The sequence below is a fragment of the Tasmannia lanceolata genome, unplaced genomic scaffold (assembly GCF_043159265.1).
Source record: "Tasmannia lanceolata isolate RefF3 unplaced genomic scaffold, GAP_Taslan_0.1 ptg000012l, whole genome shotgun sequence".
NCBI classification, from domain to species: domain Eukaryota; kingdom Viridiplantae; phylum Streptophyta; class Magnoliopsida; order Canellales; family Winteraceae; genus Tasmannia; species Tasmannia lanceolata.
Window position 1 is genome coordinate 33,299,132 of NW_027518689.1, and position 72,089 is coordinate 33,371,220.

General features: G+C 39.1%; 2 protein-coding genes across 3 annotated transcripts; both read left to right on the plus strand.

Annotated features, from left to right (window-relative positions):
* The first annotated feature begins 13,433 nt into the window (after positions 1-13,433).
* Positions 13,434-14,460, plus strand: LOC143887219 (heavy metal-associated isoprenylated plant protein 39-like). Its single transcript, XM_077391329.1, has 3 exons — positions 13,434-13,515; positions 13,846-13,921; positions 14,012-14,460. The coding sequence occupies exons 1-3, from the start codon at positions 13,510-13,512 to the stop codon at positions 14,287-14,289; spliced, it is 360 nt and encodes a 119-aa protein (XP_077247444.1). The 5' UTR covers positions 13,434-13,509; the 3' UTR covers positions 14,290-14,460.
* A 13,901-nt stretch (positions 14,461-28,361) lies between these two features.
* On the plus strand, positions 28,362-30,442 carry LOC143887902 (heavy metal-associated isoprenylated plant protein 39-like). Of its 2 annotated transcripts, XM_077392140.1 has the most exons (4): positions 28,362-28,520; positions 29,486-29,572; positions 29,681-29,756; positions 29,850-30,442. In XM_077392140.1, the coding sequence occupies exons 1-4, from the start codon at positions 28,515-28,517 to the stop codon at positions 30,155-30,157; spliced, it is 477 nt and encodes a 158-aa protein (XP_077248255.1). In that variant the 5' UTR covers positions 28,362-28,514; the 3' UTR covers positions 30,158-30,442. The 2 variants fall into 2 exon arrangements, with proteins under 2 accessions (XP_077248255.1, XP_077248256.1); XM_077392141.1 differs by lacking the exon at positions 29,486-29,572 and having other exon boundaries at positions 28,363-28,520.
* The last annotated feature ends 41,647 nt before the right edge of the window (positions 30,443-72,089 follow it).

The window sequence follows — 72,089 nt, forward strand, 5'->3', positions numbered from 1 at the left end:
TTAGGTCAGGCAATACAAAATGAGGGTCTATACTTAGTTACAGGGCATGTTCGCCCTCTTTTCATTCTTGGGACAGCCCGCACTAGTGTATTTATGCGCCTACTCTTTTACATTAGAGGGGACTGTCCCACGAAAATACAGGGACAAATATATCATTTCCCTTAGTTACAACAAGAATACTTTCAATTTGCTGCTCTTTGTGACTAAGCCATATCTTTCACCCTTGTCAGCAATGTCATCATCGGCATGCTCCCTCTCTCTCTCAACCCTCTTCTTTCACACACACACACAATGGCAAAGAATTAAATTAACAGGGAAAGGATACACGGGAAAGCCCCCAGCTATCGAGATGATCAAATCAAAACAAGAAGCAAAAGAAACAAGAGCACCATCGAATTAACACTCATCAAGGTGGAAGGAAATCAAAGACTTCCAATTCCACTCGAGAGGCACCCTCTCTAGCTAATCTGTCGGCCTCGCTATTAGCCGATCTTCTGTTGGAGATTTTGTCAAATAATTTCTAATGGGAATTTTCTATTAATATTTATACGACACATCTAATTTTAATATATCAAAATAATAAAAATATCTAGGGGAAAAAGTTAGAAATAGCCCGTGTTTAGGAATCGAGGCACGCCGAAAAACACACTCTTCTTAGAGACAATTGGCCCCCTTTTGCACCGAGTTGATCAGAGTTCAGCTCCCAAGATACAACGATCCAGTGTGCAGCATTTTAAGGAAAAGAGGATTGGGTTTGCTTAGAATTAGGGACCGAATTGAAAAAAATTAGATCTAGGATGATTATTTGATCTTTTTTCTTGATTGATTGATTATTTGATCTTCAAACACAAAAGAAAAAGAATTCTACAAACAAAAGCGAGAATGAAAAAAAAGAAAACACATGAAAAAAAAAGGAAAGAATCATGGATAAAATGTTAATCAGGATCCGGTACAACAGCGGTGATCCATCAAAAGAGACCGCTCGGAACTCGCTTTCTTGAGGACCAAGTATCCTATGTTGGAGAAGTCTGAAAGAAACATACCACCCCATAAGTTACATTTTCTCAAAGGGAAATTATATCCGCGCCAAAGTGTTTCGATAAACAAGCTCCGCCACCTGTCGTGTAGTATTTAAAGAGCTTTAAGTGCTTTTTGAGAACCGTAATATCCTCTAACATCTCTTTAAATACTACAAACAGACAAGTGGAGGGCATGTTTATCAAGACACTTTGGCGCTGATATCATTTTCCTTTCTCAAATAACCAAAACAATACTAAAAATCTACCCCTAGCTCTTTTCAGTTTAGGAATGTTTTAGGAAAGTGATAAACCCGCCCCTTTTGATAACTTGGGACACCCAGCAGTGTATCAATGACTACAGACGGGCTGATGTACTTCACATCACAAGTATTCAATGGGGCTGATTGCCACGTACACTCATGGGTGTCTTTGGTAAAATTCTTTAATTTTTTTGGTGTCTTTGGTATTTTCAACATTCTTACAGGGATACAAAGGCAACTATTGTATTACATATATCATCTTCACAACCTTGGGAATCACGCAACCTGGGTCCATTTTTTTTTTGTAGAATAAAATTCCAAAACGGAACTCTCTTCTGAACACGAAGATGAAAGTAAAAACGACCCACGATTTGGTTTTTTTCTCAGCTGCTTCGTATGTGGTCATCCTTCTTTGGTAAAGATATTGTGTCACATTAAACATCTTGGGCCCACAGTCATGGTTTCAGTAGTGAAATCGCTACTAAAAACAAACTTCCATTGACTCGTGAAACACGCCTTATAAGATATGGCCCACTAAAGACCTAGCATTAAGCGTTATTGGGTCATTGATCTGGTGGGCTATAACTAGTTTGTTCTATTGGATTTATTTTCACTAGGAATGATGTTTAACATTTGATAAATCTGATCAGAGTGGGGTCAACGACAAGGAGTCATGCTTGTATCTGTTCGCCCTATCAATGCTAATGGAGATCGCTTTTGATTAAATCGAACCATCACAAGGTGAACCACATGTTCAATGGTCCTGTGAGGAATGGATCGATATTTCATCAATAAGATTATGGCTTACAAAAATGAACCTTTAAATCTGCCGATGGAACCCTAACCGATGCATTTTAGGCGGAGATGCTAGCATTACCCGCTCAGGGATGATCCAATCCAACCGGACATGTGTCCGTCGGTTGGATCAACGGACCCAATCACATCAATGTATCACACATGAAATCCAAAGAAATAAAAAGAGATTTTATATGGTGTAAGCATTTATAGTCCCTTATTTTTCAAAAAGTAATGTACGGACCACATCATATGATGATCCAAACCGTCCATGTGATGGGCCTCAACGTAAATATATTGGTTGTGACTCAAAAATCACTTCCATAGGATGATCCTAGCCCTTCGATCTATAGAGGTTTCCATAATATGCAGTTCCTCTATAGATTGGAGGGTTGGGATCATCCTATAGAAATGATTTTTGAGCTCTATAGATTGGAGGGTTGGGATCATCCTATAGAAATGATTTTTGAGGCACAACTTATTTACGTTGTGGCCCATCACATAGAGGGTTTGGATCAGCCTATGATGCGTTCCATAAAATCTCAAAAAAATAAACAACAATCGTCTTTATAGCTGGAAACCACAACGTCCAAAGTTGGTTGTTAGTAAAAAATAAAAAAGAGAAATTTCATCCTTAATCTTAAAATGTTTTCTTTCTTATTATTTCTAATTTTTTGCCAAAACCACAACCTGACAACCACAACATTCTCCCTTATTTCGTGGTTCCACCAAAAGTCCAAAGCATTGAGGAGATGTCGCTATCCCCAGCTGGAGAGCCTCTATCTTTTGCACATAGAGAGATGGTATTAAAATAAAAATGAATTTAATATTTTAAATCAAGTGTAACAGTGTAATTTTTGTATTAATAGAAACCGTCAATTTATAGTAGTTTAGTTAGGGATGTTTTTAAAAAAATATTTTATCAATTTCTAATGTTTTTTATATTAAGTGGTTGATATCTACCAATGCATAGTTTTTAAAATTAGCGACTTTTTGGCAAAAAAAAAAAAAATAAATTTGCGGGGGGGTGGGTGGGCGGGGATGTTCTTTAGTATTTTCAACTTAACAGGTAGGGGTGCAACTCGGGTAAGGTTCAACCCAAAAATATTCGAGCAGGGTTGAGTTCGGGTAGAGTTTGGCTCGGATTCAGGTTGAGGGTTTGGGCTGTCATCCGACATTTTTTATGATTTTTTTTAAAAAAATTTATAAGCTTAAAAACTTGGGTTGGGTCAGGTTGAACTCGGGTCAGGTCGGGTTGGGGTTGGAAAAATGGGTTCCTCAGGATGGGTCGGGCTTAGGTTGGGCAAGTGGGTTCCTTGGGTCGGGTCGGGTTGAAATCATTACATTTTTTTTTTTTTTTGGGGGGGGGGGGGATTTTTAATGAGCGACTGATATTGGAGTTTTCATACTCTACAAAAAGACGTGTTTCCGGTCTAAGCTCCACAACGTTCACTCTGGTCTATTGGTCTGTTCTGAAATTGTTTGTGAGAGCTTTTTTGAAACTATGATAACCTTTGACAACTGATTAAATAATAAAAGGCAAGGTGAGTTAGTGTAATTATCAAAACATGGTAGTGCAATTTTGAGTATCCTTGTAGACTACACTTATTGATGAGAGTGTTTCTTTGTTTTTCTGAATTTTTTTTTAAGTCAGTCGTAGTGATGTGGACATACCCGTATCTAAGTCCAATCTACTATAACAAATAACTAAAGTAATGTCCAAAATGATCAGCTAAGAAATTAAAATGTCCAATTTCCAATTGAGGTTTTTGTAACAACAAACGGGAGTTCTAACTTCTGAGGACCCAAACTGACAAATTGGAGGGGCTGCAGCAAGTGGGGCTGCTAGATCTCCCGTGTTCTTAGCTTCATCTTACAACGGTCATCTTTAGCATTTATTAGGGTTTTCCCTTTCTGCTTTTGAGGCTATGAGGCCTGCCATTGGCTTATATATATCCCATATCATATATATAACTCTGGAGGTCGGCCTGCATTCGAGTGTGTTTGGTTGCACAAAAGCCAGGATAGTTTAGGGTTTGGCTTTGAATTTAGGTGCAACGTCAGCAGAATCTTTTGTTTAGTTGCTAATGTAACATTGAAATCCCTAGAGACTACCAAACAAGTTTCACGTGTGATTATTGCATGTCTCGTAGCATGTCATCTATGTCAAAAAAGGTGGAATTTGGCTCGGTGAATGATGATTTTTCTCTTCCCACTCCCCATACGAGGTGTGCAACCAAACACTACTTTCCATCTGGTAAAGTCTTGGTAAATCAAATGTTTGTCTCCTCCCTGTTGACTAGTTTTACCACTAATCTAGGGTTTCGAGATCTTTACCTGGGACTAACTTGGCCTTCTCTTTTTTTATCTTCCCTGGCAATCCCAAGGATTTCCTTTGACACTCTAAGGTCTTAGAGGATCATATCCTGCAAAAGAAAATTGGACAGGGGAAAATGTTACCTCCATTAGCTTCTTCTCGATTTCAAAAAACCCAAACACTGTAGCTACGTAAAAAAAAAAACCCAACCTAAACCCCCTTCTCTGCTCTCCGGCGAGCCGGCTTTCCCGGCGGCTGTCGACGACCGGTCCTTCCTTCACTTCCTGCCTCCGATGGCCGCGTTACGATTCCTCCGAGGAGGAATCTGAGGTTCCTTCAAGGAAAAATTCGGGACTCGTCGGAGGTAGTTCTCTCCTGGGGCGATCTTCGGGCGGCTGATACGCGATCCGGAGCGATTCCGAGTTTGACGGCATCGGTGTTGAAGTTGCCGCCGTCGATCCATCTCCCCACCTGTATCTGTCCATTACCGCCTCAAACTCATCCCTCTCAGATCCAGAAATCGAGGTTTCCGACGAGGAGGTCTCTGCGTTGTAGACGACGGCATCATCGGATTCCTCATCCGTATCATCTACCTCTTCTTCTTCAGTTCCCTCTGAATCGGTGTCTTCATCCATCTCGGTTTCCTCTTGGGTATCCGACTCAGAATCCGGGGGATTCACAAGATTCGGTGGGCGTCACATTTAGCTGGGTGGTGGAGACTTTGGTGAACTTTATGAACTCCGGCGGGGTCAGCCGTGGGGTGGGAGTGCGCTCTAGATGGGCCAGTGGGGCAAATCTAACCCCGCTTGGAGTCCGGCGACCCAATCCTGAACCCAGTCTTTTGGGTGTCACGACGGAAGGTGGGCAGCCGTTTCGGTCGGTGCCGACAGATGAGCCGAGCAACCGGCTTCTCCGAGCTGAAGAGGCGGCTTGGATTCCCGTCCGAACCAAGAAGGACAGACGCCTGGAGAATGCCTTCCACAGGAGACAAAGTAGAGCCTTGGGAGACTGGAGATGCCACCGGTGTGCCTTCAGGAATTTTAGCAGAAGGACTAGCTGCTGGAAGTGTCACAAAGCCTGGTCCAGTTTGGATTTCAATTTTCCAGGATGCCAATCACAGAGAGCGGCTCAGGTGGTGAGTTGTCCGCTTCATCCTCAATCACAGGAGCATCCCGCAGAGACTGTTAGAACGGAGCCGTTGCTTCCTGGAACTTCGGAAGGGATAGCTTTCAACATTGAAGTAGTCCCCCTTAAATCTATCAGTAATACAGACTTGGGATTATGGGGGAAGATGAAGGAGGGTTGGGATGGTGATCTGGATGCGTTGGAGTCCTGGCTTGTTCAGAATTGCAGTCAAGGGACTGAAGCAGTGGTGTATAAAATTGCTCCTCTTGAAATCCACATTGCCATCACTGCGGGTGCTAATCGAACGTATTTGATCAGAGACTGGTGCTCTTCATCCCATTCTCCTTTGGAAGACCTGCAACAATGGGATAAAAAATCTCCTAAGGGGGGGAAGCCTTCCTGGTGGAAAATCGAAGGCGTTCCGCCTGAAGCCTGGTGTGCAGACAATTTTCGGCGAATAGGTAAAAAATTAGGCCAGGTGGTGGAGGTGGATGTGTCGTGTTACGCTGGTTTCGGGTATGAAGCGGGTAGGATGAAGATCTTCTCTGCAGGTCGGCCCAGAAATGAACTCTCTATCCAGAGCTCAATCGATGGCACCCTTCACTGGATTCTCGCCTCCCGGGAAATTGACGAAGGTGAACAGAACTTTGCCAATCTCTCCGCTCTTGCTCCAGATGGGCTGCTGGTTGAGGAAGAGGTGGTAGGTCATCCTTTAAATAAGGATAAGGGAGAGGTAGGTGTAGATGGAGAAGATAATTCTCTCATTACTACCACCATGGGTGCCATCAATGAAGACACATCGTCCATCAATGATGTTCAGCATGCATTCAATGCCTCCATTGACGCCCCAAAGTTCCTCTCAGGGTCAGAAATCAATGTCGCCAACCTCGGGTTGGTGGAATCAGCGCTCCCAACTCACTCCGCTACTCGGGTACAGCAAGAGTTGCCGGATGTCAGCCTTTCCTCTGGCGCAAATCTTAAATTTCAAACAGCGGGTCCCACACAATCACACAGGTGGCACAGTGTCGATCGGCCTATCCAGGGATTTTCCTCATCCGATACTCTGTACTCTCAGGTCAACAGCTATGCAGATATTATTTCCGTATTAACTTCTCCGTATCAAAGGGACTATCCTCGAGTGGGTGTCAGCCACGTGCACGCTTCGGGGCACACGGAATTTGATGAACGAGGGGTTGGTGCAGAGGACATTTGGGATTCTTCGCTGGTGGGCCTTGGGTCCGAGGAGGGGGTAAGGGCTTTAGGGCCTCATCCCATCTGTTCTGGGTATGAATATTTTCGTTGGGTCGACACAGCCTTAGGATCCGCGTACCACCCTTCATCTTTCTCTGAGTTTGCGGTTATCCTGAAGCTCCTCTCTCCCAATGCCATCCCAGCCGCCTCCTCTTCTACGGAAGCTTTGAGCTCTAGCCAATTGAGTCTTCTTTCCAAATTCAATACCTCGGGCATCAATCGATCTTATTATGAGACAGCGGAGGAGATTGGAGTCAGCCAGTTGAGGGGGCCTAATACAATAAATCTCACCTGCAGGTGCTTTTTTTTCTCTTGAGAGGACTGTTTTTCCATTCAGTGCCGGGTGGGGCAAAGGGTGGTGCTGTTTGATTATAGTTGCTGGGGAGGTATGAGGTACTTATTCCATGGTCACCATAGGGGGTGGCCCTTTCGTTCGCTCGTCAAGGTTTCACTCGGAAAATACTCCCATCATAATTCTCTACGATGGTGTAGCAAGGCAGACCTCCAGTCCCTGCTTTGTGCCCCCGCACTCTATTCTTCCCGGGATGACTCTGGTTCAGTTACTATCCAACAGGTGATTGAATTGATGGTGGATCATACCGTGACTCTCAGCTCCCATTTGGGCCTAGTTTTTCCGGGTCCGGCAGAAGAATACCGGTCTAGCATAAAGGCGGCAGAATTGAGGGAGGTCGTTGGAGTGTCATCTCTAGCCCCTATCTCCGATGCAAACCTGAAACGTACGGAGAGAGAATTGATACGGCTTCACTCGGATATCAATTATGACTCTGGATCGCATAGCAGTGGTCTCAAGCGAAAGAAAATTGGAAGAAAAATTGGAGTTGGGGAGGGGAGGAGCTTCTCACACTATAGTTGTTGATGAAGATTCTATCCTGGAATATCAATGGCTTGGGCTCTCGGGAGAAACGAATTCAAATAAAAGCATTAGTTAAACATCGGCGACCCGAGGTGGTTTGTCTTCGGGAAACTAAGATGGAGCAAATCAGTAACATAGATATGAGAAGCATGGGGTTCAACTCTGATTGGAATTTTGCTTTCGTAGCATCCAAAGGAGCTTCAGGGGGTATCTTGGTGGCATGGGATACAGTCTTGTGGGCCAGTTCGGATGTTTGGCAAGGAGTCTTCTCTCTCTCTGTAGCCTTCTGAAAATGTAATGATAATTCAGTCTGGTTATTCTCAGGAGTCTATGGTCCTTTGTCCCCTTCTGAGAAGTGTTCTTTTTGGGAAGAATTAAATCAGATGCGTGGCCTATGTTCCGCTCCTTGGTGCATTGGGGGGGATTTCAATGAAGTTCTAGATTCAAGAGATCGACTTGGGGGTCAGCGCATTACTGTGGGTATGAGAACTTTTCCTGATTTTATCGCGATCAATGAGCTAGCTGATATACCTTTGGGTGGTTCATCTTTCACGTGGGCAAGAGGTTCGAACCGGAGCCGGCTTGACAGGTTTCTTTTATTGGGCGACTGGTTGGCAGCTATCTCCGAAGTTTACCAGCAGGCATTACCCCATTCTGTCTCCGACCATTGCCCTATTCTTTTGTCCCCGAAAATGGAATCTTGGGGCCCCCCACCCTTCCGATTTGAATTGGCTTGGCTGGAAAATCCCCTCTTGGAGGCTCAGTTAGTCCGATGGTGGTCGGAATGTGTCTTCACGGGACCCAGTGATGTCGTTATTCGCAAAAAATTAAGGTTCATCAAAGGGAAATTAAAAGCATGGGCTAAGGAGCAGAAAGAGATTGCACTCGGCAGGAAGCGGATTCTTGAGGACCGGTTGATGGAGATACATTCATTGGCTGATAGTGGATTGGCCTCGGCGGAGGATTTTGAGCAACAAGGAAGATTCATCCAAGAACATAAAGAGTTGTTAATGCTTGAAGAAATCTCTTGGCGGCAAAAATCCCGAGTCAAGTGGTTGTTGGAGGGGGATAAAAATACAGCCTTCTTCCATGCCATAGCCAGTGCTCGCAGACGAAGGAACCGAATTGAATCTTTAGAAGTGGAGGGGGCGGTTGTATCTGACCGGGAGAGGATTATTGAGGAAACTATTGCCTTCTACCGATCATTATACTCCGCTGACGGGCTTGTTCGCCCAATTCCCCAAAACATTTGTTTTACAAGTTTGAGCCTGGAAGCCTCTGCCGGATTGGAAATCCCCTTCTCTGAGGAGGAAATCTGAATTGCTCTGTTCTCTCTGGCTCAGGATAAAGCCCCTGGCCCTGACGGTTTCTGCTTGGCATTCTTTCAGACATGTTGGGAAACAGTCAAATCGGATCTTGTTCGTTTTTTTCTAGAATTTTTTGAGGGTGCTCTTCTCGACAAAGGGACGGGGGCAACTTTTCTAGTCCTTATTCCAAAAGTTGATGGCGCATCAAAAGTATCAGATTTTCGCCCGATTAGCTTGGTGGGCAGCCTCTACAAAGTGCTTGCGAAGGTGCTGGCGGACCGTATCAAAGTGGTTCTTCCATCTATTATCTCGGTAAATCAGAGTGCTTTTCTAAGCAATCGTCAAATTCTTGATTGTTCCTTAACAGCAAATGAAGCCATTGACTATTACCGGAGGATAGGGGAAGGCGGCATCTTATGCAAGCTTGATATGGAGAAAGCATATGACCGTGTGGATTGGGCCGCTTTAGATTATCTTATGGGTCGAATGGGTTTTGGGGCAAGGTGGAGAGGGTGGATCCGGAATTGCTTATCATCCGCATGGTTTTCTGTTCTCATCAACGGCTCAGCAAAAGGATTTTTCAAATCCTCTAGAGGCTTGCGGCAAGGTGACCCTCTCTCTCCTTTTCTTTTCCTGATCGTGGCCGAATCCCTGTGCAGTTTACTGAAAAAAGGTAGTGCCATGAGGCTCTATAAAGGGTTCCTTATTGGAGATAGTAAGGTGGAAGTCTCGCTGCTTCAGTTTGCGGATGACACCCTTCTATTCTGTTCTCCGGTCATCTCCCAGCTTCTCAACCTTAAAGCCATGCTTCATTGTTATGAGATGGTCTCGGGTCAACGATCCAATTTTGGCAAATCTCGGTTGTATGCGATTAATGTCTCTGAGAGCGATGCATCCTCCTTCGCCGGAATTATGGGCTGCGGGCTAGATGTCTTTACCGCTACCTATTTGGGTCTTCCTCTCGGAGTGGGCCGTCCGAGGCACAACCTATGGGCTCCTATTATACAAAGGATTGAGCGTCGGTTGGCCACCTGGAAGCGCCGGTTGGTTTCCAAAGGAGGTAGATTGGTGCTAATAAAGGCCGTTCTCTCTAATATGCCGATTTATTTTCTATCCCTTTTTCACTGTCCCGCTTCTGTTGCTAACCGCATAGAGCAGATTCAGAGACAATTTCTGTGGGGTGGTTCAGGGTCTTCCAAGGGGGTCTCCCTGCTTAAATGGCGTCTAGTCTGCTCGCCAATTAAAAATGGAGGTTTGGGTATCAGGAGGGTCCAGCTCTTTAATCAGGCCCTTATGGGCAAGTGGCTGTGGAGATATGGCGAAGAACACTCCTCTTTGTGGGTCCGGGTCATTGTCAGTAAGTATGGTTCATCTCTTGGGAATTGGGAATCCGTTGATAATTTTAAAAGCAAAGGGATCACGGTATGGAGGGACATCTTGCAGTTGAAGTCTTTATTTGCCCCTGGAGTTCGCTTCAGAGTTTATAGGGGGGATCGAATTCGGTTTTGGCAGGACCCTTGGTGTTCGTCTGATTCTCTCCGAGTTTTGTTTCCTGACTTATTTATTGTTTCATCTCAGAAAGAGGCTTGGGTATCGGAATGTTTTGATCGGGTCCAAGGGCAAGTGGCGTGGGCTCCTAAGTTCCGAAGAGCCTTCTTTGTTCGGGAGTTAAGCGCTTACAACGCCCTCATCTCCTTATTGGACTCTTGCTTCATCAAGTCTTCGGGCATAGATCGTCGAATTTGGATTTGGAATCCGTCGGGGATTTTCTCCGTCAAATCTTTTTACCACCATCTGATCTCCCATCTAGTGGAACATGCGTCCTCCGCGGTTTGGCGCCAAGCGTGCCCTCCGAGAGTTGCTTTCTTTGGGTGGTCGGTAAGCTGGGGCCGAATTCAGACGATGGATTTCTTGCGGAAGAGAGGAATGTGGCTGGTGGATCACTGCCCTCTATGTCTCTCCGCCGGAGAATCCATTGACCACCTCTTTATACATTGCAAGGTTGCTTCATATATTTGGGGTCTTCTCTTTACTCGGTTTGGAGTCAGTTGGGTTCCTTCCAATTCTATGGCTGAATTTATTCGGAGTTGGGACTGGGCTCCGTGGAAGAGGAAAGGCAGAATTCTGTGGAAGATGTGTCTATTAGCCTCCTGGTGGTTCTTGTGGAAAGAGCGGAATGCGCGTGTCTTCGAAGGTCAGGTCAGGTCCCCATATTGGATTTATATTCAGGTGGTAGCAGCGGTCATCTCCTGGGCCCGTTCTCTTCCTCTTTTTCGGTTTGTTTCTGCTTATGCCCTCTGGGAAGGGTGGCCAACCATCTGTATGGAATCAGTTACCAAAGTGAAAACTCGACCTTCTTGGTCTCCCCCTTCGCCGGGGTCCCTGAAGCTCAATTTTGATGGTTCCTCTATCGGCAATCCAGGAGCGGCAGGAGTAGGGGGGTTATGTCGGAATTACAAAGGGGAAATCATTTGGGCCTATTCGGGGCCTATTGGATTTGCATACTCGACTGAGGCGGAGGTTAAAGCCGTACACAATGGGATTCTCTCCATGCCTTGCTTGGAGTGCGACAGACTGATAGTCGAAGGCGACTCCGTAAATGTTATTCGCTGGCTTTCGGGAGCCGCTTCTCCCCCTTGGCGACTTGTGCCTTTCTTTGAGGAGATAGAGGATAGAGCTAAGGGCTTCTCCATGGTCTTTCAGCATGTCCGGAGATCAGCCAATGTGGCAGCCGACTCCCTGGCTAAGAGCGGTGTTTCTCGGGCCGAGTTGGAGTGCTTTGACTATCTCCCCCCTTGAATTCTTGTATTGCTATTTTCTTTTCTCATTGTTCCTTCAGGACCATCTCGGTTCTGCTTATTCATCTATATATACATATTCTGTTGCCTTCTTCAAAAAAAAAAGTTTTACCACTAATCTAGAAGGTAACTACCTGCAGCCAAACATAGCCAGATCCGGGTTAAAACAAAACTGAAAAATTGTAGGGAGAAATCAAGTAGGGAAATGATATCACCCCGTCAATGATTTAATATTATTTATTATTTAATGGGCTTGTGAGAGCTTTAGAGTGCTGATATCATTTCCCATCAAGTATTATCAAGATAATATTAGAGGAGGGTAACTATTAAATATTATTTTGCGTCAACAGAGTGATGTTGGCAGATGACGACTTGCAATTAGGGCTGCAACTCGGGTCGGGCGGGTCGGGTTTTGGAGAACCCAACCCTACCTGAGAAATATCTCGGTCGGGTCGGGTCGGGTTTTTTTTCGGAAAACCCACGATTCCCGGCCCTACCCATGATAAATCTCGGGTCGGTTCGGGTCGGGTCGGGTTTTTTCACGTTGACGCAAATTTTTAAGGAAAATTTTTGTTTGGCAAGGCAACTCAACTCATAGAAGCAGAAATTACACTCACATTACACTTTAATCAAACAATGATGTGATTACACTCACATCACACTTGAATCAAACAATGCTGTAATCAAACAATGTTGTAATTACAATCAAACAATGCTGAATCAAACACTTGAATCAACTCAACTCATAGAAGCAGAAATTACACTCACATACAGTAACAGTGGCTCCGTAGGTTTTCACTTTTAACTTTGGGATAATTACATTTACACCCCCTCTAGTTTTTGACACATCCACTTCCACCCCTATAGTTTAAAACGTGAGAAATACACCCCTGTAGTTTCAATTTGTTTAAGGTTTGCCCCCTCAGCTGAAGGTTCGTCCATAGATTGAAGGGTTAGGATGATCCGATGGAGCTGATTTTTTGGGCACACCATATCTATGTCAGGACCCATCAAATGAACGCTTTGGATCATCCAAATAATGTGGGCCTCTACCCGAATCCAAACACTACAAAAAAATCATCCAAATAATGTGGGCCCACATTGTTTGGATGATCCAAAGCGTTCATTTGATGGGTCCTGACATAGTTAGGGTGTGCCCAAAAAATCAGCTCCATCGGATCATCCTAACCCTTCAATCTATGGACGAACCTTCAGCTGAGGGGGCCTACCTTAAACAAATTAAAACTACAAGGGTGTATTTGTCACGTTTTAAACTATAGGGGTGGAAGTGGATGTGTCAGAAACTAGAGGAGGGTGTAAATGTAATTATCCCTTTAACTTTTAACTAACAATAGAAAAAAATGTACATACTATAACTTATGTAACTCGGGTCGGGTCGGGTCGGGCCCCTTCAAATCCGGCTCGACCCGAGATTCATGCGGGCTTTTGAATGCTGAACCCGGCTCGACCCAAAACCCATGAAACCTGAACCCGACCCAGGCTATTTTCGGGTCGGGTCGATGCGGGTCGGGTTTTACCCGGCTCGAGTTGCAGCCCTACTTGCAATGCGTCAGTTCCTTCTCACAAACTACTTTCCATTCATTTAAATTCATTCTCCCCCTCTCTCACCAATCTATTATTTCTTCTTCTTCTGCTTCTAAATTTTATTAAGCACTTACTTTCATCCTTCATATTTTCCCACATTTTGCTTGTTCATTTGTTGCTATTGCTTGATTTGATTTTGGAGCAGAGAACCAGAAGAAATGAGGGTTAGATTTACTTTTCCTTTTTTTGTTTGTTTTAGCTAAACCCAATTCAAATTTTCTAAGAAGTACAGTTGTTCATGGGTTTCTCTCTATTTTGAATTTTTTTTTAATAGTCTTAAGATATATGACAAAAATTCTTGATTGATTTGGGTTTTTTTTTTTTTGTTTCTGTTTTATTAATTTCAGAAGATTGGAGATTGAATTATGTCTTAAGTTTCTTACTTTTCCCACTTCAATGATTTTCAGAAGCTTCTTTAGTGTTGGGTTTTTCTTTTCCTCTGATTTAACTGTCTTCAAATGCTTAATTCTTATGGGTTTTTGTGATTGTTTCAGAAAGTGGTCTTGAAAGTAGATTTATATGACGACAAAGAGAAACAGAAGGCTATGAAGGCTGTCTCTAGCTTCTCAGGTATCTTTGTTTAAGAGGTAGGAATTCATTACCCTTAAAACTATATTGAGAATTCAAGTAAATGACTTTTTTTTTTTTCTAATTTTGTAGGGATTGATTCTATCACCATGGATATGAAAGATAAAAAATTGACAGTGATCGGAGACGCAGATCCCGTCTATGTGGTGAACAAATTGCGGAAAGCCTTTCGTACAGAGATCCTCACCATCGGGCCCGCGAAAGAGCCTGAGAAGAAGAAGCCTGAACCCAATGTGAAGAAAGTTGAATCAGCCGAGCCTATCAAGTTCTACAACACCCATAATCCAAATGCACATTACTATGTCCACACTGTAGAAGAGAACCCAAATGCTTGTTGTGTTATAATGTAAGATTTGATGACGAAGAGATACACAAAGGGGTGGAGGAGCCACCGTTAAGTCCAACAGGCTTGAAGTTAACGATTTCTGTTTAGAGGGGGAAAACACACAGGTTCCAAAAGGCTTAAAACTGTCGTTTTGGAAAGGGGGTTAAGATAGCTTTTGCCCTGAAAATAAAGCATATGGTGCATGGTGCTCTTTCTTGTTATGGAAATATGTTCTTTTCTGCAAACATTTTCAAACTTTTGCAAAATGTTCATAGTGATTTGGTATTGAGATCCAGACAGACCGACCTCTTGAGAATTCAAAACCTAATTGGTTTGTTGTTACAAGAGTTTGGCAAAATCCCACTGCTCGGTTTGTGGCAATTTAACAAGATCCAAGTAAATGTTAGTTGGAAGGATAGAAAGATGACCTGACAGAAATTGAAGTACAAAAAGAGTGGTAGACAAAGATCTCTAGTGCGTCCAGTTATTTACGTGTCTGCTAGGGGTCTTGCCTAAACCCAGCTTACCCATCCAAAAAAATAAAAACATAGACATGTCCCTAACAGCTCTCCCTACTTTGCCATGTGTACAATCACATCTCTAGATTTTGTGCGATTTTCATTTGCTCATCAAATCGGTCCCAACCACATCCACACGGCACACTTAATATTAACAATGATTTTGAATGATTCAGATCTTTGAATAAGCTGGGCCCCACCTGTGTACTTCATAGAAGATCTGTTTCAACTTAAAATGGGTATAAAACAAATTTTATGTATATTTTTAAGTGAAAAAATAGGCATTAATTTTTCTCTTTCTCTTCTTTCTAGCATCTCCATTAGCATCTCCATCATGTCAGATCCCATTCTCCAAGCTGACTAGTGGCCATAGTTGAGGGAGCCCTCAGCCCTTTGTCTTGATGTGCCTTGTATGGCTTCCCTAGCTTCTTGGCTCTTATGATTTGTGGTTTTTTGTTATAATAATAGATGTGGTCTAAAATACAGCTGCATTTTTTGTTACCAAAAAAAAAAAAAAAAAAAAACCTCTTATTACTACTAGAAGTTTCTAGCCTAGAGTACCCTGGAGGAAGCTTCTCAAATAAACTCGGCCTCATTACTTTTTTTTTTTTTTTTTTTTCAGATTTTCACCGAGGCTACCGATATTGGCGCTACTAAGTGATTTGCTAGCGTCCATCGCAAAAGGCATTTCACAGATGGTCTCTTGCATGTCAGACCAGCCACCTCGTGAATGAAGACAAATGCTGCTGAAAAGTGAGAGTGAAGACAAAAGCTGCTGAAAAGGGAGCCTGTGTGGCTGGTCTGACATGCAACAGACCATATGTGAAATGCCTTTTGTGATGGAAGCTAGCAAATACCACTGTGTGATTGCACTAACTCACCTTATCTTTTACTATTTAACCTGCTGTCAAAGGTTATCATTTCTTCCAAAAAAGAGTCTTGGTGGGCTCACTCCACAACGTTCACTCTTCCATCATTGTGTTATATTGTAAGATTTGAAGAAGAAAAGATGTATTTTTTTGTCATGGTTTTGAGTTCTCTGTAATGTCGAAACCGATCCCCTGAGACGCATAAAGAACAGAGAAGATAATCCGTGCAATGGATGTTGGATTGATATTCATGTTTGTGTTCAAGGGAATGTACAGAGATAATAAATCTCCTGACTTAATTGTGTCCATGTATGAAGAGAAGTTGAAACTGAAATTTGCATTTGATAAGGCCCTCCGCATGAATATTGGTGTACTTAGTACTTTATTGATCTTACGGTTTCATCATGAGCTTTGGACGCTATACTTAAATATGTTCTAATAGGTGATTGATTTTTGAAGATTGAACAATATATAAATATTTCTGTAAGAGTGTTTCATGGTAGGCCATATTCATTTATGGGAAAAAATTGATGAATTGATATAGTGAATTTGCCTCTTAAGATACAATGAAGTCCATTCACTATGACTTATGTCGGTTAGTGTTATGCTTAGAAAACAAACCCGAATACCTTTGGATTTTGGAAATATGTCAAGACACTAGTTTATGTAGAAAATAGGCTACCAGATAGGTAAAGCTAAACAGTAGAGGGTGAGACTATAGAATGTGTTGAAATTAGGGGTGGCAATGGTTCGGTTTCTGTTCGGTTCGACCCCCAAACCGAACCGAACCGAAATTTGAATCGGTCTGGTAAAACCAAACCGAAACCGAATTTTCGGTTTGGTTCCGCCAATTTTGCCACCCCTTACTCATAATAATTGAAAATATTCGGTTTTGGTTCCGTTTGATCCCCAAACCGAATCGAACTGAAATTTGAATCAGTTTGGTTAAACCAAACCGAAACCTAATTTTCGGTTCGGTTTCGACTCGGTTCCGGTTCGGTTCGGCCAATTTTGCCACCCCTAGTTGAAATCCCTTGAAAACCATTTTTATCTGTATTTATTTCCACTAGTTGGGTTTTGGGTCTTTAAATAGACCTATTGGTGACTAGTTGTGTGGATTTAAACTGTGCCTTTTCACAAGTCTGTAACCTAGATCAAACTCGGGTGATTTTATGACCGTCAGATCACACAAGGTCTCTAGCGCACTAAAGTCTATTGCCATGCACCATGTGTGCGTGTTTTGAGTGGAGAGTCTTTATAAATCTTTTTCAACACTTCTAACTTTTTCATGTTGGACTAAATTTTTAAGTTTCCCACAAGCTTTCACAAACCTTTTACAAACAATCATTTTTTAACTAATAATGGATATCCCTATTAAAAAAAATCCAACATATCAGTATGATATCTGCCCAAATATGAATCCTATTGGCCAATACAGTTAAAAAATAACATGTCTTTTTGGTTGAATTTGTGATCTCTACCTGTTTGGACTGCAGGAACTTTTTGGAAAAGAAAAACTTTTCCAAAATTTCATGATTTTCCATTGTTTGATTACACATGAAAAAAGTAGTTTGAACTTTGAACCACCCTAGTCCAAGTTTTATGGACCTTTAATTTATAATGATATGCCTAAAATTTAAAACTTCCCTCTACATTGTGGAAATAAAACAATTTTCCTAGGAAAAAAGATTTCCTCAAGAAATATTTTTCCTACAATACAAACCAGGCCTTAATTTATGACTATGTTTTCTAGGAGTGCAACTCGGGTCGGGTTTGAAGCCAACCCGACCCAACCCGGAAACCTCAACCTTCAACCCTAACCCAACCCGACCCGACTCTTAACCCGGTTTGGTTAACCCGACCCAACCCAGATTTGTGTTTCCCCAACCCGAACCCGAACCCAAACCCGACCCAACCCGGATTTGTGTTTCCCCAACCCAAACCCGAACCCGAACCCGACCCTACCCAACCCTCTTTTCTTTTGCATTAGAAAATAGTCTTTTTTATGAAATTTTCTTAACATTTTTTAGGTGTTTGTTAGTTGAAATGTTTTGTATTATACATTTTGACTCAAATTTTCTCTACGCATGTACTTTGAGAAAGGTTTAAAATTTCGGTTTTGTAAAGCGTTTCGGTCCTCACCCAAACCGAAATTTTCGGCCGGAATTCAGAAATTTTGGGCGAAATCCACGAAACCAATTGAACGGCTATTTTTTATCCTATTTTATTTCGATCGAAATTTTGGCTGAAACTTCGATATAATATTAAATAAATATAAAAAATTCTTATTTTTGGGTGAAATCCCTTAAATTTCGGGATAAATTTCAACCCAATTTCAAAATTTCGTCCGAAATAAACTACCGTTTCTTGTATTTCAAATTTCGCTTTTGTTCTCGACCGAAACCCAAAATTTTGGGCCAAAATTTCGGATTTCTGTCGAAATTTATAACCTTGACTTTGAGTCCGATAATCAAATTTGGATTTAAAATCAATTCTCAAAATCCCAAACGAACATGACCGCCTAGTGTAGTTTTCTCATTGATTTTGCAAACAGGGTTGTCATTTCATTTATATATTGTTTAGAGTTTATGTCAGTTTAATGAGTTATTCCTTCATAAGGTTTTGATTAATTATGTTGATCTATGTAACTTGAAATTTAATTATTTGCTTGGTTTAAAATGATATGTTCTTTCTTGTCTTTACGAGTTTATGTCAGTTTAATGAGTTATTCCTTCATTAGGTTTTGATTAATTATGGTGATCTATGAAACTTGAAATTTAACTAATTGCTTGGTTTAAAATGATATGTTCTTTTGCGTCTTTACCTTTTTTTTCAACATGACTCCCAATTTTTTTTCCTTCCTCTAAGTTGGGGGTGCATTAGTGTATTTTGGTATCTCTTAGTATCTTATTTGGATGATGTTTGCTATTGTTTAGTTCTAGTTGTGTCTCTTTGCAGTCTTGCAAGTTGATTTGTTTGGCTTTCTTTGGTGTAGTTAGGTTTTACATTTTCCAAACTTTCTTACTTGAGTTATTATTATCATGTAGTCTTGAGGTTTTTTTTTAAAGTTTTTTTGGGTTATGAGGTTAAGTTCCCCTTGTTGATTCTTGACATATTTTTTTTCATAACTTAGGTCATGTTGTATTGCCTATGTCGGGGTCTCGTGCTAATTAGTTGGGTTGATTTGCCTTAATTTCACTTCTAATATATTCAATGGTATGATAAGTACACTAAGGGCATGTTTGGCAAACATGAAAAATTGTTCCATGGAATATCCGTTGGCCCCAATTGTAAAATAGGAGCTGAAAGGGAGAACATGTTAGTTCCGCAAATAGTTATAAAAAACACCTTACATAGTTAGATAAACATGATTCGCTATATAAAATGGACGGGAAAAATTCGAGTTTAATACACCATTGGTTAAGAAAAACGGAAACACAAAAAATGTGTTTAAAATTTTGTCATTTGCAAAATATAGTGAGGGTAGGCTTCCAAAGTTGGCCAAAAACGCATTTAAAAAGTCTAAAACGCTTTAGAAACATTTTCTGCAAAAAAGCGGAGTTGTTTTTCACTGTAAAAGTTTTAAATAGAATATTAAACGGCACACTAATAAAAGACTTTTTTTAAAAACATCATTTTAAATGGTATTTTGCTAACTATGGTCCCACACGACTTTTATCTTCCAGTTAAAATATCTCTGTTTCTTTTCTTTGTGAGATGGGTTCTTGCAGGTTCTTGTTCATTTTCCAATGGTTCTTGTTCATGGAGAATATAATCTAGGTTTAAAATTCTTTGGAAGAATTTCATCTTCTCTTGCCATCTTCCAAAATCAGAACTATCAGACTTTTCTGATCTTTAAGGTTTGTGCAGAAGTGGTGGTTCAGTCTCAGATATCAAAATCCCAAAAAATACAGATCTGAAGATTTGTCTTAAGATTGTTAGAAATATTGGTATGTAGATCTGTACTTTAGGGACTCTGAATATATTGCAATATGAAATGTCGCAGAAGATGGAACCGAAATCAACAAATCAATGATCTAGCAAGAATATATTTGTAAGTAAAACAAATAGAGTAAGTGATCACTTATCGAGTTGAGGCACGAAGGTACTCGTTGTCCTTAAGGCAAATCTTGCCCCCACTATGACAACATTGCAAATGGGATTCACGATGTATGCCTCCGAGATACAACAACTCTCACTCCAGGGATGTGCACTCACGCAGCCCAGACGCCTAACGAACTCGCTTATGTTTGCCAAAAGCCTTGATCAAAAACATTGGGAGAGAAAAACTAAAACAGCAAAATAAAGAAGAAAAGAACAAGAAGACTGAGAGCGTTTTTTCCCGAAGGATACTCTCTATTATCTATGGAAATCCGATTTATACAAAAGAACAAGAGAGATCCGTTACGTGAAACGTCGCACCCTTTAATGCGTAAATGACGTTTCCCAAATGGCCACTTAACCGACAAAAAATAAATAAAATGAAAGATCTGCTAAAAGAAAATTAGAGAAAATGAAAAATAAAAGAAAAGAGTACTAGGGCCCACCCAGGTGCAGCCGGGCAAGCCGCGCTGTTCCGGGCACGCGCGTGTGGTATGTCTAAAAGTCCCTCAAGCCTAATAGGTAGTCCGTACGTGTAGGACCCCGTTTATCCTCTTCTCATTTACAAGATAAGAAGAAGTGGATTTATATATATACCCATTCATCTCCACTCAAACTTCCCATCTGGGACTAAAGGTTTTTCACTTTACTTCAGAGATTTGGAGGGAACTCCAAATAGTGGCTATACAAACGGACCACTAAAGTAAAAAGTACATAAAGTAGTTCAGAAAGAGAGAAAACCATAAGAAGACAAGAAAAAAATCACCACTTTGTAATTTTTACAACATGAATTTTTCTCAAAGAAAATTCAACAAGGGCAAGGTAAGCCATATATAGAGCCCATACGAAGTTAGGGAAGGATCCTCCCATCATACTTGTTTCCCTTCCTCCTCTCTATTCCGTTTGTTTAAGATTAGGACAACCGATTATTGGACTCAAAATTACGTTTAAATTTGAGTCCAATAATTGGTCTAACACTCACAATTGGTTGTCATAATCTTAAACGAAGAGGGACTACGTAAATACATTTAATGAATCATGGCCCATATGATCTAGCCCATAAATTGAATTTGTAATGGCCGTCTATTATTGGGATTTTTTTCACAAAGGAGAAGACATTGTATGAAACCTATCATTCAAATTCAAGGGATCTTGCAGCATCCGTCTTCGGTTAGAGAGAGAGAGAGAGAGAGAGAGAGAGAGAGAGAGAGAGAGAGAGAGAGAGAGGTAGTCCTTTCAGCTGATTTTGAAATTTGAAATGATTTAGGAGGAATGCTAAACTTAGGGGCGCCCAAGCAACAATCAGCTGAAAGGGGGCGTCCTTTCAGCGGATTTTAGAATCTTGGATCTCCTCAAAATTGAGACAAGAGAAGAATGAGACCAGCTGTCGTTTTCTGATTTCTTGCCCAACTTTCTGACGGCAAGAGAGCAAGGGATCGTCCTATGTTTCTAGGTTTTAGAAATCTTAAGATGGGAGAGAGATTTTTGAAAACCTGGATTTCTTACTTAAAATCTAAGAAATGCCTGTCAGAACAGCATACAACAGCTTGATCATAAACCCTCTTTTACACTGTTTTAAAACTAAAAATTTGGATTCTAAAATCCGTCTATCCAAACTGCCTCTTAGTCTCCGTGAATGGACCACTTTGTTGGTTAACCACCCATTTCAAGTGTTTCAAGTTTATGTGAATCAGACAAGCAAATAGATGTTTGCCACGAATTTTGAAATAAATATTTCTAATATTGATTCATCATATTAACATAATTAATAACCAAATTATCCTTGAATATTTTAATAATTACTAAAATGCTCTTTCGTTAATTATTATGATTATTAAATCACCTTTCAGCAATCATAATAATCACTAAATTTATTTAGAGCACTTTATCATAATTATTAAAATCAATTAAAGCATTATTTATATGTGTCAATGGCAAAAGCCATTGAGAATATCCTCAGTGGCGCCCTGATCAGCTAAATGATCCTTTTATTTTTGGTCCATCTTGCCTTGTTTATGGTTCCAACAAGTAATCCAAAACTTATGGCCCACCAGAGGCGTAGCATTTAGGTGATTGGTCCATCTATCTAATTTGACGTATTGGATGTGTTCTCACTGTGATTGAATGATAAACTTATGACACAGGTGTTAGAGATCTTCACGTCTCTTTAGATTTTGTGCGATCTTCATTCGCTCATCGAATCACCAGTCCCAATCACATACACCCTAATCTCCCACAAGAAGATCTAACAGTGAGATCTACACCTAATCCAACCGTTGGATCCCTTGAAGTCCATGTTTTGGTAATTGCACTAACTCACCTTCTCTTTAACTATTTATCAAAGGTCTTCATAGATTCCTAAAAAACCGTCTTCCCGGCTCTAGGCTCCACAACTTTCACTCTTCCATCTTCAGCTTCTCTATTGGTCTGTTCTGCACTGCCCAGCTGCATTTGTCCGTCCTCCGATTGGGAATTGGGACAATTACCTTATCTATTCTTTCTTAATTTGTTTGTGACAGCTTTTTTGAATCTATGATAACCTTTGAACGCTAGTTGAATAGTAAAAGACAAGGGAAGTTGGTGTAATTATCAAAACATGGTGGTGTGATTACAGTATCCATTTCAATAGTACACTTTTTGATAAGAGTGTTTATTTCTATCTTTCCTTCTTTTTTTTCATTTTTAAGATGTCTCTAGCTTGGTCACTGGTCAAGTAGGTTATAAATTATGGGCCAAGTGGGCCAAGGTTTGAAATTGGTTTTAGCGTCTGATGAGTCTTCAAAAGTGGGAAGTAATAAATGCGTAGGGGAGTGAGGGTAGTGGGCCACAGGTAGTGATGTGGACATACCCACATCTAAGCCTCAGGATAAACCCTCCTTCTACTCCACAACTGGTACAACACTACTCCAAACCGGTCTTTCTCTCCAACATGAAAGGTTGGTGGGCCAAACAATTAATTTCTTTAAATCTTTGAGCGAGGTAGGTCCCACTCATGTTTTTCAAAATGAACTGTATGGACCACACCCTAGGATGATCCAAACTGTCCATATCGTAAATAGATTGTGTCCCAAAAAATCATTTCCACATGATCATTCTAGCCCTCCGATCTAAAGAGAAACTGCATATTATGGAAATGATTTTAGGGGCACAGCATATTTACGTTGTGGCCCATCAAATGGACGGCTTGGACAATCCTATGGTGTGGACCGAACATAAAAATAGGTATCTTCTCGGCAAGGTCATGGACCAAGTAGGTTATAAATTATGGGCCAAGTGGGCCGCATGTTTTAAATTGGCTTAGGATCCTTTGAGTCATGATAAGTGATCAAGTAAGAAATACAGACGAGTACGGATAGTGGGCCACAGGTAGTGATATGGACATACCCACATCTAAGTCCAATCAAATATGACAAATAACTAAAATAAAGTGTATAAATAAAATAACACAAATATGACCAAAATAAAGTAATTAATAGTAAGGCTAAGGCCCTGTTCATTTAAGATTTCGACAGCCGATTGTGATACGAATACCGATTATTGGAGTTAATTTTGAGTTCAATAATCAGTATCGGTGTCGCAATCGGCTGCAACAATCTAAAATGAATAGGCCCAAAATCACATCAGCCAGTCTTGCAAGTTACGGTCAAACTGATTAACTAAGAAATTAAAATGACCAAGATATTTATCGAGGATAGCTAAATTGACCAAGATAATCAAAAGATTTATTTCTTGGATTAATCTCTAGACATCTATGATTAAGTCATTTGACAACAAGGGATGGTATCCAAAAAAATAAAAATAAAATGAAGGATTATTTTTTTGTTTGCTGGGCTGAAGGATTTAATTTGACACCAACTCAGAAGTAAAGTAGCCAAAAAAATTTCTTGGTTTTGCTAGAATTTCCAATTGAGGTTTCTATAATAACAAAGAGTTCCCATATTGATAAATTCGAGTGGCAGCTAGATCTCCCCGATGGTCCTTAGCTTCCTCTTACTACGGTCATCTTTAGCATTTATTCAGGCTTTCCCTTTCTACTTTTCAGGCTTATATATACCTTATCATATATAAAATTTGAAGAAAACTCACAAATTTGAGGGAGAAACTAAGCATTGGTCCATTTAAGATCAAGACCAATTCCGAAAAAGTTGCCAGAAAGGACCCCGGTAGACCAAATAAATTGTAAAGAGAGAGGGAAAGTACACAACTGGTTAGAAGATTGGTCCATTTAAGATCAAGACCAATTCCAAAAAAGGTTGTTGAAATAAAGTCCAATTCAAAGTGTTGTAGGCTTTTTCTAATAATAATTTTCAAATAATGGACTTTTGCACTCATTCATCCGATGAAAGGTAAAAATATCGTGACTACACATAATATGCTCAGAAACGAAGGGATCGAGAACAAAGGCCCTTTGAAGAGGTGACATCAACTCTTTAATTAAGGAATCCGGATTGAAAACCCAAGGAAATTACATAGAACAAAAGAAAACGAGAGAGAGAGGGGGACGTGGACAAATTTAGTTATCTGTCTATTTTCTGCCCATAGAAGACGAAAAACTAATGAATACTACATTGTACTACTTGGAAAACGCGTGAAAATTCTAGAGTAGCTGCACCAGCACTCGAAATCCAACCGAATGCTCGGTCGATGGATTTATGATTGAAAGAAATCCCCTTTGCTACTCCTTCCCTGTGGCAAATAAGGAAACTGTAAACCTCCTCTAGTCCTCTGGTTAATTTTGAAGAAGAAAATCTATTAGAGATAAAACGTGAAAGCAACACTCTAAGAATAAACCGTGGAAGATAAAAACTTTATTCATGTCCAATCGTTTTTATACATGAAGTTGGTTGTTCGGTTCTAATAACCATGGCCCACTCCACATAAAACAAAACTTCTCATCAATACTAATCACCTAGAGCCCTATGATATAAAAAACTCTAACTAATAGTTATCTAAAAAATAAACCAAAAACAAGAAAATGATTCTTGAAGAGTCAGTGGTGTACACACGTTCACAATTCTCCCCCTCAACACCGACTCACCAAACTAACTACGATTCAAACCCGTTATGAATTAACCCCCGTCGGCCCGACCCCTCCGATGCCATGCACGAATCAGCGATGACTCTAGCACTCTCCTTCAGCATTAACTCTCTACTAGTCAAGCCAAGTTCCTTTCGAAACTTCACAAACTTCTTGTAGCCCAACCCTTCAAAAGTATCATGAAACTTCAATCTCTCACTGTACCACGCTCTCGGAGCCTCCTTCCATAACTTGCACACGTATTGCAGATTCTTGCTACTCTCGAACCCCCTGGGTTGCTCAATGAAAATTTCTCGATCCAATTCACCTTGTAACAATACATTCTTCCTCAATGCAGTAATCTCCTCCCTCATAGCGATTTGCCACTCCCTGATGTCTTTTACCTCTTCAAAAGAAGTTGGCTCATCCACCTTACGATTTTCTGAGACATTACAATCTATCGTAAGCGGCTCCTCTACCTCACGATCTTCTGAGGCATTACACTCTTCTGTAAGTGTCTCTTGATCACAAACCAAATTTGTTTCATCCTCATGACTCTTCACAATAGGATATTCTGCAACATTCAATGCAAAACAAACCTCCTCCTCAAAGTCATATTCCGTAGCAGTCTCTCCCATTGCCACATCACATGCAAAAGAAGCTTGCATGTCCATTCACCATCGACATCATCATCCTTCTCTTTGGATTCGATGGCAACATTCCCATCATTGGTCTCAATCCTAGCCCGACAATTTCTTCTAATATGACCAAGCTTACCACATCCATAACAATAAAAATCACATTTTTCATGTGATTTTTCATTGTTATTAGATCGATCACCTCTTCTATAACCATCATTCGGCTTCTTATTTTTCTGTCACTTCTGCTTGCTATTCACCGCAAGCGCTTCCTCACTCTCTTTCACAGATAATCCGGCCATCTGCCTTGCCAACATCTCTTGATTAATCAAGAGATTCTCCAACTCCAGGAGAGACGGTTGCGTTGGCCAACCACGAATAGCAGTGATAAAACCGCTAAACTCAGGCCACGGATAATCATTCTCTGCATCCCGCTTTCAGTAATCTTAGACTCCTCTTCTAATTGAGATATCTCATTACACAAGTTTTTAACTTTCATAAAATAATCAGAAATGGATAAATTACCTTATGTTAATGAGCAGATCTCGTTCTCCAATAATTGCAATCGTGCATCGTTCACCCGTGAAAAGAGAGATGAGAGTGCATCCCACGCTTCTTTTGGAGTTTTCGCATCTCTAATATGCTCAATCAACTCCTTATGTATTGACGCCTTCAATACGTACAATACTTTTCCAGCACGGATCTTCCACTTCCGTAGCGTATCCACTCCTCCCTCTACTGGTGTTTCGGTGTCGTTGCCATTCACTATCTCCCATAGATCCTGGCCTTGGAGATATGACTCCAAACATGACTTCCAATAGATGTAGTTGGTATTATTGAGCTTTTCTATCCCTGCCAACATACCAACACTCTCCTCCATCTCTTCTTCCAACCTCGATATCACCTCGAAGTAACCAAAGAACAAACCGGTATTCCCACTTCGATATCCCCTCGAAGCAAACCCAAAAACAAACCGGTATTCAGATCGAACACCTTGCTCTGATACCACTTGTAAACCTCCTTTGGTTAATCTTGAAGAATAAACCGTGGAAGATAAAAACTTTATTCACGTCCAATCGTTTTTATACATGAAGTTGCTTGTTCGGTTCTAATAGCCATGGTCCACTCCACATAAAACAAAACTCCTCATCAATACTAATCACCTACCGCCCTATGATATAAAAAACTCTAACTAATAGTTATCTAAAAAATATACCAAAAACCAGAAAAGGATTCTTGAAGAGTCGGTGGTGTACACACGTTCACAGAAACCATCCGGAAGATTGTGCTCAGGTTCTTGAAGCAAATCAGTTCATTTTGCGAAAATGGTCACTGGAGACGCCCATGGAAAAATTACAGTTCACATAAATTCCGGTTTAGATTCATTTACCAGGCCTTCCCCTTGAATTTTGGAATCCAAAAGGCCTAAGTAAAATCGCTTGTGGTCTGGGCAATCCCCTCACACAGGCACACAAACTCCAAAAGCTTCAAGATTCTATTATGCTTGTTTGCGCATTGAAATGGAAGTAGATTCCCACCTCCCATAGTCAAGTAGACTAGTCAACCAAAAAGTAAGTACAAATAGCGACCTTCGTCGTGCCAAAGTTGGTGCAGCTTCAACCATTCATCGGCAGCTTGCCCAAACATACAAATAGCGAGAGACAAGAAGTAGTATCATGAATGGCGGCCCTAACTCAAATCTCATGGACAAGCCCCAAAAACAAAGGAAGATGACCAAGAAAAAGGAGGCCCGTCCCAAAAAATCGAAGAATCTCAGGTGATCCACAAAAGCATTCTGAAGATGAACAATTACTCTATCCTTGAAGATATAGAGGATGTCGAAGGAAACCGGGAAGATAAAGCCTCCAACGCTTCTTCAAAGAACTCATCTACTGATAGTGGATTAAACCAAAGTCCATTCCAAAATCCCCAATGAACGACTTCGGGATTCTGTTGTCAACTACTCTTCTAAAGACAGCAACTTACAAGATGAAGCATGGCAGGAGGGTGAGAAGAAAGAAGTACACTCCCATTCCTCAATGAGGATTCACCCCTAATAGTGGATCAAAAGCAAAACCATCAGAAACGTAGGACAAAATACTAAGAAAAAACCACTAGAAGTTGAGGAAGAGCCAAAGAATCAAGAAGTTGAGTGAGAAGATGATAGGCGTTCTTTAAGCTTAAGTTCACTCAAGTTATCTGTCAAGACTGTCATTCCTGAAGGATAACAGGAAGTTGATTTTGATGAACTTTAAATCTGTTTCTCCACCATCGGTTTGCTCATAGGTCACTTGTATTTTTCGATCATTTGAATCCTTTGTTTTTCATGTCTAGTGTGCCTCAAGGATAGGGATGATGATTTTCATTACTAAACTTATCATCTTTCTTTTAATTTAATAAAATGGTAACGGTTCGTGCTGAACCCAGCTTACCTACCAAAAAATGAAAATAAAAAAAATAAGGCATACCTACCAAAAAAAAAAAAAAAGGCAACGGAACAGATTTTTTTCTGTTTAGGGGTGCAACTCAGTCAATTTTTGGGAATTCGGGCCATACGGACCCAAATTTACTCTTATCAACCCAACCCGACCCGACCCGACCCAAATTGCACCCTTAATTCTGTTTGGTTGCTACGGAAATAGTATTTCCTAGGAACAAAAAGTAAGGGCGGGCGTGCAGCGCAATGCTTCTCATTCTCTCCTGTAAAATCAAGTGTAAACCGTTGGATGAGAGCTGAATTTTAAAATTCCCGGGAAATAACATTCTTTTTTCTGGTTGATTGTATAAGAATTTACGGTTAGGATGGTTTGCCGTCCTGATTAAAAAAATGGCTTAATTGGAACAATAAAAGACTTGACGCTGACTGGCTGAGTCTTCGTAGATGACGTCGAAGCTTACCGGTTCCTTCTCTCCTTTTCTTACCTTGACTCATTTTCCATTCATTTTAAATACATCATATTTAGTTCTCTCCGTCTCACCACAATCAATCATTCTTCTAAATTTTTCTTCCAATACTCTTTCATCCTTCATATTTTTTTCAGCCTCTGTTTTGCTTGTTGATTTGTTTCCTTTGTTTAATCTGGTTCAGGGAGAGGAAATTAGAATAAATGAAGGTTAGATTTCTTTTTCCTTTCTTCGTTGAGTTAAAAAGAATGGTTCTTTATGGGTTTCTCTCAGTTTTGTTTTCTTTATAGAGATTTAGATGTATGAGTAATCTTTTGGGTTTCTTTTATACCTTTTCTGTCTTTGATTCTGAGGAATCTGATGTATAATTCTTGGTGTATGTTGATTCCTTTCTACTTTTTCCGTTAGTTTTTCCTTTGTTAGAGTTTAAAAGCATGTTTTTGTTTTTCCTCTTCTTTTTTTATTGCTTGTTTTTTGGCTATTCAGAATTTCAGATGCTTGACTGTGGTTGGAGATATTCCCACAAATGCTTGATTGATTTGGGCTCTTTTTTCTCTGCTTTAGTGTTTTTTTTTCTATAGTTTTAGAAGATTAGAGATTGAATTCTCTCTTTAGATTGCAAGAGTTTTTTGGAAAAGTTTGGAAAATAACTTTTTTCAAAATTTCATGATTTTACGTTGTTTGATTACAAATGAAAAAGTGGCTTGAACCACCAAAGTTCAATTTTTATTTACAGGGATCTTTGCTATATAATGATATCCTTACAATTTATCATTTCCCTCTAAATTGTGGAAATAAAAACAAAGTTCTTAGGAAAAAAATTTCCTCATGAAATGTTTTTCCTGCAATCCAAACAGGGACTTTCTTATTTTGCACCCTCCATTTGGTTGCTAGAATTTTTTTGGTTCTTGGGACCAAGGTTTTAAATTTCGGTTTCGGACCCAGAAATTTCAAATTTTCGGTCGAAATCTGGTACAAAACCCGAAAATAATATTTTATTCAATATTAAATTTCGGTGAAATATTAAATTAATATTAAAAAAAACAGATTTTTTGGGTCAAATTTCGGGAAAACCGAAATTTCGGCCGAAATAAATGACCGTTTCGGTTTTAATTGATTTCGGATATACGGGTCAGCCAAACATGGGATTTTTATTTTACCGGGATACTTTCAGGGAGGTTTTTTTTTTTCCACCAATCTCCCATGCAGTTTTTTGTTCCACAGAAATCCCAAGAACCAAAGAACTTCCGGCAACCAAACGGTAATGATTTTCATAAGCTTGTTTCATGTTGGGTTTTTGTCTTCCTCTGATTTAACTGTATTCAAATGATTAATTCTCATGAGGATTTTGGTGTTATGACTATTTCAGAAGGTGGTCTTGAAATTAGATTTACATGATGAGAAAGGCAAACAGAAGGCTATGAAGGCTGTCTCTAGCCTCTCAGGTATCTTTGTTTAATAAGTATGAATTCCTTACTAATCAAATTATATTGAGATTGCAAGTAAATGATTGTTACTTTCCTTTTATAATTCTGTAGGGATTGATTCCATCTCCATGGACATGAAAGATCAGAAATTGACTGTCATCGGAGACGTCGATCCCGTCAACGTGGTGAGCAAATTGAGGAAAGCCTGGCGTACAGATATTGTCTCAGTCGGGCCCGCAAAAGAGCCTGAGAAGAAGAAGGAAGAACCCAAGAAAGAAGAACCCAAGAAGGATGATGATAAGAAGAAAGATGAGATAGCTGAGCTGGTCAAGGCCTATAAGACCTTTAACCCCCATATGACTACACATTACTATGTCCAAAGTGTAGAAGAGAACCCAAATGCTTGTGTTATATCCTAAATTATTTTTTTGGTAGGTTATATCCTAATAAGATTTGAAGAAGAAAAGATGGCTTTCCTGTCATGGTTTTGAGTTTTATGTAATGTCGAGGCGCTCCAAGAATAGAGAAGGTCCTTTGCTGATGTTAGATTGATATTCAAGAGAATGTACAGTGATTAATAAATCTCGACTTAATTGAGTCTATGTATGAAGAGAAGTTGAAACTGAAATTTGCAGGAAAACTTTTGTAGGTCTTGAATTTTAATTGGAGAGAGTAGTGGAATAATGAAATTTGAAAATTAGAAAGCTGGGTTCATTAATTTTGGGGTTCTAATTCGCATGGTTCACTTGGATTTTCTTGAATGGCACCATCTTTCTGCAGGTTTCAAAGGAGAACAAGGTGAAAGTATATTCGTTCAGGAAAGTAAAAGAAAGAAAAATGGAGGTGAAAGGGGGATATAGCATTTCCTTGTAGAAAAAGCATATGGTGCTCTTTCTTATTAAGGGCCGAATGGTAATTAAAGAAAATTTTAAGCCCTTGTAAATTTAGGGCCCGTTTGTTCAAGATTATATTAACCAATTGTGAGTGCTAAACCAATTATTGGACTCGAATTTAAACATGATTTTGACTCCAATAATCAGTTTGGCACTCACAATCAGTTGTCATAATCTTAAATGAACAGGGCCTTAATTGGATGTAGATGTCTCCTTAGTGTTATGTTTGAGCCATTGGGGATCCAACGTAGGGATATAAGATGGACAGTCTAGATCAACGAATGATGGAACCCACTTTATAGATGTTAGATATACATGTGGCACTATCATATACTTGGCAAGATTAGTGCCTTGATTTGTTTAATTGTCCATGGTGTTATCCTTATTGGCATTACATGTGATGTAAGCTCTATGTCCTTTTCTTCTTTATTTTATTTCAATTAAACCATTTTTTATTTTTAGAGCCTAATTAACCATGATCTTAGTTAGATAAGACAGATGTGTTTTTTTGGACATTATCGTGAAATGACGTGATTTCGCCCACAGTTTGTAAGCTAACCCTTGATTTATTCGATCTAGTGGGCTCTACCTTGAATTGACAGCCTCTTGCTTAAGTTCCAGCACATGTATTCTATAAACTGAATATGTTCGAATCTGAATTTTATTGCCTTCTTTAGCCCTTACTTGATACTAAAACTCTGGCTGAATAGGACCTAACGACATATTGGGGGAAGCATTTCGCAGCTCACTTTTTCAGGAGAGAACAGCCACCTTGCGCCTGATTTTGTCTTATTCATTTAACTCGTCTGAGTTGGGTAGGGCGCCTACTTGATCGCTAATACAAGCCAGATGGCAGAATAGACCACCTTAAGTTGGGGCCTAAAGATAGTCACTAGACATCAGGGTGCCCTTAAAAAACCAGCCCCCAGGAGTTCCCCCATTGGATCCATGTCATCTAAGTGCCTTAAGTATTCCATTACTATTGTATTTTTAATGCGGGACTTTTCGCAAAAGGCATTTCACAGAACGTCTGTTGCATGAGAGAGCAGCCACATAGGCTCACTTTCCGACATATTTTGTCATTATTCAAGAGGTGGCTGCTCTCTCATGCAATAGATGTTCCGCGAAATACCTTTTGCCATGAACCCTAACAAATCCCTTTTAATGCTATTCACACTAGAGGAATCAGTAGTTTTTCATAATTGATATTTTTTTTTTATAATCAATTTACCTTTGGATCTCTTCAAAACAGATGACCAAGATACTTAACCACTCTCGAGCGTAGAGCATTTCCACTTACTATAGGAATTTTTGTGCCAGAAACAATGGTATGTCTAATTATATATAGTCCTCCTGCGATGTACAATATATCTCAACTCACCTATGGGGCAAAAAGAAAATTTCAGGGTAGTAAACAATATCTAGAATTTCTCTTAGAGTTGAACCATTAGATGATAATGGAACTCGAATAGAGATTTTTTTGTTTCCTAAAATAAAGGACTTGACGGGGATCTGTTTTGACAGGAAATGGATATATCCATATATCTCTGACTTGTAATCTCTGACTTGTTTATGAGATGATAAAACCTATCAATTCAATCTTTTTTCACCGACAAATAATGAGAGCTTAACAAATATTCTGTTATGATCAATACGGACACTACTAGTATTCCGGGCCACAAAAGGATTCTTAATTCTGTGCCACGTAGGATGGACTTGATGGGGAGCGTGCCCATGCCTATTAAATTGGGTTTACCGAAACATCACTATTAAATTTGTTATAAGGTATTTAATAGCTAAAGTAAAGTTTAGCTATTGGGGGCTAAACATGGGAAAAGAAAAAAAGAGATAAATATAAAAATCTTACCTACTAAGATTGGCCTAATTGCTAATTTAATTAACTTACCTAATCTAGCTAGCTTTCCCATTTAACCCACTTGGCTAATCCCATTAAACCCACTTGCCTATTCTACACCAAGATAATCCAACGGTCTGATCTGACAAATCTTAACACCTTCTTCTGTCATCTCTCAACTATGATTAGGAGGAAACCCAAGATTCTAAAATCCTTGTATCCAAACGGCCCCGGTATTTTCCCACTTTTTATTTTGATCTCTCTCTCTCTAGTTTCTTCCATCATATCTTTCTCAACTAAAAGTAGAACATAGAACACTGCGATGGACAATCTAGATCCGAGAATTACTTCAAAAAGGATTCGACTGATGAGGGACACAAACATATCGAACAAGACATCGGTGGATCTGACCCGGAGTAAATCCATTGACACCCCTAAACACCACCATCATTTGGGTGTCGTATATACTGTCCCACTTAACAATTTACATACACAAAATTGATATGGACACAATAATCAATTAGTTATTGACCAAAAACTGTAATATCGAACAATCCTAACCATTTAATCAATGGATTTGCTAGAAATAAAACGGAGTATCGGTGCATGTGGATTCCAAGAATGGTAAGGACCCTTTTAGAACGACGACGAATCTATAGAGGGCGGAATAATTTCGGTGGTTCTGATTGAAAACTAACAATAATCTATAGAGGGCCCAATAATTTGACAAGCAAACAAATTGGCAATTTTTAGGAAATGACATATAATTGTATTGTACATCATTTATTGAAAACTGTTGACATATATCAGATCTATGATCTGACCGTTGATCATCTTGGTGGTAGATAAGTTGGTTAGTTGAAGTATGTAGGCCTGCTTATGAATCTTTTCCCATTCTTATCTTTTTCCTTTTTATGTTCATCTGTAAATGCTTATTTAAGCACCTGTTACGAATGATGAAAATGATCCGAAATTAGTGAAATCTCTTCAAATTTATCAAAAACTACACTACAAACTCTATGTTCTTTTTTAAAATTTGGTAAGAGATTCATCGGCTCATTAGAAAGAGAACAACTGACTGTCATTGAAACACAACCAAAGCAGCTGATTACCATTGAAACACAAGCTCGGGGTGGCATTTGTTTGGTCAGACAATACAAAATGAGGTCTCTATACTTAGTTACAACAACAATACTTACAATATGCTGCTCTGTATGACTAAACCATATTCGCCCTAGTTCGCACTATCACCATTGGCTCTCTCTCTCTCTCTCTCTCTCTCTCAACCCTATCTCCCTCCAGAACCCATATTTTAATGGTGTACACTTATGGGTTGACCAAAATAGTTTTTGGGTTAAATCTCTAAGTTTATCTTTGAAAACTATACTACTATCTCTATTTTATTTTTTAAAATTAGTTAAGAGATGCTTCAGTCATTTGAAAGAGAACATCTGACTGTCATTGAAACACAACCTGTTAGGTTACGCAATACAAAATGGGGGTCTATACTTAGTTACAGGGCATGTTCGTTCCCCTTTCATTCTTAAGACAGCCCCCACTAGTGTATTTATGTGCCTACTCTTTTACACTAGAAGGGACAGCCCAAGAAAAAAAGGGACGAATATATCATTCCCCTTAGTTACAACAAGAATACTTTCGATTTGCTGCTCTTTGTGACTGAGAACCGTAATATCCTCTGAAATCCCTTTAATACTACACGACAAACATGTGAAGCGCTTGTTTATCGAAACACCTTGGCGCAGATATCATTTCCTTTCCCAAATGGGTTTTGCTAACGAGTGCCCTAAGGGCATGTTAGAGGAATTAGGTCAAGCAAGAGGTTGCTTGAAGCATTACACCCAAGGTATCTAGTTTGGAATACCAAGTTTGTTGCCTCCAGCCCCTATATATATTAGTTACACTAGGGTTTTAATAGGTTAGTGGGCTCTAGCTCAAATAGGCCCACTACACCGGTCCATTATCTTATTGGGCTTATATTAGAAGTTATACTATATACCCAACAGGGCACTCGTTAAGGAGCATTTAAAGCACCTATTTTCATGTACCCACGCTTTTATCCTCAAAACACATTTATTATTAGAGAACCGTTTCCCTCAATTTCATTTATCTAGGGAAACATTAAATTTGTTGTTTATATGCCGGAAATACAATTTCAACATAAGAGGTATGTGCATTGGGGGAGGGTCTTGTTTTTACAAAAATACCCCCATTATGAGAAAATAACAAGAATGCCCCTATCTCATAAAAGATAATAGCCAAAGTATCTTAACCCATTTTCCACGAGATTGAAATATTTTATTATTTTATATAAGTTTATTTTTGTCATTTTTATGAGATAGTGTATTTTGTTCATAAGATCGATGATCTTAACCTTCCAATCTATGCATTTTTTTAATATTGTGGTGTCCATTTTAAACTTCCTCAAATCAAAGGGTTAAGATCATTCTATGGAGAAGATTTTATGGGCTCACACTATCTACATCAGGGCCCAACAAATGAATGGTTGGATCACCCAAACAATGTCGGCACTAGTATTTTTTTTATTTGTTGGGGGTGTGCCTAGAAAATATTTTTCATAGGATGATCCTAACCCCTCCCCCCCCCCCCCCCCCCCCCCCCACATCTATGTAGTTCTTTTTATATTCAAAGAGAAAGGTGTATTTAACACTTTCTATGAGATATAAGTATTTTTGTCAGTTTTCATGAGATACAAGTAGGGGTATTTTCGTTATCTTTGATGAGATAGGGGTATTCTTGTTATTTTGTCATGGTAGTGGTATTTTTGTAAAAACCAAACCCTCGCCCACTCAAGTCTCTTTTGTTGAAATTGTAATTGTGGAAATAAAGTCTCGATTACAATCGTTGCTCCAGTAATAAATGTGTTTGAGGATATAAGCGTGGGGGTGCATGAAAATAGGTGGTTTAAATGCTCGTTAGAAAAACCCCATGGGACACCCAGCAGTGTATCAATGGCTATAGAGGGGCTGATGTACTTTAAAATGGGGCTGATTGCCACGTACACTGCTGGGTGTCTTTGGTAAAATTCTTTAATTCTTACAGGATACAAAGGCAATTATTGTACTACATCATCTTCATGACCTGGGATCATTATTTTTTTAGAATAAAATTCCAAAACGGAACTCTCTTCTGAATACAAAGATGAAAGCGAAAACGACCCACAATTTGGTCTTTTTCACATGTGCTTCGTATGTGGTCATCCTGCTATGATAAAGATATTGCGTCACATTAAAGATCTTGGGCCCACAGTCATGATTTCAATAGTGAAATAGCTAGTAAAAACAGACTTCCATTGACTCGTGAAACACACCTTATAAGATATGGCCCACTAAAGACCTAGCATTAAGCGTTATTGGGTCATTGATCTGGTGGGCTTCAAGGTGGCAAACGAGTCATGAAAATTCTCGGCCCAGCGTGGCCCGTGGGCCATGCGGCACGATTTGGTCACGGCCCGTGCTGTGCCGGCACGCCAAAGGGTGGGGGTTAGGCACAGCACGGCCCGCGGCCCACTCGTGGCGTGCCTTGGGGTTCCGTGCCTTGCCGGCACGTTTCTCGTAACTCCGAGAAAATGAGAAAAAACATGTTAGAAAAAATTGAAAAAATTTGCAAGTCATTTATGAAAAATTTGCAAGTTAAATTGCAAGTAATTTAAAAAACAAATATCGATTGTGCCAGAAATATTTATCCAGGAACTCGGGCGGCTGTGGACCCCAATCCAAGAGAGGCGGGGGACGAGCTCCCGAAAGTCTCTAGATCATCCACGAGAAGGAGAGCTCTACCAAGAAACTCTCGAAAGAATATCTCTCACAGCATGAGTGGCGATGTAAAGTGAGATACCTCTCGATTCGAGGACTAGCCCGGATTCGAGACGCACCTTAAACAAAGAAGAGTCGTCATCCAAGGAAGTCGGCCCTGGATCCCATACTATGTTCTGTTGCAATGGATAACCAGAGATACAAAAGGTTCGTGCCTGGTTATGAATTTGAAAGGTCCGAAGAGCACCTCATCCGCCCAAGTGCAAGCACCTACTCTCTTATACCATTTATTTATTAATTTTGAAGAGTTTTGAGTGAAAATCATGTAAAATGGGAACATATATCTCCAAGAAGACGTTTACCTAATAATGCATGTCTCGGAGATGAATAATAACCACACACAAAATAAATGAAAGAAATGTCACCTAAGACTAGCTAGGTTATGAGTGTCATGTCTAAATGATGTCTAAGTTCTGTTGTGCAAACACATGCATGCTATAGCTAAAGATATAAGATCTGCACAAGATATAACAAATACGATAATCTAGAAAGATAAATGAGCTACAGCTAAGCATATGATCAAGGTAAATAAGCAGGTAAATACTACAGCTAAGCATGTAATCAGAACAACTAAGCAAGTGAATGCTACAGCTAAACATATGAGTAAGTAAAGAAATGATCACACACTATCATAATCCTATGTAAGAAATCATAATCAATATAAAAACACAAGCCTTAAAGTACTAACAACAAACCCTAAGACTCTAAGGCCTAAACCCGAGTCTTTAGATGATCTAATGTTCATCCAAAGAAGCCTACGTATCCCCGCCTCTTACAGGAATCAAGCAACGTAGTTCTTCGCCCTATTCTAAACTACGATGCCTAATCCATCTAGAACTGTTATCCTAGACTCGACCTAGAAGACCTGACCTGTTGTTAATAGCTTCTTTTGCGATTATTTAAATTCAAGTAAATTATGGATTTTCAGGACTCCTATATGCCCTAACTAGATGCAAGTTAACCTAGTCTAATGCAGGTGTGCCCTACATCTTATGTATGACTAGGCTGTGTCCCTAGAGAAAACAATGGGTTCAGTAACGCATCATAGTCTAGTCATCAGTTGGCGAAAAGTATCGCCAACTGACCGGACAGAGGTGTAACCTACTCCTAGCTAGGACAGACTCCTAACTTTAAAACACCCCAAACATCTAGGATAGACTCCTAACTCTAGGGGAAGATCTTTTTGAAAACGTTTTGAAGAATTTTTATATTTTTGGAAGGTTTGAAATGTTCATTTTGAAAGGTTTGACTGGACTTGGGATATGGATCCCAAGCTGCCTACATACCCCGTGAGAGGAATCAAGCCAACGTAGTTCGGAAACAGACTCTCCTAACTACACTCCTAATGACTCATGACCTTTGAGAATGATTTAAATTTTTTCGATGTTTCGAATTTCTAATGTTTTTTGAATTTTCAAGAGTTTTAACCATTTTAGCCAATGGGAAACAAGGAGATAACCAGAAAGAAAAGAACACTCCTGTGATCCATAGCCTGGAGAAGTGTCAGATAAAAAGACGAAACCCTTTTAGCCCAAAGGTTGTCCTAAACAATCAAATCGGTGTCTCAAATAGATGATAGAATGGATGAAATCCAGAGAAGATGTGAAAACCTAAAAAGACTGAGTTAGACCCCAAGAGAAAGGAGAACTAAATCAACATGAAGTCTTGCACTGCTCTTCTCTGAAAGAGTGTGCAGATGTGATAAGGCATGTCTCTCAAATGAAAATGGTCATTAGGATCAATGAGACATAGCCTGTCTCCTAAAAAATAAGCATCGACAAGAGAATGGGACTGAGCAAGTTCCCTAATGATGAGCTTGGGCTATCGCCTTCATCGCCCCTTACAATGAATGGGGAACCTAAGGTTCAAGGTGACTTCAAATCCTATATCCATACCATTTATATATGTATTAAAATAAAGGCATACACTCAATTTATTCATAATCATTTAACACAATGTCTGTATGAAGAGCATGATTTCTATTTAAGTAGTTATTAAGCAAAAGAAATATAGTTGTGCTGAACAAAATGATAATACATGAATCAACTCTCATAAAAAAAAATGGTTTACCCAAGAGGAACAAGGAAAACAGTACTTCATTAGCCCTAATTTTACCCTGTTATGACCCCCACATTACATTGACTTACCTTATCCTTTACCATCCAAATAGATATCAAAAAGTCATCATAGTTATTACAAGTCTCCCACAAATCACCATAAATGGACGGATTGAAATAATTTAGTTCCCCTAACATAGTAAAATTAAGTAGTAGTAAATATTAATATTATCACGTCCTAAAAAATGTACACAAGTATCTTATCTCTTAACACTCAATGAACTGTTGTGAAGACATCATAATTTTTAAAGCCCTTTTGAATTCGTAAAATAATACCTCGAATTTTTTTACAAATCCTATCAAATAATTGAGAGGATATAACAAAGGAAATGAATAAGGCCAAATCTTTATCAAACAACGAATTTTTGCCATATCCTGCTAGTATCTTATAAGATGATCAAATGATGATATCCTTCTTATTATTTTATCAAGTACTAAACAAATGGAAAGGCCTAGGTTCCAAAAAAACAGCAAGTTAACATCAACAAACCGAAATTATTACATCACTCTAACAGCTATCACAAGCTAATTTTCGAGAAAACGAGCATGCTAAGACATATTAAAGCATAACTATACTATAAAAAAATGAAATAAAAAGGATCAGTGGCATTATAACTATTACTATCTGCTCATCTATTCAAAGATTGACTTTGTGAATTACACGATAAATAAGTGAACTAATCATTGAACCTAACAAGTATAAAAGGAAAATAATAACACCATTATCAGTACAACAAATGCAAAAGTTAGCCCTTAGCACATCTCTAATGATGATCTTGAACAGATGGCTCCCCAACATGTAAGGGCAGTTTATAATTCAAGTATAAGTGAGGTTCACCTATATGAAATCAGGGAGAGTATTTGAATACATGTGAACTAATGCCAGTTAAGTTTTGTCCCCTTTGAATAAGCATCATTATATCATACCATCTTATTTCTTTACGAAGGAACACAAAGTCCATGAAATATGAGTATACAAATTCCATAGATGGGCAAAGGGCGAAAGACATTAACCAAATTTATGTAACTTACAAAGAAATAAATCCTAATTCAGTTCAGTATAATGAAGATGGATTGCTTCAGTTTTAAGCTCGACACAATGTTCATATGATATAGCTAATATAAACTTGCAAGCTCATGTATGACATTAGTCATGTATAAAACTTCAAATTCACACAGTCTACATGTCCATACCGTAATTCTCACACTCACAAACGCAAGAGAATAGGACAAGGTCCACAAAGATGATCATGCCATCAAATTTTCACTGAAATAAAATAGTTAAATTCAAGGAGTTCTTGTGTTTCGTCACTAATAGAAGAACTATGATGTCAAAGAATGCCGTGCATAAATTAAATCTCTAAGATCGAGAAAAAATCCAGAATAGTAGTCAAGAATAAAAAAAAACGCACAGAAAATGATAAGAAAATTTGAAATATTAAGTTGAGTTAAACAACCTAAGAATTAATATCATCACAACCATACACTTACACATACACTTACACATACACCTACATACACACATGCATTCACATACACTTACACACGCACACACACACACACACACACACACACTCACACATCATGAGTTGACTATAGGATTGGGGATTAGGGTCCAAAAAGAATAAGATTTGGACAATCCTATAATACACCGTTCATCCAGAGGTATCACATCTAAAGAGAAAATACATGCATGACTTACAACCAAGCAGACAATCACACTCATAAAGCTCTGTCAATACAATTCCAAAGCCTTAAATCTTGAGAGAAAAATGCATTATTTTACTCGTATCTAAACCACATTGCATTTTTTTATCTACACAGCTACCATGTTATCTGTATCATCTATACCTGGATAAACATCCATAGAGAAATACAATCTTTCTAACGAGGCATAATTACTTCTCAAAATTCAAATAAGAACACTCCATAGTAACACAGACAGGTTCAAGTGCCTACCCTGCTCTAACAAATAAACCAAATTACCTTAGCTCCCTTCACAAATGGTATTATCATTTAAAAGCCCACTAATCCCATTAAAACCTGACAATGTGGGGTAGGAAATTGACATGTATACCAAGTAAAAGAAACCATATAAACCATACAGTCACTTAAACACAATTAATTTGACCTTATTTCATGTGTACCAACATCTCAGAGGAACAAAAACTCAATATGAACAAAAAATTATATCATGAACAGATGTACCAAAATATGCTTAATATTTCATCAACAAACATGATGGAACATATTCTGACCAAATGTAATAGAACATGCTCTAAATTTTATAAACTAAAGCAACTGAACATGTTTTGAATTCCCTTTGAAATTATTTTTTTATTAATGATGAATAACTATACAGGTATGATTCTGTAAAACCTTTCAACTGCTGATAGTCTAATAAATAATCATTCAATTTTTCATCATTTACTTCTCCTTCACACAGGTAAACTATACGCCTCACAAACATATTCACTTGTTGAACAAAGTAATCTGACTATCACTGACAAACATTGAACACATTTTATTATTATTTATAATCAGTGCCTAAATCGTTGAACACAGGTAATTTGTTTATCTTCCCTTCAATTCATGTTTAATAAGTGATTCACGATAGTTTGGGTAGTATAGATCTGCATTTTCCTTCGAAATCACTGTTGATAGTCTTATGAAGTCAGCCTAATGTCTTTCCTGTTTTCATTATTTTGTTTAGCCCAATTTTGAGAGTTATATTGATTATCTTCTAGGGATCCTTAAATTGGATTACTGCATTAGAATGAGTTCTATAGGTTGAGTTCTTCAATTAACTTAAAATGTTGCCGAATTTTGGGAATTTAAATTTTGCATGCCTGTCCATTTTAATGCTATAATTGGTAAAAATCATTGAAAGATGTTGTGTCATCTCTGAATTTTCTTGAACTGAACTTCATGTGTATAGCAACAGTGAGCTGTTGTATTTCTTAAATTGCCCCCCTGGAGTTTTTAATGTTGAGAGGTGTAAGTTCATGTATAATGGGATGTTGTTGTTCTCATAGGTTCCTAAAATCCCTAGTGCACCTTCTTGTTTACACGGGGAGCACTTGATAAGGCTTCCAAAATTCAATCATCTGTTGACAAGATTTGATTACGCCCGGTTCACGAGAGTTCCCATCTGTTCAGATACATCTGGAATCAATTCTACCCACAGATGTTTGAATTACTACTTGATTAAATGATTCCATGCTTTTCTTGTCTATGGATATGAATAGCCCTTTCTGTTTCCCTTCATTCTCTTGGAAGTAATATCAGTACGACTAGGTTAGTGAAGGTACAAGCTCGGTCGCATATTGGAGCTTGTAGATCTGCAGCTTTTCTTTAGACTTGAAACCACTATGATAACATGGTTAGACCACCTAACATGTTATTTTTGTCTTAACCTAGAACGTTCACCTGTTGATTCTACTGAGTACATGATTTCTTAGGCTCTCATATCTCATCCCTTTGTATATTGAGGCTGCTCATTTCATGGTGGTTTTAAGCATCTTGCCGCTGTTTGCCACTATATCTATTCAGTTTACATCCTCAAATGTCTTGTCGATGATCATGTTGTAATTCTAGAATAGCTTTCGAGGTCTGACGCCCATGCGTCTAGTATCTTTGAGTCGATGTTTGTTTTGAAAAATCCTATCATTGACATTCACTCATATTTACATTCTCCATGATATTCAGGCGATGGCGGAATATTTCTTGAGTTAAACCTTTCTTTTCATGTCTTAGAGCTTTCATGGGTTAAGGGATTGCTTTCCTTTTAGGGTCTTTGTTCTAGCTTAGGACTCTATCCGTTGGTTTAGGATTCCACCTACTAGCCTAGAGTTATGGGTCTAGGATTCTGTCCATTAATTCCTTAGTTTAGGAATCAACATCAGTGCAAAGGCGATGAAGGTGTCACCCCAAGCCCATCATTTTTAGTGGACTTACCAAGTCCTAGTAGCATTTTCCCCTCTCATTTAGAGACTAACTCAGTCTTATTAGAGCTTTGCTCGTTTGAGATCTTAGATTTGTTTTCTCTGTTCTTGGGACACTTCTTTACGTGTCGTGGTTCGTCTCTTTGAGACGCTTGTTGTTTGTTCGGGGTTTCCCCTTTAGATTTAGGGGCTTTGCCCTAGTTTGTGGTGTTACTTGCGTGTTCCCTTTAAGAGTGAAAATATTTAAAGGTCCTAAAACATTTTAGGTTTTAAAATCTAAAAAAAATATTAGAAATTTGAAACTCAAAAACATTTGAAAACTTTAAAAATATCAAAAATATTTGAAAACCTTAAAAAATCTAAAGTGTTAAAGTTTTAGGAGAATATTAGGAGAGTTCGTTTCGAACTACGTTGGCTTGATCCTCTTCCACTAGGTACGTAGTGCAGCTTGGGATACATATCCCAAGTCCAGCCAAACTTTGTAAATAAATCATTTAACCCTTTTAAAATACCAAAAATCTTCCAAAACATTGTTTTCGAAAAAAATCTTCCTCTAGAGTTAGGACTTGGTCTTAGATAGAGAGTTGGAGTTAGGGTTTTGTCTTTGATTTGTTGCCTGTTTGTTGTGTGCATGTTTTAGAGTTAGGGGTTTGTCCTAGAGTTATAGGAGCGCCTCCGTCCAGTCAGTTGGCGATTCACATCGCCGACTGATGACTAGGTCTAGAATGCGCTAGTGATCCCATTATTTTCCTTAGGACACATAGCCTAGTTACACATAGGTTGTAAGAACCACCTGCATTAGCTTAGGGCTAACCTGCATTTAGTTAGGACATATAGGACGTCCTAAAATCCACAATTCACTGAAATCTAAATGATCGTTCAAGAAGCTTTAAGAACTAGTCCGGTCTTTTAGGTCGAGTATAGGATAGAGGTCTAGGTGTCTTAGGCATCCTAGCTTAGAATAGGCGCGAAGAAGTACGTTGCCTTGATTCTCGCGGAGGCGGGGATACCTAGGCTTTTTTGGATGAACATTAGACCATCCAAGGACTCGGGCTAAATCGTTTAGAGTCTTAGGATTTGTTGTGTTGTTATATTGTATATTTTGTTGTGTTTTCTTACTTTCTTGTGCAGAGCCCATACCTGTAGCTGTAGCATTCATGTGTTTGTCCACCAGAACTTAGACACCAGTTAGGTATGTCACTCATAACCTAGTTGTGATTAGGCGACACATTTTTTATTTTGTTTTGTATGTGCTTATTATTTCATCCCCTGGTCATGCATGATTAGGTAGATGTCTTCCCGGGAATATTTTGTTCCCATTTCACATGATTTTACCCAAAATTCTTTGGAGTTAATGAAAATGGCATAAGAGACCAAGTGCTTGCATTCGGACGAATTGGGGGTGCTCTTCGGACCTTCTCCATTCGTAACCAGGCACGAGCCCATATATATTTCTGGTTATCCATTGCACAGAGGATTTGATTTTGGAGTTCCATGGCCTATCCATGGATGGCGACTCTGAGTTATTTTAGGTATATCTTGGTTTGAGGATTTATCCTTGGATCAAGAGGTATCTAGTTTGTATCGCCACTCGTGCTATGCTATGAGGGTGTCATCCGTTTCGAGAGTTCCTTAGCAGAGCTCTCTTTCATGTGGAGATCTAGAGGATGTAGGGACTCGTTTCCTCATCATCCTCGGATCGGCGTCCACAGGCTGGCAAATCTGCTGGGGAGTTCTTGAAACATTGCCTAACTCTATAAAAATGCCATTTTACTAACTTTGGAGAAATTTGGGTTAAAATCATTTTAAATGGGAATTTTATCGTTAGAATCCAAGGGCACCAGATAGGTGCGTAATTAAAACAAGGGATTCACACACTGCACATCATATGTTATCATATTGTTTATTTTTATTTTCATTATTTTTCCTTATTATTGGCTCAACAGGATAGATACAATGCGCGCCCGACTGGGATGTCATTACCCTGATGGCGTTATTGAATCATTTCCAAGCTATGCGCCGGCGCTGCACCCGTAAACACTCGGTGCACTTGTGTTTACAGCTGCCGATGAGCAATGAAGCATACTATGTATAACACTCGGTGCACTTGAGTTATACATATTAAGTATGGTTCATACGCATAGTACCCGATAGATTGAGTCTGGAGCCCTACTTTGTTTTATATATTATGTATATACTTACTGACTTAGTGAAACCCAACTAGGAAGTACCCATGTTTATATAAGTATATTGCATTCACATAGGGACGAACATGTGTTGCTTACACATGTAAAGCCTAGAGTTAGGAGCCTTGTCCCCTTTGTAGACTAGGGTATCTCATTTTATATGGCTACAACACGGTCCTAGTACACTCACCTGTCTGTCTTGAGTCGAGACTTCCTTGACTCCGTTAGATTAGAATTAGGGTTGGTGCCCCTCGTTAGGATATATGTGTATGTGTATATACCTATATATACTGATTATGTATATTAGGGTTCTCCTCTTAGTTAAAGTTCCTTATTCATTTTAATTGGTTATATCCATTCTCTGTTCAGATCTAGATCTAGCTAGTCAGTGGCTTTTGCTTTCCATTTCCTTGGCCGGGTTTTGTCCTTTGATCTGTTGATTATAGGATTTGACCCGTTGTCATATATGTTCTCACCTTTGGTCGGTCCTTCATTTAGTCACCTTTCTCTGGTAACCATATTCTGAGCTTATCTTACCACCGTTATTCATATACCTTTGGTTGAGTTGTGGAAATCCTTTCTAGCGTCGTCATGCTGCCGGATTTTGTCCAGAATATTTTGAGCATGACCGCTATCCTTTAGAGTTAGTTAAACCATGAGTTTACCTTACCTTGACTTTCTTGTCTAGTCGTTATGCTGCCGAATTTTTCGCAGAATATTTTGAGCATGACCGCTATCCTTTAGAGTTAGTTAAACCATGAGTTTACCTTACTTCGACCTTCTTGTATAGCTATTATGCTGCCGGATTTTACCTGGAACATTTTGAGCATGACTGCTATTCTTCAAAGTCAAGGATAAACCATGAGTTTGTTGTATCGTGATCGTTTTGTTTATTCCTATTTATCCATTTGTGGATTATCATCAGATTCTTGACTTTAGTCATAATCTATTTTTTGATCTTTTGTACATATAATTGATTCATATTTTTCGTCATGGATTTACCCTTCTTATACCATGATCATTGATGGATTAGCTAAATCTTGCCTATCTGTCACGAGTGCATGATTATTGCTGAGGTCTAAACTCATTTAGATTAGGGGTGTTTATCATTCCTAACTTTTCATACCTCAAAAGAAAGCAGCCATATCTCAAAAAGACTTAAAGGGATAAATTGAAGATTCCTTGAGATCTTGTTGGTATAAGTCATGTTATCAATGCCTACCTTTCTTTGACCTTCATAGATTGACCTACCTGTTTTGTAATTCAAACATGTTCAGATTGTTTTTTTGTCTCTATTTGTACAAGATATTTTATCCCTTTTATCATCCATTTAACCTAGTGTTTTAACCTCCATTTCAGGATTCTAAATAGTGCAAATCATTGTTCCTAAAAAAGACAATCCTAGCCAAACCTGCTTGGTCTAGACTATCTTCGGTATCTAGACTCATTTGATTCTCCCAATTCATCGAGAATACCTTTACTCTCTTTGTCTTAACTGTCTAAATTACCAGAGGTTCATCCAATGGCTGACCCAGTTGATCCTATGATAGCCATTCAAGAGATGCTGAAAAATCTTACTCGCGACATGGCGAGCATGAAGGAAGAGATTACCCATTTAAAAGTTCAAAGTACTGACAAGGCCCTTAATTCTAGAGGGCCAATCCCCCAATTTTCTCAAGTTGCGTCTCCAGATTCGAACAGATCGACCGTTTCACCATTTGAAATCAATTTAGAGGATGGGCAATATGCTAAAGAATATTGTGTACCTATGGTCAGTAAAGAGAAAGGGATGTATGACAAGTTAGAGAAGGAGATGTACAACAAGTTCAGAAAGTTGGCTCAAGATGTAGAGAATAAGAAATTTTAGGGGCCAAAGAAGTTCGACATTTCTGAGTTTATGATTCCTCCTGAGGCTATTCTGCCACCCAAATTCAAAACCCCTGACTATGATAAATATGATGGGACTGGGTGTCCTCGGAGTCATGTAGGATGGTTCATAAAGCTTTCCCAACAACATGAACTCAACCCCGAGCAGATGGCACAACTATTCCCTGTGTCCCTGTGAGAATCGCAAAACAGTGGTTCTTGCGCCTGAAATCCGAAGAAGTCAGAACTATGGAGGCCATAGCAAACAAACTTGTCGAACAATTTTTGATAGAGGACGGAATAGAGGTTACGAAGAGGGATTTGAAGCAGTTGAAATAAGGGCTGCAGGAGACCTTTACCTCTTTTATCCGGCAATGGAAAAGAAAGTTAGCACAATTGAGTCAAGCACTCTCAGAGGCAGATCAAATCAAACTGGTAGTAAAGAGCCTATCCTCCAAATATTTTCATTTCATGGCACCTCGGCACTACCCAAGTTTTGATCATCTGATAAAGACGGGAACTCAAACTGAAGATGCTTTGGCAAAAGGCCTGAGAGCCAAGACGCTATCTGATATCAAAGAAGGGAAAAGACCTATGGTTCAGCCAAAGGAGGTACATAATGTCAATTCTGTTAGGACTCCAATCAAAACAGTATTGGAAGGGGAAGAATAGGCAGAAAAGATAACAAGAAAATTTACTCCGCTTCCTTGCTCGTTATCCTACATTCTCAGGAGATTGATCAAGGACAATAAAATCGAATTGCCTGAACAAAGAGGCTACATAATCCTCTGCCTAAGAATTGGAGAAAGGATTTATTTTGTGTATATCATCGTGGTTCGGGTCATACGACTGATAAATGTTATACTCTGAAGCATAAAGTGCAAGATATGATCGATGGAGACGAGCTCACTATTGAAGAGCCTGGTGTTCCTCAAAAGCCTTTCGATACTCATGCTGTCCCGCCACTAGCTTCGATAAATGTCATTTTGTAGACACCCCATTTTGACTGTACCCTGAGCCTCCCGTGTTTGAACAAAAACCCAACCAAATCAAAGAGTTAGCATCCCAAATTTCACCCTAAGCTAGCTTAGAGTCTCACCAAGGTCCCTGCAAAATTTCATCAAAATCCGAGCACGTTTGCCTAGCGAACGAGCCGAGTGGGAACCGTAGTAAATACCAGAAAAGGGGTGTGAATTTATCCTGAAGGAGGGGTGAATTTAGCCCGTGAAGGGCGAGTATGGGCAGAAAAAGACAAAAGTTACGGGCGCGCCATATCAAATTTTCGCGCGCCTTATCAATCAGGGTGCCATTATCAATTCTCAAAAATGCCTATAAATACTGATTTTCTCTCATTTTAGAAAAAAGAAAGAAAATTCAGAGAGAGAAAGCAAGAGCTTGCGAGAGATTTTTTCCAAACCCGATCCAAGCTTCATCTTCTCCGGCATATACATCGGAGCTCCGGCCGGTCAATTCGCACCACCGGTCAACCTTCCTGCACCTCTAATACCTTTACAGATCTTTACCTTATCTCTTTAATTCATTTTCCTTGTCTTGAAACCCTAATTTTTCCTTTTCTTCACCGGTACATCTAGCCAGAATCCGGCTATCCCTCCGGTCAGTCGTACTCTTAGCTTCCTTTTCACATTCTTTTCCTCCATTTCTAAGCTGCTTCATCATCATTGCTTTGAATTTCTATATAAACCTCGATCCTCATCAGATCTGAAGTTTTTTTAAGAGAATCATAGTTTTGTAAATTGATTTTAGAGAGAGAAACTCTCGATTTTAGGAGAGAGGAAATAGATCTGGTTCCTTTTCCTTTTCTTCCGATCATCTTCCCCGGTGACCTCGTCGGAGCTCCGGCCGGTCGATTTCAACTTGTTATCTTGCTCTTCTACTTATCTCTAACCCTAGAGCTTGCTGTTATACCTTAGATCTTAGCGGATTTGAGAAATTAAAGGAAGATTAAATAGAGAAGAGAGATATCTGTGAGAGATCGAGAGAGATCTGTGAAGAAAGGGGGAGATGTTCTTCTTTTTTTTTTTGATCTGAAGAAAAAAGAGAGAGAGAAACATTTTTTCCCCAAACCTCCGAGCTCTAATCCTAGCCTTCTTCTCCAATCATCTCCTTCGGCCGGCAAGGCGGAGCTCCGGTCACTTTTTTTTTCTCCACCATTGGTTGCCACCTCCACCTCCGTTATCCCCTCTATCAACAACCACTCAAGCTGCAGATCCCTTCTATCATCTTCAAAAATTTAATTGCTTTAGAGGGAACCCTAGATCTAGCCCATTTTCTATCAAATCTGACCTTAACTCCATCGATTCTGACAACTTTGCCGGAATCCGGCCATTCTATCAAAAGAACTATCCACTTATTCCGTCACAACTACAATTTACCAAACCCTATCCTTCATCGTCTTCATACGCAAAACCCCCAATACCAGCAGACCTCCTTCTTTGGCATCTTTCCCTTGTCCAATTTTCCTTCACCTAAACCCTCTCTACTTCTATCCCTGTAACACCTTGATTTCTATTTCACTATCCAACCTCCCCTGTTTCAGCGAGGATTGGAACCGAGTGGGGATTTCAGCCCAAAGATCAACATATGAAAATTCCGAGTCAATGCGTAAGGGATTGCAATCACATCTCAGATAATTTCAGAGGTAATCCTTCTATAATCTTTTAATTTGTGGTTAATCTGGGTGAAAATTTATGTTGGTATAAGGTCTATGGACTGCCTCTATTGCTCATGGTTTGGACTTGCTAACATCATTAGATTGCTAATCAAGTTTATAGTGACTTAGAGGGTTGGATTATGCTCATGATCAAAGTCCTTACATTACATCTATCAATGATCAGAGCCCCCTTTATTTTAATTACTTTTAAGGAATTATGTGAGCACAGCCATGCTTTGCCGTTTACTCGGTTCTCGCTTATCATTGCATTTTAGTAGGGAATGATATAAGTTCAATCTATCTCTTCATTGCTAAGACTGGTAGTAGCACAAGTTCAATCTCTCTCTTTATTACTAGCACTGTACGTATTAATAGTGGTACAAGTTCAGTTTTTTTTACTTCACAATTTGCACTATAAGTTGCACAAGTTCAATTCTCCTTTCATTAGCACTAATTATCTGTCTTGATGTCAGCACTATTCTATTTTTTGTGTCTGTAATTAGCTCATTGTCATTAGTTGTAATATGTTTTGGGTTTGATGTGTGTTGTGCTATGAGTAGGTGTTTGTATGCATATGGTTATTCACTAGATTCTGAGGCAAGTTTATATTTTCTTGTGGTTTTGTCATGTATAGTTTAACCTTAAAGCATAGGATTCAACCTTTCGGGTAGATTTATTAGAAACCGATGAGAAGACAGTTATGAGCATGAATCAGTTAACTTCTTTTGTATCTGTACCAAGTCTAATTGAATGAAAATTAAGTCCCTTGCGATAATCTTATCACGCCATTGGTCAAAAGGTTTTTGAAATTATTAAATGTATCTTATAGATACTTGTTGTGAATTTCACAGATATTTGTGTCTCGTTATTGTGTTTATTCATATTCTAATTTGAATAAGAATATGGTCAGCTTCGGTCATGAGTATAAGTAAATTGGAATAATGTCATTTTTTTTATGGTCATGAGGTAGTGCTAAGTAGAGAGAGTTATTTTAAACGGGGTATAATTAATAGACTGGTTATTTCTATAGGTCTTGTGAAGGGATATAATGATTTTTTATAATGTTCACAGGATTATTGGTGATGAATGTGTTGAGAAATTAGTTTTTTGGAATGATTGCTAACTAATTTGTTATAGTGATATAGTCAAGTATGGTGGAAAGTTTCAAATTGAAGCTGACCCAATGTGGTGGTTATTATGTAGTGGTCATTATGCATTAAGATTCATTTGAAATATCTTCACTCTAGTCAAGCTTTAATGGAGATATATATATATATATATATATATATATATATATATATATATATATATATATATATCATATGTTCATGACCTTGTAAGGTACTAGGTGTTTGACATTGTCTGAGAAGCATTTTTGTCTTTGAGATCAGTTCTAGTGTGTTTCAAGATTTTTGAATAAAGTAGAGGATTATATCAATTACCTTAGGATTTTGCCCTTGCAAAGGTGATGAAGGCGTTAGCCCAAGCCCATCCTTAGGGGATTCACTTAGTCCGAGTGGCACCCTCCTCTTTCATTTAGTAGACCTTCTTAACCTTTTAGGTACCCCTGAACATCAGTAGCCTTATCATTGCAAAGGCGATGAAGGCGATAGCCCAAGCCCATCATTAGAGGACTTGCCCAGTCCAAATAGTACTCTTCTCTTTTATTTAAAAGACTTCCCTAGTCTTTTAGATGTATGTCTCCTAGATATTTGATCCCTTCTTTCATTGCAAGGGCGATGAAAAAGTCATCTAGAGCCCTCTTTTAGGAGACATGCTATGTCTCGGCAGAAAATCAAACCTTTAGGAGACAAGCTATGTCTCAGTATGAATGTCTTACCCTATTAGGAGACATCCTATGTCTCGTGCAGAAATGTCTTATCCTGTTAGGAGACATGCTTTGTCTCGTAGAAAAGCTTACTCTCAGAGAGAGGCTATGTCTCATGCAGAGAAAGTTGTATCCTTTAGAGACAAGCTTTGTCTCATTAGTGAGTCCATCTATAAGAGGCATGCCATGTCTCGTTAGCACCTCTCTTAGAGTCACCAGTTTGAGAGTCAGTCCTTTAGCATAGGAGTCTGTCCTTAGCTAGAGAGTCAATCTTTCAAGAGTCTGTCCTATCATCATAGGGGTTAGGATTCTATCCAACCTCTCATTAAGTCATGTGATTTTTATCCACTCTTGCAAGGTATATGATGTTGTCCAACCCTTGCAGAGTCGTGATTCTGTCATTTTTCCCCGCAAAGCATAAGATGCTGTCCAACCTTTGCGGGATATCGGGAGTCTGTCATACTCTTATGATGATAGGAATTTGTCCTCTTGAGTTAAAAACACTTGAAAATTCAAAAACATCTAAAAACCAAAAATCTCAAAAATGTCAAGAGTCATATGTGAGTAGTTAGGAAATTCTTTTCTGAACTACGTTGGCTTGATCCCTTTCCACATGGTACGTAGTGCAGCTTGGGATCTATATCCTAAGTCCAGCCAAACCTTTAAAAATAAACATTTTAAACCTTCCAAAAATATAAAAATTCTTCAAAACCTTTTTAAAAATATCTTCCCCTAGAGTTAGGAGTCTGTCCTAGATATTTGGGGTGTTTTAGAGTTAGGAGTCTGTCCTGTTTGTATTGATATGGTGTGTCCTGTCGTGTGAGTGTCCCTAGAGTTAGGAGGCCTCGAGTTGATCGGTTAGACATTTAGTCGAATTGATGGCTAGACTATGAAGCATATAGTCAGCCCATGGTTTTTCTTAGGATGCACAGCCTAGATACACATAGGGTATAGGGCCCACCTGCATTAGCTTAAGGCTAACTACCTTGCATTAGTTAGGGCATATAGAGAGTCCTAAAAATTACAATTCACTTGAATTTAAGCAATCGTAGAAAAAGCTTTAAAAATCAGTCGAGTCTAGTGGATCGAGTCTAGGATAGCGGTTCTAGATGGTTAGGCATTGTAATTTAGAATAGGTCATCGAACTACGTTGACTCTGATTCTTTCCGAGGCCGGGATACGTAGAGCAACTGGGATGGACGGCCATCTTGGTCCGAGTCAAGTATTGCATTAGAGTTTTAGGATTTGTCTTGTCCAGTTATATATAGAATTAATTTGTGTTTTGTATTTTGCTGTGTTTTCTTACTTTCATGTGCAGATCTTATACCTTTAGCTGTAGCATGCATGTGTTTGTACACCAGAATTTAGACATCAATTAGGTATGACACTCATAACCTAGCTATTCTCAGGTGACACTTATTTCATTTCTTTTATGTGTGCTTATTATTCCTCCGAGACATGCATGATTAGATAGATGTCTTCTCAGAGATATTTGTTCCCATTTCATATGACTTTCGCCCAAAACTCTTAAAAATTAATAAGTAAATGGCATAAGAGATCAGGTGTTTGCACTTGGGAGGATGAGGTGCTCTTCGGACCTTCCAAATTCGTAACCAGGCACGAACCTTCTTTTTTATATCTCTGGTTATCCGTTGCAACAGAGCATAGTATGGGATCCATGGCCCACTTCCTTGGATGGCGACTCTTCTTTGTTTAAGGTACGCCTCGAATCTGGGCGAGTCCCCGAATCGAGAGGTATCTCACCTTATATCGCCACTCATGCTGTGAGAGGCATTCTTCTTTCGAGAGTTCCTTGGTAGAGCTCTCCATTCACGTGGATGATCCTGAGACTCGTGTGGGGCTCGTCCCCCGCCTCTCTCGTATCGGGGTCTACAGGCTGGCGACTCTGCTGGGGATTCTCTTTCGAGATATTGCCTAACTCTGTTAAAATGCCATTTTTTACTAATTTTGAAGAAATTTGGGCCAAAATCCTTTGAAATGAGAATTTAATCGCTTAGAATCCAGGGGCACCAAATAGGTGTTTAAAACAAGGGATTCACACACTGCACAACATACATCATTTTGTTTTTTATTTTATTTTTTTGATTTTATTATTATTGGCTCCATGGCATAGATACAGTACATGCCAGATGGGATGTCATTACCCTGATGGGATTGTTGTATCTATTTCCAAACTATGCGCCGGTGCTGTAGCCGTAAACACTAGGCGTACTTGTGTTTACAGCAGCCAATGAGCAATGAAGCATACTATGTATAACACTAGGCGTACTTGTGTTATACATTTTAAGTATGGATCATAAGCATAGTACCTGATATATTGAGTCCGGAGCCCTACTTTTATTTTAAATATATTATGTATATGAATATATCTGCTAACTTAGTGAAACCCAATTAGGATCTGCATGTGCTTATATATATATTGCATTCATATAAAGACGAACATGTGTTGCTTATACATGTTGGAGCCTAGATTTAGGAGCCATGTCTTATCCATAGATTATTGTACCTCACCTTAGGTGGCTACAACGCAGTCCTAGTGCACTCACATGTATGTCATGAGTCGAGACTCTCTCGACTCCACTAGATTAGAATTAGGGCTGGTGTTCCTGGTTAGGGTGTATATATGTATATATACCTATTTGTTGATTATTAGATTAGGGCCTTCTTATTTAGTGGAGATTCTGTATCTAATCCAATCAATTATATCAATTCATTTTTTCGATATAAATCTGGTCTATAGCTCTTATTCGCCATCATTATGGCTATAGTCTATCCTTTGACTCCTTTTTACTATACATTTGACTCGTACCTTGTATCATTGATCTATATCCTATACATTGATATTTAGATTAGGGCCTACCTCTTAGTTAGGTTCTCCGGTGTAATCTAATCAATTCTTTCTATTTATCCATTCTGTGGATTCTCATTAGATTATTGGTTCTTTATCCATAATCTATTCCTTGATCTATTGGTCTTAAAATTGATCCGTGTTTTTCATTGTTAGATTAGGGTTTACCTCTTAGTTAGGTTTTCCTTCCAAATCTAATCAATTATTCTTATCCATTCATCTTTTAGATTATGATTGGATCGATGGCCTTTAGCCATCATTCTTATGGCCATCTTCTATCCTTCGGTCTTTTGGTTGTAAATTCAACCCATCTCTAAATGTCGTTATTCATGGTCAATCTTTCGTTTGATTACATCTCTCTGATGACCATATTCCGTCTGCCGCTCATGAGCCCGTCTTGCCACCATCGTTTATGTACAAATATCTTTGCTGAGGGCCTTATACTACAGAGATTATTCATATACCCTTGAGATGACTTGTGAGGATCTCTTTATATAGCTGTCATGCTGCCGGATTTTACCCAACACATTTTCAGTGTGATTGCTATCCTTTAGCGATATTGATAAACCATGTGTTTATCTTACCATGACCCTTCTTACAATTGTTATGCTGTTGGTTCTTACCCAAGGGAGAGATGTGTTTGTATTATCTCTTGTTTCAACTTGTGTATAACATTCAACGAGATTGCCTTATACTAAAGTTAGTGTTTGTCATTTCCATGATAGGAGCTAGACCTAACTGACTTCACCCATTTGTTGAACCAGTTTCCTTTCATTTCACCCAGCCAGGTCAACAGGATCTACACCAGGGTTGAACCCCCAGTTATGGACATCATGGAGGAAGGAGTGCCACCCATAACCTTTCAGTGCCAGTGCATTACCATCGAAGAAGTGTCATGTGTTGTTTGTCTTTCGTTGAGTGTACACCAATTTTCTTCTCTCAAAGTTGGTAAGTCTTATTGTGTCAATGTCAAAAAATAAAATAAAAAATGTGTCATGTTTGTCAGTCGTGTTTATTGATTGAGAAATTAAATAACCGCAAGTGCACGGATCGTGTAAATACGGGTCGAACTCAGGGAAGAGAAATCTAGTTGTCAATCCTATTCTTGTACCAATTAGAATATTAGCTATGATATAATGTTGCCTGGAATGGACTCAGGATTTCCGTGGACTTGACCTCGGAGCCAACACTATATATAAGCGTATATTCTAATCAATCTAAGAATCAAATTTAACTAAGATCTTTTTTATTTAAAATCCTAATTTAGGCAAAGTGTACCAAGGTTCTAATGATCTATTTTAACTACTTATCTAATTTAATTAGAAAACCAAAATTCTAAGGGCCTAAATAAATTAAAAAATTGCAAAAGTAATTTGGAATAGTGTAAAAACCGTAATTCAATATAAAAGATTACTTAGGGTTAGAATCCACCATGGGTTTGGATTAAATTGATTAATTAAAACAACTCTTGAATTGGGTTGAAAATTCGATTAACTAGTCAATAAGGAATAAGATCAAAGGGATGTCATTCCTTATAAGTAATTAATCAAATCCACTCTCCAATTTACATTGATTATATAGAACTTTATATTTGTTAATCAACAATCATTCATACGAAAGGGAAAAGCCAATGGCATGAATGATTGGGATTTTTCAAATACAAAATCCTACACAATTTTTCAATTGAGTAGATTGATTTAATTATAAATATTTCTCCTTCCCCATGGTTTCAACTAAACCCTAAGTAATTAGGATTTAGTTGTTCATGGAAAAGAGAAGAAAAATAAAAATAAAGGAGATAGAAAAGAGAAGAGATGTCATATAAGAACTTAAACAAGCAAAATAACACAAGTACTCTCTTTAATATTGAACTTCAAAACAAAAGTACATCGAATTATAACTTGGAATTGAACTTGAAAATAAAGAACAAAAGTAAAGTAAACTTAGTCTTTTTCTCTTCTTCTCAAGTTTTGGTTGACTCCTTGTTCGCCTTCCTTCAAGCCTTGATCACCTTAGATTGATGTTGAACGGTTGGCTCGACCCCCTTGATTTGGGAGAGAAAAAGAATGAAAAATAAAACAAGAGAATAAGAGGGGATTAATGGGCAAAAATTTGAGAAGAACAAGAAGAGGTGGAAAATTATTAGAAAAGAACAAACGAAAAATAAAGAGATGATAGCAAAAAGAGAGGGTTCGGCCAACTTAGTGGTGAGAAAACAAAAGGAGAGTGTAGAGAGAGGGGAGGGTGTACAGAGAAAAAACAAATAGAGAGGAGAGGGAAAGAGAGCGGTGGAGAGAGCTAGAGTTTGATTATATAAGATAGAGAAAGGGCAACTCCTTTCCCAAACATGAACTTTCCAAATTGGAAATTGCCATAATTGGTCCAAGATATTGATGAAAAAGAGCATCTTTCCAGAAAATCATTCATCGAATTTACTATGTTGGGCTCTGTTTCAAGTTCTTGTTTTTAGTATCTCTCTTGAACACATGTCCATAAAAGCATAAAGGTTGGATGTAATCCAGTGACCCTTGATTCTTGTTCCAATGGTTGAGAGACATCCTTCTTTCAAAATAACTTATTTTATAATAACTCCAAAGTAGCTAATTTTGTGAGAAATTTTTCCTTAAAACACGCCCTGAAGTGTTTCCTAAAAGATACAGTGATCAATAAAATGTGAAAATTGTCCCATTGCCGAAACTTACTGTTCATGGATAGAGAAAGTTGCTAGTTGTCAAGTGCATCACTTGCCGTAACTAGAAAGAAATGGGAATTCGTTCGTGCCAATGGAAAGAAGGAAAATCTTGCTATGTTCTGTCCCAAAAATTAGAAATAGCAACAACAGCCTTGCATACTAACCGAACATCTTATGGACCTTAAAAAAATAGCAACTATACTTGTCCAACCAATGAGTTATTGCCTATGGAGATTCAGCTTTGTCATGCTTAGAATGGCAACACCCCTCACCGAATTAGTAATAGTCTAAAGTAATCTCACCAAAGTATAATTCATCCACTGGAGTGTCTAATTATAACGTACCATGTGTCATCCCAAAGGTGAATAGAAAGTAATAACATTATCCCCATTTGTCTCTAAATAGAAATAACACATGGCTGGAATCCTATCATATTAAAATGTCCTACTAAAAACAGCAGCAAATTCCTGCTCCATGCAAACCGTCCACCATGTGCGGACCACCTATATTGCCGATTCTCAATTATTTGACCCACAAAATTGGTTCCCTTCTTGTGCAGATCATGCAAATTGATAGTGGCACTATTATGTTAAATCTACACCATGGTCAAATTCCATGGAATAATTTAATTTCTAAATAAAAAATGGGCCCCACTTATGTCACCATAGAATTCAAGCTTCTCCTTACTGTCCTTTCTTCATGCATATATATGTATGCCAAGAGTGATATGTCACCTTGCATTTGCATGGTTTTCCAAAAGCCACACCATACATAAGTTCATGCTTTTAGAAAAAGACAAATCGTTCCCAATTTGCCCCCCTTTTCCCCAAAAGGAACCATTGGTAGACCCCAAAAAAAATGAATGAACCCAACCATAGGATGATCAAACCGTCCATTTAATAAGCCTGCACCTTGATGCCCATATTACTATTGATCTAAGCCATCCAATCAATTAACAACGCCCCCTCCTCTAAATTACTTTCATAGATCAATCCGAGCCATTCAATTAATTGGATCATAACATAAGATGAATTATGTCCTGGAAATCGTTTTCATGGGCTGATCCTAACCGTCGAAATTAATGGATCATAATGGAAAGTGACGACATGCTCCAAACCATCTCTTTAGGACGATCCAAGCTTTCCAATTTATAAACTGCACATAGATGGGCCAATCATTCTCGATGTGCAATCCGAGCCATCCATTTTTAATGGGCTGCAATATGAATAACTTGTACTCCTCAAATTATCTCTGTAAATTGATCCAAACCGCTCAAATGATGGGTAACGACATAAAGTAATTGTGGCCCAAAAAAATTCATTTTCGTGGGCTGATTAGAACCACCCAATTCATGTGCCACAATGCAAATTAGTTTTATGTGAATCGATGCTATACGAGGATCTTAACCGTTGGTTGCATCCCACACTTGGATTCGGCTAAGAATTTTCCAAACTTTAAATTTTCTTTGAAATTTCTTTTCCTTAGCTCCATTTTCCGCAAACTCCATAAATAGCCCTGCACACCACAAACAAGGAAAATACTTTAAGTAGCATCGCACTAAACATTAAAAATATGCATGATTTCTTACCTAAGATTCACACATAAATGTATTCATCATTCATTCATAGTCAGTTGTTTCCATCCTTTGTCAAGTTCAATGTAGAGCCCATTGAGGCACGTTGAAAAAAAAGGAGGAGTTACTAATGTACTTAAGAGTCTTCAATTTAATAAAGTTGTTCACTTTGTATCTTTGATGTTCTATGATTCACTCTTAGATCTAATGTTTAAACTAAAACTAAAGACACCATTCTCAGATGAGAATGCAGACGAAATTTCCCTCGAGATCTGAAAGATGGTCAAACGAGAGGAAGAGCGTCGAGCATAGCCACTCAAAGAAGAAATCGAAGCTATCGATAGTGGTATCGAAATCTGAAACTCGGGAAAGATGGATTGGCAAAACTTTATCTCCCGAGGAGCGCAAAGAATTGATAAACCTATTAAGAGGGGGTTGGGGGTAGTCTTGCTTGATCCTATAAGGATAAACAGGGTGAACGTCCTGTTGTTGTGAAAAGCAAGACTCCATCAGCTTTAGTTATCAGTCGAAAAGAAAAATTCAAGAGAATGAAGCATCAGACATCCAGTCGAGCTAATGAGAAGTTTAGAGAAGATTTTCATAAAATGAAGTCATCAATTCGAGCCCGAAAAGAGCACTTGAGCTACATATTTTCAATGAGATTCTGAGGTGGAATACTTCAAGAGTAAGGACATTCCTAATGTCTAAAAGCAAAAAAAAAGAATAGAAGGAGAAGGGAATGTGTCCCTAAGACAACTCCTTATAAAAATCAAAGACCCAAGTGATGGAGTCTATGAGATAGATTGAATATCAGAATTATCTCCAACATTTGGAGACTATCAAGAGTTGTATAACCTTGAGCATAAATTCAAGATATTCGAGAATCGCATAAGTTCAAATGGAACACCGTGGTTGAAGTCTTACTTGCAAATACCGCCAGACTCTTCAACAAAAAAATATTCAAAGCCGTTGAACCTTATTCCTCAAGAGCTTGTACATCAAAACACTAGGAGGCCATCCTTGGACGTTTGAGCTTTTATAGCCAAAATCCCAACGTTTAAAAAAATCCTTTTGTGAGCCCTTTGAGCCAACACTTTAAAACCAAACAATTCTTTCAACCACATTATAAACCACGGGCATTTTATGCACCCAAACTACGCGGACCTGATCCCCAGCTCTTCAGGGGTACGTAGGCAACCTAATCAATTTAGGTTCGGTAAACCTTGGGGACAAATGCTAAATCATCCCCCTTTCAAAATTTTAAAGCTAAAAAGCTAAACCATTCTTTGTTAAACCCCAAAGCGAACTACGCAGATCTGATCCTCCATTTTTGGGGTACATAGGTAGTCTGGCAAGACCAGATTCGATCCAAATCGTTTGAACTTTTGATATCTAACTCTTTTGAACCCGAGCCTACCTATAAAGTTCTTCTGGTGAAACGAGCAAAGGTTAAAGGCAATTGAAAACAAAAACAGAAAGAAATAAAAATAAACGAGAGTCTGAAGACCCACTAGGTTGAAAACCCGAAATGGCGGCCTAGATAAAGTCATGTACTTGCTAAGTCGATAACCAAATGAGCCGGCTTATGCAAAATGAGGGTAACGGTATGATGGATTGAAAATTGAAGAGGCAATCCAGTCAGGGGCAAAGACTTTCCAAAAAGTGATCTGATAAGGCATGGAAGGAGTTCCTCAATTATGGAGAACTCTGAAATTTGAGTAGTATGAGAATTTCAGGCAAAAACTGAGGCAAATGGTTTGCTAGACCAGAAACCTGGAATGCAATAATCATGAGTTCCCGCCAGAGGAGACTTGAAGAGATGAAGAAGCCATCACTACATAGGCTAGGATCTTCAAATCCAAGTAGTGTCAGTGAGATTTACTTTGATACCTGTTTAAACTAGGGGCATTGAAATTGAGCAATCCAAAGGGGGTAATAACCATGACAAAAATCCTAATAGAGGAAATTAGTGCCTCTTGACATGGTTATTGAAATTATTTTGAGAGCGGCTAACCTTACTATAAAAAAAATATCAGGTCTAAGGGTGAATCAAAAGTGAGTCGAGTCCCTCAATAATGTACATCTTCTTTGATAGAGTCCTTGAAAGTCTGTTCCTCATTCATATGTGTTTTCCTTCAAGGTCCAAGTCGTCTGACACTGGAAGAATGGGTGTATACATTTTGAAGTGATAAAAAATGAATAGAGCCTGGTTTAGGTATCAGAGAAAGGCAAGAAATATCATGTTCTGACATGACGAAGATGACAAATTTCAAGCAGTAGGTGGTGGAAAAAGTGAACCTCAAATAATGGTCAATGGAATAAGAAATTTTTCTGGCTCAGCCATCATCCTATCTTGATTCCAAAGAAAAAACCCATGCAAACCCAAATTTTCTTACCTTTCCTGGTTCTACTTTCCTTAGGACTTTTGTCATGGAAGTACAATATAATAGGGGCATCTTTTATGGCTTGCGTCATAAAAGATATCGAACGCACAAAGGCAATCAGTGTCAATGTTTACAACAAGTTGAGATAAGAGAGATACGAGCATGTCTAAAGCTAAATCTCTGAACTCCTCAAATGAACCATCTTTCTAAAAGAGTCAGCTTCCAAAGAAGAATGCTTTTCACCTGTTAAAGAAAGGTCAATACTCGGAGAACCTTGTCAGGTCACCCGAGTCTGGTCCTCAGCAAGGAACTCGTACTCCCAATTTCTCTCAGCAAGAGATGATCAATCAATCCCCCTTTTAAGTCAGTCAAAATCTTTTTTTGATTTTGAATCTAATTCGATTTCTTTAATCATTCAACCTTTGCTTTCTACAGCATCCGTCCTCACTTCGCCTTTAACGGCATTCAAGTCCATTTTCACATGGCATTCTAAGTCCGTTTTCACACTGCATTCAAGTCATTCAAGTCCGTTTTCACACGGCATTCCAAGTCCATTTTCACATGGCATTCTAAGTCTTTTTTCACACGGCATTCCAAGTCTATTTTCACATGGCATTCTAAGTCCGTTTTCACACGGCATTCAAGTCATTCAAGTCCGTTTTCACACGGCATTCAAGTTCATTTTCACATGGCATTCCAAGTCCGTTTTCACACGGCATTCAAAGTCCGTTTTCACACGGCATTCAAAGTCCGTTTTTACACGGCATTCAAGTCTGTTTTCACACGGCATTCAAAGTCCGTTTTCACACGGCATTCAAAGTCCGTTTCCACGCGGCATTCAAGTTCGTTTCTACACGGCATTCAAATCCATTTTTTCTCCAAATTTCAAGATCATTTACAATCAAATCTATCATTTAATGTTTTGCAAGAGAGGCTATCTCGCCCATATATCAATTGTTGAGTTACGAGTTGGAGAGAGGCTATCTCACCAGCGTTTGCAAAGTCAGAGTCCGGTGAAAGGCTATTTCACCGTGTTATCTTTGTGAATATCATTTTCAAAAATAAAAATCAAAATTTGATTTGCTTCTTTCTTGGGCCAGTCAAAATGTGTTGTCTGATCAGCTTTGACATTCGCGTGACAAGCACGCTCTGCCAAAGAGGGGCATTTGTAGACACCCCATTTTGACTGTACCCTGAGTCTCCCGTGTTTGAACAAAAACCCAACCAAATCAATGAGTTAGCATCCCAAATTTCACCCTAAGCTAGCTTAGAGTCTCACCAAGGTCCCTGCAAAATTCTGTCAAAATCCGATCACGTTTGCCTAGCGAACGAGCTGAGTGGGAACCGTAGTAAATACCGGAAAAGGGGTGTGAATTTATCCTGAAGGAAGGGTGAATTTATCCTGTGAAGGACGAGTATGGGCACAAAAAGACAAAAGTTACGGACGCGCCATATCAAATTTTTGCGTGCCTTGTCAATCAGGGTGCCATTATCAATTCTCAAAAATGCCTATAAATACTGATTTTCTCTCATTTTAGAAAAAAAAAAAAATTCAGAGAGAGAAAGCAAGAGCTTGCGAGAGATTTTTTCCAAACCCGATCCAAGCTTCATCTTCTCCGGCATATACACCGGAGCTCCGGCCGGTCAATTCGCACCACCGGTCAACCTTCCTGCACCTCTAATACCTTTACAGATCTTTACCTTATCTCTTTCGTTCATTTTCCTTGTCTTGAAACCCTAGTTTTTCCTTTTCTTCACCGGTAGATCTAGCCGGAATCCGGCTATCCCTCCGGTCAGTCGTACTCTTAGCTTCCTTTTCACATTCTTTTCCTCCATTTCTAAGCTGCTTCATCATCATTGCTTTGAATTTCTATATAAACCTCGATCCTCATCAGATCTGAAGTTTTTTTAAGAGAATCATAGTTTTGTAAATTGATTTTAGAGAGAGAAACTCTCGATTTTAGGAGAGAGGAAATAGATCCGGTTCCTTTTCCTTTTCTTCCGATCATCTTCCCCGGTGACCTCGTCGGAGCTCCGGCCGGTCGATTTCAACTTGTTATCTTGCTCTTCTACTTATCTCTAACCCTAGAGCTTGTTGTTATACCTTAGATCTTAGCGGATTTGATAAATTAAAGGAAGATTAAATAGAGAAGAGAGATATCTGTGAGAGATCGAGAGAGATCTGTGAAGAAAGGGGGAGATGTTCTTTTTTTTTTTTTGATCTGAAGAAAAAAGAGAGAGAGAAACATTTTTCCCCAAACCTCCGAGCTCTAATCCTAGCCTTCTTCTCCGATCATCTCCTTCGGCCGGCAAGGCGGAGCTCCGGTCACTTTTTTTTTTCTCCACCATTGGTTGCCACCTCCACCTCCGTTATCCCCTCTATCAACAGCCACTCAAGCTGCAGATCCCTTCTATCATCTTCAAAAATTTAATTGCTTTAGAGGGAACCCTAGATCTAGCCCATTTTCTATCAAATCTGACCTTAACTCCATCGATTCTGACAACTTTGCCGGAATCCGGCCATTCTATCAAAAGAACTATCCACTTATTCCGTCACAACTACAATTTACCAAACCCTATCCTTCATCGTCTTCATACGCAAAACCCCCAATACCAGCAGACCTCCTTCTTTGGCATCTTTCCCTTGTCCAATTTTCCTTCACCTAAACCCTCTCTACTTCTATCCCTGTAACACCTTGATTTCTATTTCACTATCCAACCTCCCCTGTTTCAGCGAGGATTGGAACCGAGTGGGGATTTCAGCCCAAAGATCAACATATGAAAATTCCGAGTCAATGCGTAAGGGATTGCAATCACATCTCAGATAATTTCAGAGGTAATCCTTCTATAATCTTTTAATTTGTGGTTAATCTGGGTGAAAATTTATGTTGGTATAAGGTCTATGGACTGCCTCTATTGCTCATGGTTTGGACTTGCTAACATCATTAGATTGCTAATCAAGTTTATAGTGACTTAGAGGGTTGGATTATGATCATGATCAAAGTCCTTACATTACATCTATAAATGATCAGAGCCCCCTTTATTTTAATTACTTTTAAGGAATTATGTGAGCACAGCCATGCTTTGCCGTTTACTCGGTTCTTGCTTATCATTGCATTTTAGTAGGGAATGATATAAGTTCAATCTATCTCTTCATTGCTAAGACTGGTAGTAGCACAAGTTCAGTCTCTCTCTTTATTACTAGCACTGTACGTATTAATAGTGGAACAAGTTCAGTTTTTTTTACTTCACAATTTGCACTATAAGTTGCACAAGTTCAATTCTCCTTTCATTAGCACTAATTATCTGTCTTGATGTCAGTACTATTCTATTTTTCGTGTCTGTAATTAGCTCATTGTCATTAGTTGTAATATGTTTTGGGTTTGATGTGTGTTGTGCTATGAGTAGGTGTTTGTATGCATATGGTTATTCACTAGATTCTGAGGCAAGTTTATATTTTCTTGTGGTTTTGTCATGTATAGTTTAACCTTAAAGCATAGGATTCAACCTTTCGGGTAGATTTATTAGAAACCGATGAGAAGACAGTTATGAGCATGAATCAGTTAACTTCTTTTGTATCTGTACCAAGTCTAATTGAATGAAAATTAAGTCCCTTGCGATAATCTTATCATGCCATTGGTCAAAAGGTTTTTGAAATTATTAAATGTATCTTATAAACACTTGTTGTGAATTTCACAGATATTTGTGTCTCGTTATTGTGTTTATTCATATTCTAATTTGAATAAGAATATGGTCAGCTTCGGTCATGAGTTTAAGTAAATTAGAATAATGTCATTTTTTTTATGGTCATGAGGTAGTGCTAAGTAGAGAGAGTTATTTTAAACGGGGTATAATTAATAGACTGGTTATTTCTGTAGGTCTTGTGAAGGGATATAATGATTTTTTATAATGTCAGGATTATTGATGATGAATGTGATGAGAAATTAGTTTTTTGGAATGATTGCTAACTAATTTGTTATAGTGATATAGTCAAGTGTGGTGGAAAGTTTCAAATTGAAGCTGACCCAATGTGGTGGTTATTATGTAGTGGTCATTATGCATTAAGATTCATTTGAAATATCTTCACTCTAGTCAAGCTTTAACGGAGATATATATATATATATATATATATATCATATGTTCATGACCTTGTAAGGTAGGTGTTTGACATTGTCTGAGAAGCATTTTTGTCTTTGAGATCAATTCTAGTGTGTTTCAAGATTTTTGAATAAAGTAGAGGATTATATCAATTACCTTAGGATTTTGCCCTTGCAAAGGCGATGAAGGCGTTAGCCCAAGCCCATCCATAGGGGATTCACTTAGTCCGAGTGGCACCCTCCTCTTTCATTTAGTAGACCTTCTTAGCCTTTTAGGTACCACTGAACATCAGTAGCCTTCTCATTGCAAAGGCGATGAAGGCGATAGCCCAAGCCCATCATTAGAGGACTTGCCCAGTCCAAATAGTACTCCTCTCTTTTATTTAAAAGACTTCCCTAGTCTTTTAGATGTATGTCTTTGTGGACCCCGATCCGAGATACGGTGAGGGAACGAGTCCCTAACACCCTCTGTATCATCCACGTGTGAAGGAGAGCTCTACCAAGGAACTCTCGAAGCGGATTGTATCTATCCAGTCGGGCGCGCATTGTATCTATCCCGTGGAGCCAATAATAAGGAAAAACAATTAATGAAATAAACAATATGATAACATATGATATGCAGTGTATGAATCCCTTGTTTTAATTATGCACCTATCTGGTGCCCCTGGATTCTAACTATAGAGTTCCCATTTAAAATGATTTAATCCCAAATTGCTCCAAAGTTAGTAAAAATGGCATTTTTATAAAGTTAGGCAATGTTTCAAGAAATCCCCAGCAGAGTCGCCAGCCTGTGGACCCCGATCCGAGATACGGTGAGGGAACGAGTCCCTAACACCCTCTGGATCATCCACGTGTGAAGGAGAGCTCTACCAAGGAACTCTCGAAACAGATGCCACCCTCATAGCATAGCACGAGTGGCGATATAAAAAGAAAGAGATATGTCTTCATCCGGAACCGAGGTTCGAAACCGAGACATACCTAAAATAAACTCAGAGTCGCCATCCATGGATATGCCATGGAACCCTAAAATCAAATCCTCTGTGCAATGGATAACCAGAAATATATATGGGTTCGTGCCTGGTTACGAAAGGAGAAGGTCTGAGAGCACCCCCAATTCGTCCGAGTGCAAGCACTTGGTCTCTTATGCCATTTATTATTAACTCCAAAGAAGTTGGGTAAAAATCATGTGAAATGGGAACAATCCTCAGGAGTCGTCTACCTAAGCATGCACTTCCTGAGAATACAAATAATGAGCACACATAAAATAAAGTGAAAGATGTGTCACCTAAGCATAGCTAGGTTATGAGTGACATGCCTAATATGTGTCTAAGTTCTGATGTGCGAACACATGCAAGCTACAGCTAAAGGTATAGGATCAGTACAAAAAAGTAAGAAAACATATCAAATCATACAATAACTACACAACAAATCCTAAGACTCTAAATTATTAGCCCAAGTCCTCGGATGGTCTGGTATTCATCCAAAGAAGCCTACGTATCCCCGCCTCCACGAGAATCAAGGCAACGTAGTTCTTCGTGCCTATTCTAAGCTATGATGCCTAAGACACCTAGCCCTCTATCCTAGACTCGATCTAAAAGACCGGACCAGTTATTAAAGTTTCTTGTACGATTATTTAAATTCCAGTGAATTGTGAATTTTAGGACACCCTATATGCCCTAACTAAATGCAGATTAGCCCTAAGCTAATGCAGGTGATTCCTACAACCTATGTGTAACTAGGCTGTATTTCCTAAGGAAAACAAAGGGTGGACTAACGTATCCTACCCTAGTCATCACTCGACGATGTGGATCGCCGACTGACCGGACGGAGGCGCTCCTATAACTCTAGGACAGACCCCTAACTCTAAAACAAGCACACAACAAACAAACAAACAACCTATCAAAAGAAAAACCTAACTCTAAAACTCTCTATCTAGGAGAAACTCCTAACTCTAGAGGAAGATCTTTTGAAAATGAGGTTTTAAAGGTTTACTCATTCAAAAAGATTTAAAATATTATTTACAAAAGTTTGGCTGGACTTGGGATATAGATCTCAAGCTACACTACGTACCTCTTAAAAGAGGATCAAGCCAATGTAGTTCGAAACGAACTCTCCTTATTACTACTTCTAAAACACTTAACACTGTACGCTTTTTTAAGATTTTTCAAATGTTTTTGATGTTTTTAAAGTTTTCAATGTTTTTGACATTTTTAAAGTTTTTTAAATGTTTTTGAGTTTCGAATTTCTGATGTTTTTTGGATTCTTAAATGTTTTCACCCTTCAAGGGAACACGCAAGCATAACCACAAACTAGGGCAAAGCCCTAAAGCAAAGGGGAAACCCCGAACAAGCAACAAATGTCTCAAAGAGACGATCCACAACAAGCAAACAAGCGCTCTAAGAGCAGCGAAAACGAATTTAAAATTTCAAACGAGCAAAGCTCTAATAAGACTAAGTTAGTCCCTATTCAAAGTGGAATAATGACAACTCTAAAGGAGAAACTCCTAACTAATAACACTAAAGAGGGGTGCAAATGAGTCAGGGACTCTTTAATAACACCACGAAAAGATGAATGAGTCAAAGACTCTCCGATAATACTGCTGAGCAAGATAACCGAGTCAAAGACTCTCTACTAAGGACAAATGAGTTAGAGACTCTCTAATAACCACCTAAAGACAACTGAGTCAAAGACTCTCTAATAACACTATCTAAAGGATGAGTGAGTCAACGACTTTCTAAAAAAATCACTAAAGAAGACAAATGAGCCAAAGGCTCTCTAATACTACAACTTAAAGGAATAATGAGTCAAGGACTCTCTAAAAGGAGCTGCTCTAATATAGGGCTAGGTAAGCCTTCTAAAAATGGAAACCCTCAAATGAGACAAGGCTTGTCTCCAAATAGGGGCTCCACAAATGAGGCAAGGCATGCCTCCTAGGGGTACACTATCTGTCAAAATCAAGGCAACCTCCCTGAGGGTAGGCTCTAAATGAGGCTTGACTCCAAAGGAGCATGGTCTAATGAGACAAAGCATGTCTCCTAATGGAACTTGCTAATGAGACCACAATGGTCCCCTAAATGAGGAAAAAAATCTATCTAAAAGTGTCTAAATGACTCGTAAAGTCTACTATACAAAGGAGGGGAGCTCTACTTGGACTGAGCGAGTCCCCTAAGGATGGGCTCTTCTAACGAGACATAACTTGTCCCCAAAGAGGGAGGCTCTGGCTAGCGCCATCATGGCCTCAAAACTCTCCTCGGGAACCGAAACCACAACCTCAACACAAATCAAATTTAAACACCACACTCATCTTTTGCATTGTAGATTTCAATATAAACAGAAGAAAGAACAACAATTTTAACGCGATTGAGGGCATAAGATGAGGCAAGGTGTGCCTCCTATTCACAAAGGGGAAGCAATTACCACCAATAAGACTGTGTATGTCTCTTTGATGACTTAAACCTCAATTATCACACTAGGTAAGCCAAAAAACAAATTATATGAACCTCTGTCCAAATCTTGACATTACAAAGATGAAGAATAACATGGAAATTCTAATTATAATGACTCAAGATCCAGATCCGATCAGTCAGAATATGCGCCATAACGTGAAGATTTCAATCAGAATAAACAAAACTTAGCAATAGAAATCATAGAAGATAAAAAAAAACACGCAAAAATCATACAATTCTGAAAATAATCAACAGTAGTCACACAAAAAGAATGGTAAAACTTTTTAAATGCCAAATAAACTAAAAATTACCTTGTTCTCTGTTCTACATTACCCTTTTTCTCTCTTTGCCCTTGCTTTTCAAATCAACAGCCTAATCCCTTGAGAATTTTCCATAGCTTTTTACTCTTTCGTAACCACCAGAATGAGAGATTAAATCAATACTTGAAGAGGTTTGCCAAAACGAAGAAGATCACCAGATTAGATCTGAGAATTATTCTACAGACTCCGAAACTCTATCGAAAAAAATGGAGATTGGCCGGAATCTATGGAACTCACTGGAGCTTAAGCAAATTTGCCAGAAAGAGAAGATCAGAAGTGAAACACAGAGGTAGGGTTTGATTGTGGGGTTTTAAAGAGGTATCGGTGGTTAGATTGGGTAGAAATGAAGTGGGTTTGGGGTAAGCAAAATGGGTTTGAGGTAGAAATGGTGATATGGTTTGGAAGTGGAGGGTAATGAAATGGGTTTCAACAGGGGTGGAGATGGGTTTGGGGATTTGGAGAAGACGATGGTGGTGGGGGTGGAAATCGGGATTGGAACCGATTGGAGGTGGAGGAGATGAAGGTTAGGTGGAGAAATAAAAGCAGAAAATGGGCGGAGGAAGAGGGGATTGGCCGGCAACTGGAGCTCAAGCTCCCTCTGCAATTTCTCCTCTCTCTCCGTCGATTTCAGCTAGGGCTTTTCTCTCTGCAGATATGAGGGTTAGAGCTTGTAGATGTTGAAGATGGAAGTGGTGGTGGTGGTGGTGATTGATTTTAATGGAGATGGGGTTTGAATAGATGGAAGATGATCGGCCGGAGGAAGAAGGTGGCGATTGGGGTTGAAGATGATCGGCGGCAAGGTGGAGATGGAGGTGGTGGATTGGGCGGAAGTGGAATGGGGTTTGGGATGGAGAGATGGGCGGAGGTGACAGAGGTGGCATGCCGGAGATGGTGCTCGAGAAGAAGATCCCCAAAATCCATTTCTCCCTCTCTGGTTTTTACCTCACGAGAAAAAATCAATCTCGATCCCTCTGCAAATGGGGGGTTTTCTTCTTAATTTCTGAAAATCTCAGATCTAGATCTGAGATTTTCTCTCAAAATCTCAGATCCAGGTCTGAGATTTTGCTTCTTCTTCTTCTCCCCTCTCTCTCTGTTTTTCTGTTTCAACGAGAACGAGATCATCCGCTCTTCTGAAAAAAATGATATATTTGCCTCCCTTTTTCTGTGGACAACCCCCGACTTGGCTAATCCATCCCCCTTCCGGATTCGCATCACGCTCATTGCTTCGGTTTGCTGGCTAAGTGAATGAGCTCGGATCTCGATGAAATTTTGAAGGGAACTGGTGGGACCCTAACCTACTTGTGACGCAATTTGGGATCCTAACTTGGTGATTGGATAGGGTCTTGCACAAACACAGCGAACTTGGGCCCGGTCAAAATTGGGTGTCTATAGTCTCCTAGATATTTGATCCCTTCTTTCATTGCAAGGGCGATGAAAGAGTCATCTAGAGCCCTCTTTTAGGAGACCGGCTATGTCTCGGCAGAAAATCAAACGTTTTGGAGATAAGCTATGTCTCAGCACGAATGTCTTACCATATTAGGAGACAAGCTATGTCTCATGCAGAAATGTCTTATCCTGTTAGGAGACATGCTTTGTCTCATAGAAAGTCACACCATTTTAGAGAGACATGCTTTGTCTCGTAGAAAAGCTTACTCGCAGGGAGACAGGCTATGTTTCATGCAGAGAAAGTTGTATCCTTTAGAGACAAGCTTTGTCTCATTAGTGAGTCCATCCATAAGAGGCATGCCATGTCTCGTTAGCACCTCTCTTAGAGTCACCAGTTTGAGAGTCAGTCCTTTAGCATAGGAGTCTGTCCTTAGCTAGAGAGTCACTCTTTCAAGAGTCTGTCCTATCATCATAGGGGTTAGGATTCTTCAACCTCTCATTAAGTCATGTGATTTTTATCCACTCTTGCAAAGTATAGGATGCTGTCCAACCCTTGTAGAGTCGTGATTCTGTCATTTTCCCCCGCAAAGCATAGGATACTGTCCAACCTTTGCGGGATATCAGGAGTCTGTCATACTCTTATGATGATAGGAATTTGTCCTCTTGAGTTAAAAACACTTGAAAATTCAAAAACATCTAAACACCAAAAATCTCAAAAATGTCAAGAGTCATAGGAGAGTAGTTAGGAAATTATGTTCCGAACTACGTTGGCTTGATCCCTTTCCACAGGATACGTAGTGCAGCTTGGGATCTATATCCCAAGTCCAGCCAAACCTTTAAAAATAAACATTTTAAACCTTCCAAAAATACAAAAATTCTTCAAAACCTTTTCAAAAAGATCTTCCCCTAGAGTTAGGAGTCTGTCCTAGATATTTGGGGTGTTTTAGAGTTAGGAGTCTGTCCTGTTTGTATTGATATGGTGTGTCATGTCGTGTGAGTGTCCCTAGAGTTAGGAGGCCTCGAGTTGATCGGTTAGACATTTAGTCGAATTGATGGCTAGACTAGGAAGCATATAGTCAGCCCATGGTTTTCCTTAGGATGAACAGCCTAGATACACATAGGGTACAAGGCCCACCTGCATTAGCTTAAGGCTAACTAACTTGCATTAGTTAGAGCATATAGAGAGTCCTAAAAATTACAATTCACTTGAATTTAAGCAATCGTACAAAAAGCTTTAAAAATCAGTCGAGTCTAGTGGATCGAGTCTAGGATAGCGGTTCTAGATGGTTAGGCATTGTAGTTTAGAATAGGTCATCGAACTACGTTGACTCCGATTCTTTCCGAGGCCGGGATACGTAGAGCAGCTAGGATGGACGGCCATCTTGGTCCGAGTCAAGTATTGCATTAGAGTTTTAGGATTTGTCTTATCCAGTTATGTATAGAATTAATTTGTGTTGTGTGTTTTGCTGTGTTTTCTTACTTTCATGACAGATCCTATACCTTTAGCTGCAGCATGCATGTGTTTGCACACCAGAATTTAGACATCAATTAGGTATGACACTCATAACCTAGCTATTCTCCGGTGACACTTATTTCATTTCTTTTATGTGTGCTTATTATTCCTCCGAGACATGCATGATTAGCTAGACGTCTTCTCGGAGATATTTGTTCCCATTTCATATGACTTTCGCCCAAAACTCTTAAAAATTAATAAGTAAATGGCATAAGAGACCAGGTGTTTGCACTTGGGCGGATGAGGTGCTCTTCAGACCTTCCAAATTCGTAACCAGGCACGAACCTTCTTTTTTATATCTCTGGTTACCCGTTGCAACAGAGCATAGTATGGGATCCATGGCCCACTTCCTTGGATGACGACTCTTCTTTGTTTAAGGTACGCCTCGAATCCGGGCTAGTCCCCGAATCGAGAGGTATCTCACCTTATATCGCCACTCATGCTGTGAGAGACATTCTTCTTTCGAGAGTTCCTTGGTAGAGCTCTCCATTCACGTGGATGATCCTGAGACTCGTGTGGGGCTCGTCCCCTGCCTCTCTCGGATCGGGGTCCACACATTTCTACTGAAGTACCAATCTTGGATCCTGCATCTCACATTCGCCCTATTTCTGAGACCCCACTTATCCCATCAAACATCCTGTAGAAGAATCTGTTGAGAGGACTACACTTGTCAGAATGGAAAACTGGATGGTCAAGCTTTTTGGTCAGACATCTATGCTAACTGAGGAGGTGAGGGAGATGAAAATTCAGATGCAGCACTTGTCCATTAGATCTGACTCTATTCCGAAGCAGCTTGTTGATATGGGTACAATGCAGAGGAGAAATCAGTTCAAAGTTTGATCCTTGATAGATATGTT

What these genes read in the sequence shown, in the direction of transcription:
- LOC143887902 (XM_077392140.1), top strand. An exon ending in GAACTTCCGGCAACCAAACG is followed by an intron (nt 29,573 to 29,680) that starts GTAATGATTTTC and finishes TGACTATTTCAG; the next exon opens with AAGGTGGTCTTGAAATTAGA. An exon ending in GGCTGTCTCTAGCCTCTCAG is followed by an intron (nt 29,757 to 29,849) that starts GTATCTTTGTTT and finishes ATAATTCTGTAG; the next exon opens with GGATTGATTCCATCTCCATG.
- LOC143887219 (XM_077391329.1), top strand. An exon ending in GGCTGTCTCTAGCTTCTCAG is followed by an intron (nt 13,922 to 14,011) that starts GTATCTTTGTTT and finishes CTAATTTTGTAG; the next exon opens with GGATTGATTCTATCACCATG.